Consider the following 70,799-nt stretch of genomic DNA (forward strand, 5'->3'; position numbering starts at 1 on the left):
AGAAGGCTCCTTCCAACTTTTATCCACGGATTGACACGTGGCTATACGTTTGGGCGACACGTGGCGGCGCTGAAGCAATTTTTAATTTTAAATGTTCATTTAAGTTGTCTGAAACTGACCCTTCCACTTCTTCTTCGTCCAGATTTTGCGACCCTGCCACTTCTTCTTCCTTATTATTTCTCACAAAATAAAATAAAAAGCCACTTCTTCTTCCTTATTATTTCTCACAAAATAAAATAAAAAAAATTATAAGCAAAACGCTTCTGACATCTAACAGCCACTCTCTTTATAACTTCCCACTCCTCCTTTGTTGTCTAGGTTGAGGAATTTCTTCGGGATGTTCTTCAGGATCTTCTTCGGGATCTTCTTCGGGATCTTCTTCGGGATGTTCTTCGGGATTTTGTTGTGGTTGTTGTTGAGGAGGTGATTGTGACTCTCGATGAAATCTACGAAATCGTTCTCGATATGCCTCGTAAGCGTCTTCGTAAACGGGAGATCGTGGTGGTTGTTGTGGTGATCGTGGTGGTTGTTGTGGTGATTGTGGTGGTTGTTGTGACATATGAGGATGTTGTTGTGGTGGTTGTTGTGACATATGAGGATGTTGTTGTGGTGGTTGTTGTGACATATGAGGATGTTGTTGTGGTGGTTGTTGTGAGACAAAAGGAAATATCGGTGCAAATTGGTCTAATTGGGTCATCTCTTCTTGAGTGAAATTGTAGCTCGGGGGTTGATATGAAAATCTTGGATCGGGAACGGGGGCTTGGATTAAATCGGTGTCTTCGAAATTTGGAATTTGAGAAAGGGCTAACCAATTTTGCGGATAGTTTCGAGAGGGCGGGTTTGGTTGTTGAACTTCTTGATTTTGAGCCTCTTCTTCATGTGTAGATGGTGATGGTGTGAGCGTACGACTTGAGCTTCGACGAGAACCTCGACGAGATCTTCGGTGAGATGATGACTCGCCAGACATTTTGGTACATAAATTATATTTTAGAAACTATAATATATTAAACTATATAGAAAATTTAATTTAGAAACTATATTATATAAATTACATAGAGCTTGATGAGATTGTAGAGAGAATTGTAGAGAGAATTTGTTGGATGATGTTGTGAGAAATTGGATTGAAATGAGTTATATTTATAGAGAAAAGGATGAAAGTGTAAAAAAATTAAAAAATCCGTGTATAAACAGTAAAAAAACGGCCATTTTTTTGTGACCATTGATGAAAAAACGGTAACAAAATCAATGGCCGAGATTCAACCTGGCATCAACGGTCAAATCCACCTCAGCCTCGCACGGATTCCGCGGAAGCCGACATTCCGCGTAAACGGCTCCGCGGAAGCCGCCATTCCGTCTGTGCGGAAGCCGATAAGCCGCCATTCCATCTGAAGCACGGAAGGACGGACGGTAGCCACGTCGCCGTTTCCAACAAGCCAGGATGACTTCGCACCAATTCCCTACAAAAAAAAAGCGCTTGACCTTCTTTCTTCTTCCTTTTTTTTATTATTATTTTCCTCAAAGGAATAAAAATAAATCCACAATAAATGCTTCAAACAGGTACTCTCTTTCTCTCTGAGCTCGTTTACAGAGTAAAAACTCATATGAAGCTTTTCCTTCGAAGTGCGAACGAACCGCATCGATCTTGGATCGTACAGTGTTCCATCCCCAAGGCGGAGGTCAGCCTTACCTAGGGTTCATCGTTGCCATTGTCGACGGCGGTTAGAAGCTCAAGTTCGTCGTCCAAAACATTCGAACCAGAGACGACACTGGAAGTTCAAACCTCATTCATCGATTCCCTGTCCAATCGGTGTGCTAACCTTAGTCAACAACAAATCGAAAAAATTGATCGATTATTGGATTGGAATCGGCTAAATTAATCAAACCAAGTGTTTCACTATAGGCTCATCGAGAATTCGCACGTAGATTCGAATGCTGAGAGCAAGTTTGAGAAAGGGAAGTAGGTTCTCTTGTTCGTCGACGAGGCTCGGCGCAAGCTCGCTTTCTTTTATCTTTCCTGAATTATTAATAAAGAAAAATATTTCTCTGTTATTTTCACAGGCTACATTATGCAGGGCATTTTTTGGATGTGTGTATGGGAAATGTGGGGTTAGGCCATTTAGAGCCCTGAAAAGGCCCTATCATTTCTCAGATGGTTATGTAAGAAATTATTTGTTTCTGATGTTCTGATTGATTGGGTCACTTTCGTACATGCGATTATAAATTTTGAGTTTCCAGTTTAAAGCTTGATAGAGGTCTGATAGGACCTGAGAATTTCAAAACACAAACAATAGCCAGACACAACAATCTCGCCCTCCAGGCGAGCTCGACCTCCAGGCGAGCTCGACCTCCAGACGAGCTCGACCTCCAGACGAGCTCGCCCTCCAGGCGAGCTCGACCCCCAGGCGAGCTCGACCTCCAGGCCAGGCTCGACATCCAGGCAGGCTCGACCCCCAGGCGAGCTCGACCCCCAGGCGAGCTCGACCTCCAGGCGAGCTCGACCCCCAGGCGAGCTCGATCCCCAGGCAGGCTCGACCTCCAGGCCAGGCTCGACCTCAAGGCGAGCTCGACCTCTAGGCGAGCTCGACCCCAAGCGAGCTCGACCCCCCCAGGCGAGCTCGACCTCCAAACGAGCTCGACCTCCAGGCAGGCTCGACCCCCCCCCCCCCTCGAGCGAGCTCGACCCCAGGCGAGCTCGACCTCCAGGCAGGATCGACCTCCAGGCCAGGCTCGACCTCAAGGCGAGCTCGACCTCCAGGCCCAAGATCTGAACACCAAGCTCAAGAGAAAAAAAAAAAAAAAAAAAAAAAAAAAAAAAAAAAAGTGTTACTTTTGTTGAAATCAAACTCTGTTTTTTAATTTTTTATGACTTGTCCTTGAATTCACTATTTTGATTATAGATATAGAATGTAGGCTGCTCTTGAAGTTTTTTTTTTTTTTTTTTGTATTACCCACATGTTTCGGTTGTCGATCTAGATTAGATTTTGCGATATGTCAAAAATCGATGGTTGGTCGTATTTTTAACAACATTTTGAACTTGAAAATGACAAGTATATAATTATCTTATGTTCATGATATTTAAAGTCTCCATGTCATTTACTTCATACTTTATCAATTATATATAAGTGGAATTATGTTCGATAAAAAAAATCAAAATCGGAAGGAAAAAAAAATGGCTTCCACTGTCGCTGTCTGGCGACATCAGGATTCAAGTTGAAATAAAAATATATACAAAATATATTGATGAGAGAGGGAAAAAAAAATGAAAGATCGGGAAAAAAGACAAGTGCCGAGACAACTTCCCCTTTCGACCACCGCGCGGTCATAGGGTCCGGCCCTAGACCGAACCGCGGACCAGTTTTCGTGTTGATCCATTTTCAGGCATTAACACATACTTTTACCAAAAAAATTCATCAACGATTTGAATTTCTTCGAACTTGCTTGTTTTCGTTTTACGATCATTCGCGCGTAGCGCGTACCCATTACTAGTATATATATATATATATATATATATATATATATATATATATATATATATATATTGGACTTACCGAAAAATACCTTTATGTTGTCTATCATGTGACAAACACATGCTTATTTAACTGCTGGCAGATAAGAAAAAAATAGACAAAGGACTAAACTGAAACAACACCACATATAAAGGGAAAAAGATCGAGATTTTAAAGATCAATGGTAAAATTCTCATCGTTGTCTTAATTCCAGAGGCAAATAAGTCATTAATTCTTTTAATAATTTATGATTGTTCAATGCAAAAATCTACTATATTACATCTATTTCATTTTTCTAATCTTAATTTATTTTACAAATTAATATTAAAATTCTCATCGTCGTGACAAAGCTGTCATTAATTCATAGTTGCATAATTTACATGAATACTATCCTTTCAACATTATTAAAATCAATCATAAAGCAAATATTTACAGATTTATTAGTGAATGAGCTGTAAAAAAAAACTGTAATACCTTTAATGAAATCGGTCACAAAAATTAGAGAATTTCTGACAAATCGGTCACGAAAATTAGAGAATTTCTGACAAATCGGTCACGAAATCTCTTTAATTATCATCGCCATATATTATATATACTCATTACTAGTTAAAGTCGTCGATCATGGTTAGTATTTCGTAATATAAAGGATTTTAATCGCCATACATCAGTTTACTGATAACATTAGCGCCGAGCAGCGTACATAATTACATAATAAAAATAAGAGTCGCTTTCATACAAGAAAAGAGATTCCTCTTTAATTTAACAGGATATGTATATTTTTTGCGACTCACTTTCAGCTAATCCAAATGAAGCTTAAATTCTCCCATAAAAATACTACGGGAGAAAAAAAAAATCATAATTGATCATATATATATAAAAATACAACTCAAGATAAAACATGTAAGGAGAGAAAAAAAAATGTAGAAAATTTGTGTTCCCAACAATGATGAAAAGTTAGTAAGCAGATTTATTGATCCCGGGCTTACTCGGATTCAGCAAGAAGAATGAATAACTCCTCGTCTGTTATCGCTCCCATTTCCATTGCCCTTTCAAGTGAACTTAACCCACCTCCATCTTTTATTGATGCCCTTGCGCCTCTGTGCAAGCAATGAGAACAAAGTTGGAAAACCTTACATTTATTGAGCAATTGTAGATGATATATTAATCAAAGAATGACAAAGTTATGGAGAAATATTTCCTAGGAAACAATCCGATAGAAAAGCACCGAACGTAAAGTATGGGATGTACAAAACTATGCATTGGCTCTATTGGGTTCTGTTTGGAATCTGGAGTTCACCAAGGAAAATGAAGATTTGAAGGAAATCAAATTCATAAAGCATTGAGAGGAAAGGTAGATTTCTTATTAGTTTTTCATTTTGGTTGGATGTGATAAAATAATTTGGAAAACAAAAAGGAAAACAAAGAAAAATCTAAGTGAGAGAGGAGAGAAAATGAAAGACAATTGTGAGACAGTGTAATCCTGCAAGATGTGCTGCATTCCTTGGTTTTTTTGGTTTTCCACTGATTGGAGAGGAAAATGAAATCCACATTCTAATTAATTCTACATTTTACACCGTATTTCCCCTCAATTTTTTCCCCAATCAGAACAAAACAACAATGCTAAACATTTTCACATTTTTCCACAGGTTCCAGACCAAGAGTCGATGATATAGAATTTGTTAGTTTTCTCAGTGTAAAAGGCTTATGTGAAGCTAAGCTAAGACTGTAGCAGCAGAAACTGAAGTAAAACTGAAGCCAGACTCGACTCATCAGCAGTAAATGTACCTTCTAAGTAGAAACTTGGCTATTGAGTTTTCCCTGCTGGATATACAGTGATGCAAAGGTGTTCTTCCATGAAAGTCCCGCCAATTAACGTCGGCTCCGAATTGTAGTAACAGTTCGATCATCAAAAGATTTCTTGCGTGACATGCCAAATGCAGCAGCGAACAGCCCTGAAGGCAATTCCCTGGCTCATCAGAGTTGACGATCCGCTCACAGGTTGCTGGGTCGGGCCGTCTCTTTCTTGTCGTGCTCTCACTGCTCGAGTTGGACTCTCGTGCATCGACGTGGTGATGTGAGATAACGGGAAAAGCACTGTCGAAATCGGTGTTCACGACACTGACATCTGAAACCACAATGAGTCGGTACGCTTCTCTTACATTGTTACTCTGTATTGCTTCCCAAACACTTGCGGCACGAGCAGGCATGTCAGCAAGAGATTCGTCTCTGATAACCATTAGTTTCTCAACATACTATAACAAAAAGAAAAGAAGAAAATCTATTAATCATGCAGATTTTTCAGTGAAATCCTTTTTTTTTTTCAAATGAAAAGACAGACATGGATATACAAAGATTAGGGCAAACATTTATCTTCAAGAATGTAAATAATTCATGGAAGAAGCCATTAACTAAAAATACTAAACTGCATAACAAAACGAGTATGAGGCTATCTTGGCTTGCACTATTTCCTTCATTTTGTAGTTAACAATACAATATTATTGGAGATAAATGATAAGACCATATTATCCTTGGGCTTTTTATCATTTACTGTAGGTTCTTAATTGTTAAGTCAAGGGTTACTTTCATTAAACTGTAGCTATAAAAGGAAAGAATGAGGAATTAAGAGGCATCGAGTCAATTAGTGAGGTTTGGGATTTTCCCTTGGAGAGCACTGGTCCTCTCGAAAGGCCAGGTTACCCTTTGTATCCCGTTTTATCATTACAAACAGCTATTTTCCTTTTATTTCTTCTCTGTTACTACGCTGCTCAGAACAGGGTTCTATCAATATACTTCCCGGAGTAAGTTCATTTTACTTTGAATGTCAGTGAAATACGCTTTACGGTCTGATAAGCTCAGATACTCACTAAGAGCTAAATCCTTTTTTTTTCTTAACTATAAATGCCAGGCTTCATGGTAATACATTTGAAAGCAGCGCATGTTAGGAAAGTTGGATTCTAAAGGCCATAAGGCAACTTTCAGTGGGACCTGTTTATGAAGCCAGTTATTAGGCTGGATACAGTACTGCAAGTTAGAGAACTCAGATTCTAAACCTGGATACACTGCTAAATTTTAGGCATTGCCATACTTTTCAGCACACTTCTTATAACATTTTTGTAGACAGTTACTTTACTGTCAGGTATTAAACACAGAACAATGATACCACACCAAAAACTTGAGGCTAAATAATGGAAAATTTTAGTCAGAAAAAAAAATGGCAGTTACCTTGGCTTGAATATATTTTTCCTTCACGTGAGTAGCATCTTTGGGGCATGGTTTTGAGATAGCAGTGATTAGAGGATTTGTGTCATTAGATCTGCAGCAGATTATGAATACTCAGGTAAATTCACACAGAAACAATTCAACAAAGAAGCATTTTATTTTCACAGCTTCAACCCCTGAGGAATACCAGTCTATAGTTGAGTAAATGAGGTAAATATTACATTACAAGTGAAATAGCAGAAATAATCATTGATCAGAACTTTCAAGAATGTAATCTAGAAATGAGGTAACAAACTTTATAGTTTCTTATCCTTCAAGAACTTACTGTATACTCTCGAGCAGAAGCAATCCCTCCCATACAGAGTTTGAATAAGAATTACCCAAGTTGCGAAATAACTCCAAGATCGTTGGCTCCCACACCTTGACATCAAGCCTTAGTGATCTCACCTGTAGGTCTTTTGTTAGGAAAGCACTGGTGTAAACCGTTGGTAAACTATGTGAATTGCATTTCACTCTGAATCTTTTGGAGGTATAATGTCGGAAAGCTTATGTCATTGAAATTGCAGTTACAATGATGATAAAGAAGGGTGAATTGAATTATTCTTCTATAGATAACAAGTTCGGAGTTTCTATCTATTGTTGCGAAACAGAACTTTCTGCCCCACCTTTGAAATATGAACACCAAGATTACGGTGCACACCAGAGCACTCGATGCACAATAATATACCGAGATTCAGAGAAGCCCAGTCAGGCTCAGGAGTACTACACTCTGCGCAAATATCATTTCCAGGGACTTCTCTGAGAATACTGGAAACACATTCCTCTCTGTTTAACTTCTGGTCATCTTCTAGTGTTTTATGGGCATCTAGGGTTTGAGAATTGCAAGAAGCACCACCAGCAGACTTTTTTGTTTCAAAATTAGTTGCTGCATGGTTTGGCTGCAGAAGATAATACATTTTTTATCAATTATTATTTCATACGGTATGGCGAAAATTCGCTGAGCTTTTAGGAGGTAAACCTGACTAAAAAATTGAGAATTCAAAAGAGATGTAATAGCTCCTGTTATGCTATTAATCCAGTCCATTCTATCTGCCTCATTTTCAGCCTGACCAAATAAGAAGAAAAGTCAAACATGTTGGTATTATCCAAAAACATTTTTTTCTTTTAGGAACAGAAATCTGCCATGAGATATTACCTGCAAAGTGTAAGTTTTCACAGGAGATATTATCCTAAAGCAAAGCCGTAAATCTGTATCCTCTGCATCTACTTTAATTGTTGAGGTACGTAGATCAACAGTTCGGCAGCTTAGTGTGTCGTCATTAATTGATCCTCCTCTGCTGTGTTTTGAACGAAATCTACCAAACATACCACTGTTATTTTCAGCTGGACGACTAAAATGATGTGAGTGGGAGCCCTGTGACAGTGCAGATCAAAAGAAAAACAGACAAACCGCGCATTTTAAATTTGAATAGTTAAATAAAAAAGAATTAATTATATCATATATATATATATATATGTATATATATATATATGTATGTACGTATGTATATATATGTATATGTATGTACGTATGTATATATATGTATGTATGTATGAAGTTGGAAGGTTTGATTTAGTAACAAAGGCATAAAGACAGACCATGGAGTTACTGTAAATAATATGAATTTTAAATAAAATAGGAGCAGTTGCTAGAGGAAATAAAGTCGTTACAGTTCTTGTGAGAAGATTTTGTAGAATAACTCACCGTGGGTTTGGTACCCTTATTTCTGTAATAAAATAAGTCCCCTTGACTGTTGAGGACAAAAAATCTCCTCTTCCAGTCTGCCCTCAAACTTGAAGACCGCTTCAGTAGGTATCCTTGCTTGATCGTTTGGACCTGAAGCAATGAGTGAATCTTAGAAATAAACAATATATTATGTTAAATAAAAAAAAAAATTACGCTATTACAATGAACAAAAAATCCTAACCCAAACATTACCTCTCCATTTGCACTGGACTGCATTATTGCTTCTACACCTTTGTAAGAGTTCATACCAAGCACTCGTATGCCGTCGACACCGACAGGAGGCTCTATATTGCTGGAAGCTCTTAAACTATCCATCTCTGCTTGTGTCCTAAATTCTTGAATCCGTTGGGCAAGTCTATCTTGTTCAATTTTTCCTTGTTCTTTAGATTGTTGTGCATATGTCAATACCTGTTTTCAGGAAATATCGGACAAGTATCAGTTGAAACTAGAGCCTTATCAATTTACCTAAGTCGTTATGGTGAATATAGAAGCTGACAAGCAAGGTCATTCTTTTTTGTAGTGGATTGGATTTGTAGTCACAATGGAGAAAAAATATTATATTCGATTTCAATGGTTAACACATAAGCATCATTACTTTCTAGTTTGACCTGATTGTTTTTTTTGTTCTAGGCTGAGTAATTCATACCTGGTGAATGTATGGCTCCAGTTGGCTCAGCAACTCATAACCCTACGGCAAAATGAATGGTCTGATTTTAATTGATCAAGAATAATATAAATGCACATCTAAGAGATGCGAAACAAAATTGCAACAGCGTACCAGTTTAAAATATCGTAGATGACCATCCATAATTGCACTAACAGATTCCAAAAACTCATACTTTTTCTTTGCTTCGATATTCATTAGTCCATTTACCTGCAGTCCTTAAACTGTATAAAAACGTTTATACAAGAAAAAAAAATGTGTATATGAGACAAAAAAAAAATCCATAACTCAGAAGGCATACTAGATTGAAGCGGCTTTTCTCAAATGCTGATTTCGAATTTTCCAAATCCTGTAACAGAAGGGCAGTTCCTCAATTGGCAATTCGCAGATGCATGTTTAAATTTGTCATGAGATTATATAGATTCTCTTGGTACAAATCAACTACAAAATATCCAGATTAATTGATTTTTTTATTCGGAAATACAAAAATGTTCTCAAATACACCATAATATATAATTAAAAAAATAAAAATAAAAATTAAGAAATCAAGTTGAGACTAACCTCCTCCAGCTCTGCAACAATGTCTCCCCGTGCATTTTTCTTTAGTGATGCAAACCTTTCTCTAGCCTAGAAAAGTAAAAAAATCAGTTGCATGATCTGCATATATTTTTGAAAGCTATCTAATTACACAGGATATACCGAGTAGAATTACAAAACCACTCGTACAAGATTCATAGGAGCAGTCATAAGTCTTATCATTTTTTTTTTTTGGAAACAATAAATTTGTCATATAAATATTTGGAGATAGAACTCCATGATGAGCCACAGAGCTCTACATCAATATCAAATGAGAACGGACAACAAAAATCTTAAATCGGTACATGACACCAAGAGCAGAGAGGGTGATACAATGATTATTCCATATCCTTCGAATTTTCCAAACAGAAATACCCCCTTAAAAATACAAAAGTTCTTTTATTACGGAATTCTCATATAATGCTACAAGGGCTTCCTAATTGAGGCAAAATGACCCAATACGTGGCTAAGCAGAAGCAAAAACTGGAATGAACTAGATTTTCTGTCAGGTTTTTTTTTCGGTTTGCTTTTGCTATTTATTTATTTGTGAGCGACTCCAAGGCAGTAATTTTCATAAATCCTGTCTTTAATAAAATAAAAATAGAAGAGACATTTTCAAAGTTTATGTCTTTGCGCACAGCTTTCCAACATGAGATATGTGAAAGGCAAAAATCAAAAGTTATTGACATCATATATCAAATACCTGGTCATAAGCATGTATGGCTTTGTCAAAGCGTCGTCGAGAATCCTATATAAATAATTGAGATACAATCAGGAAAATAGAGAGAACAGTTTCGTCTAAGATAAAGACCAGAGAAAAGAACAAAACATTAGGCCACAGCCACAACAATTTGAGCATAGCAAAGAATAACAACAGGCTACACGGACACTCTTAGGTTCATGCAAAAAGAGGTCACAAAGAGGATTGTAGATATAGCCCTCTCATTAAGGAAACATACAACTCCAGAAAAATTACCTTTGCATCTTGCAGATCCACTGTCATAAATTTTGTAAGCCGGTCAATTAGGACATGCTCTACCTGGGAGAGAAATTTACGGATGAGATCTGGAATTTTGAAACTAATTTTTTTTTTTATCAGCGTGATCTTCTAAACAGTTTTTTTTACATGTAATAATTACTTTGGAATTTCAAATTATTTTTGTGGAAGACAGGATAACATCAATATTGACACACAATACCAAAATTATTCTTTATGCCACAACCCGTTGAAGACTTCATGAGTTTAAACAGATGCTAAATATTTGGCTTTCACAGAGACCCTTGTTAAAACCTAATACCTTTCATACGAGGACTGGGACTTTGAATTTCATAGAGACGGGGAAAAAATTACTTTCAAGGACAAACATCCATAAAGCTATTCTGTTTTATCTACTTGCTGTACTGTGAAGTAAATGCCTTGTGATGTAATGCCGGGCATCCTATGCGAGCCTTTAATTTCTACTGAATAATTTGGAGGAAGATTTCAGCTACTGAAAAATCGAGTACTTACTTGAGAACGAAGAAGCTCTTTGTACGTAGCAAGCTCATGAAACACTGAAATAAATTTGGACATTACTGGACCTGGAACAAATGTATATGATCAATTGAAATTTCTTTCTGATTATCAATTTCAGCTATAGGGATCATAAGTGTAAATTCTATTTGTATCAAACAGGTACCAAAGAACTCAATTAGATAATTATCAACACACTACTTCTTACTGGACAGATATCGATATTTTCCATACAAAACGATCACCTTCAATCAATAATTCTATCAGTTGATGGTTAAAAATATACTTGCTAACTTTGAATTTATTTATTATTATTATTATAGAAAATTATTCCAAATACTAAAAAATATACACTATTGAAAAAAATCCAACAAGGCAAGATTATAATGCGCTCACGCGCGCGCGCGTATTTGTAAGGATAATAGATTCAAATTTAGATCTGCCTAAATATTTTTTTTCAGTAGAACTCTCATCACATGTTGGTGACAATAATTCCTTGGGAAATATCTTGTTCTGAAGGAACTTAAGTCATCACTCTTTGACCAAATGGAAAATGAGAAAGGAAATTCATGAATGGAAAATTCACGATAACATTCTTAAGAAAAATGCTAAAAGGCAGATTCTAAACAACCTCCAACTGAAACACTAACGGGATCATCAGTTCCCCCGCCAAATTCTTGCAGAGACTCGGCGAAAATCGTATCCCCATCGCATGCTTCTCCTAGCGCTGCCCTGAAAATATTAAACAGATTGCGAGTTAGGAATGTGTACATAGCCTCCCATATTTTGTCTCACTATAGTTTGGACCAGTAAGTATGTACGAAATTAGAAGCAAGAAAAAAAAACACTAGCAAACTTGACACACAAACATAAGCAAGAAAATGAAGAGGACCAGATAAGCTCAGTATAAACCGATTCGAATCCAATATAAAGTCTTCTAAAAGTTCATAAAATGATAAAACCAAAATGTAAAATCAAGTAAGAAAATTAGCTGGCCAGGAGTCGCTAGTATCTTACACAAACTTCTTGGACCCTTTGTAAAATCTTTGGCAGCGATCTTTCAGCTCATCGGCCGTCTGCTCTATAGAACAAATCTGTCAAAGAGAACAGTCTGATTATCATTTCAAGATTCTGTTTAACTGTTTGCTCATCTAAAACCACCATTCAAGAACACTAGAGAAGCCACCCAAATCTCACTCATGGAATGAGCATTCCCATCAACCCGTGTACATTCATTTGTGGGCAGAGAAAGAGTTAGTTGTAGGTTAATGCGATTCACTGCAGTGGGAATAACAGGAACAATGGCAGAGATTTTCATTACTGAGCTGAGCTCATCAAACACTTGGTGTATCGTTCATATATTTATTTTGATTTACGGTAGTTTCTGTTATCTATACAATTTCTGTGAATTGTACTTTACCCTATGAATCAATTCTGAGATTTTGGTCCATTGTTAGTGCCCTGTTGAGTTTCTAACATACATCAAAATTTTACCGATTAACCACTCCTCAATTGGAAATTGTAGGGCTTAAGAGTATATATTAGATCTTTAGTGAACAGATAAATGGAATCAGGTCTAATCTAAAATGTTATCCCATTACCACTCCTAACAAGATTATTAACAGTTAAGCAAGTGATACCAAATTCGAATTGGTTCACAGAGAACTTATTCATAAATACGTCTTAGCACAGGGAATTCACAACCTCGTGAATTGAAACTCGCCTAACAACTCAATCCTAGTTCCATTAACTGAAGCTCCGAAAACTAAAAAATTCGTGGGAGATAATATATGTTTATACACACATCTGTATGAATATATGCAAGAGAATCAGTCGATAAATGCATTACCTGACTCTGAAACATTGGGGAATCATCGAGCCTGATAAAGGCCGCCATTGTTGTTGATCTCTCCGAGCTTTCCTTTTACTCGTTTATTATTGTTATTATTATTTATTTTCTCTTTTCGAGATCCAGAGGGAGAGAAGAGAAGCAGGTGAGAGTATTGAAGCAGCGGATCGTTAAGAGAAAAATGGAGGCTGCGAGGGTATATTAGTCATTTCGTTAGCAGGTTTATTAAACCGTCAGTTGCGAAATCATGAAAGTCCAACTGTTCTGTTCGCACCTGCCAACGGCAGAGAACTCCAAATGACGAATTTACCTTTGACGTGACAACCTAACTGCTGTTGCTTTTGAAGCAATTTAATTCATAGGAATTTCATGGAATATATTAATTAATATGCTAAAAATTTAGATAGACACTTCAATATTTACATATAGTCCTCTATTTTTCTTCACCCAAATCGTTGAGAGAGAAAGAGCATTTACAACGTTACAATCACTAGTCAATTTTATTTGGAAATCAAGTTGCTGATTAATCACATTACTAGCCAATGTGCTCTAACTTTCTCTGCAGAGAACATCTCGCCGTATAGAACATCAAAGAGTCCATATACACACGCACATAAAATAATGAGTAAAGCTATTTGGCACAACTCACGATCCACAAACGATCCACTCAGAGGTTGACACGTGTCCACCAACTTTCACGTGTCAACTTCTGAGTGGATCGTTGTGGATCGTGAGTTGTGCCACAAATCATTTCCCTAAAATAATAAATTCGCAGTTTGTCACAGTAACTTAATTGTTCTCATCCTTGAACAGCAAAAAAATAACACATTTAGTTATTTAATGGGAGAAAATAAGTGTTTATATGCGGATAGAGATTCATACATTTTTTTAAAATTCATGTGGTTGAGTTACAATGTTACACTTACATCAGCATAGTTAGAATTGGTAGTCTCTAGATAACATGACAATCAGACAATGATCATGAACGTTGTATTTGATATATTTAATTTTCCGATTTCAGACTTGACACTCTTGCCATAAATTTCAAATACATATATCACTTTCCTAATCTCTCATTATCACGCGCAGAACTTGTAATATTATTGTACTATAATTTATTTTACTCTCACTACAAACAAGGTTATGTATATACCTCCTCAAAAAAGAGAAATTTCATAAAATAAACTTAAAAAGAGGTAAAATATCAAGGCTAAACTTATTAGTTATAAATTATCCAATATTGTACTTTTAACTCAAAATCGGACAAAAATGTCCCTCACATCGAATAAACATATTTTCCTTTCACTCTCTCCTCTCAATTCATCACTTCATCTTTCTCATACTTGACTCCGGCGAGATACAATGAAATTCGACCAGATACGAGGGACTCTGACGAGCTATGACAGCTTACGGTGGACGAGTTTCACGTGAATTTGACCTTAACCTCTCAAAATGCCGAAAAATTATGAATTTTATTGTATTCCATCGTAAATTATCGTATATCATCGTAAATTATCTCAATTACTCAAAATGCCCAAAAATATATTAATTCTATCGTATATTATCGTAAATCATTGTATTCCATCATATATTATCGTATACTATCATATATTATCAATTAAAAAAAAAAATAATAAATCAAGACTTTGCGCGACAAAAATTTCTGTCGCGCAAAGTAAATTTCTGTCACACAAAACCTCATTTTCTATAATGTATCGTATCGTATATCATCGTACATTATCGTATATTATCATAAATTATCTTAATTTATCATGACTTTCATCATAAAAATTGTTAAATTTCATCCTAATTTATAGTATTCCATCGTAAATTACGTGAAATTCCAATTTTTATTACGCCGGATGACTAAATCGAAATCCACCATTATTCAACAAAATCCATCAATGGAGAGAAGATTAGAGGGCTCTTTGAAAGTTAAAGAGAAAGAATAGAGAAAATGAGAGAAATTAAAAAGAGAATGAGAGAAAGATGGTGAAATGAGCTGAAATTATATTTTTGTCCAATTTTGAGTCAAAAATCTAGTTTTAGATATTCTCCAAAAACATATTAATAATTGTAAATAACCATCAAACTTCAAGAGCACAGATAGAATGATAAAACATCAAAATTATGCCACATCACCCTTAGGATTATTAACTTAAAATTTACAAAAAAAAAATCAAGTATTTAACAAACCTCCAAAACGTAGTGGTTAATTACTCAATTAATTGATTTTAATAAGGATTTCTAAACTTTTCCCTTCATCTGCAAAACCTTTACACAAGCGCACAATGCTCATAGAAATGCTAATGAAGATTTCACAACATTACTATAAGAAATTCTATACTTTTGCCTGCATCTGCCAGACTTTGGCAAGCATTTCAATATTTTTCAGTTATTTTCAATAATTTGTTTAACTTTGGACAGAACTATAAGAATTACCACAACCATAAATGATCTTATCTTGATCTTGATTACAGGAACATTAACAAACCCTGAACCACGAATAAATCACACTGGCTGGAAATTACAAATATAAAATAAGAAAACAAAATAAATAATAATAAGAAGAAGAATTAAGTGAGAAATGCCAATAAGCTACCTATACAATCACACAACCATTGTTCACTCAAGAAACCTGACATAAGGTTAGCCCAAAGTCAACCTAGCCACCAGGAGCGGAAAATAACATTTCTAAGTCAGAAGCACGTCAACATTCTTGCTCTTTCTTTAGCCCACATTTTCACCTTTTTTTAATGTCAGCCATTGTCGGTTTTTTAAACTTCGGTGTGCATCGCAAGAGCATTGGCGTGCCAGCTACAAACTTATAATCAATCAATCTAGGAAGAAACGAGAAAACAGCCATAATAAACAAACAGAAACCAAACTCAAAACAAGGCCTATCCAGATCTCCTCCGTCGTGGCTAATTTTCTTGTCATTGGGTGCTTCGTGTCAACCCACCTCTTCCCATGCTCCTGCATGAAGTTAACGATGGTAACAAACAAATTAAACTCTCTTTTTTGGCAGTTTAATACAACTTAACAGTTTTATTTAGATACAATTTCCACATTCCTTTTGCAAATTATATTGTTCCGAAATGTGACTGTCTATAGTATTTATAAATACAAGTCCAAGAAAAAACAGTCAAAATGATTTATTTTGTGTTACCTATTTGTGAGAAAATTGCCAATTAAAAAAAACAAAAGGGCCAATGAAGAAATGAAGAGTTGGTCTAGGATGAGCTAGAGTTAGGAACACGCTCTAAAATCTAAATACTTATTCAGAGAGTATTCAAGCAGTAGCATGAAAATGAGAAACGCGAAATTCATGCAAGCACACAAAAATTTTAATATTTTTTCTTCATGCAAGCACACAATTAGATGTACCGGGCATTATCAGCTAATAGGAGAGAGTTCAAGTACCTTCCAGCAAGCAGTGCACTGTTGACAGAGCCTTTAGTGCTACCAAATCTCTTTGCTCTGTTCTCATGCTCTTTCTCTACCCTCATTGCAGCTACCTCCTTTTCCATGGTTGCAACTTCCCTTCTCATCTTCTTCGCCTCAACCTCCATGGCTTTTGTCAGTGTATCTACCTTCTTGGCTAACATCTACACAGGAATCGACGAAAAAAAAAAAAAAAAAAAAAAAAACGGTTACAAACTCGCATTCAAATTTTCATAACTTTGAAATTGTAAAAAGAAAAAGAAGAAGAAAATAACAACCTCAATCGCATCATCCTTATCTTTCAGGCTTTGATCTTTCTCATGACCGGTTTTTCTCAAGGTTACGACTTCTTTCTGAAGCAAGTCATATAGCACACCAGGGACATTATCCTCGGTATAGGCTGTTGGGAGCTCGGCTGGCTTATCATCGGATATTCCTTTCCAAGTACTAGGAACTTCACTTTCTTTGGTAGCATCACACGACTGGTTAAATGAGAAATTGGGACCTCTACCATTTAACAGGACTTTCCCACGGTCCAATGATCTCGAACCACCGTCAAACGATTTTGATGTGCCTTTAGCGTGCTTAAGCACTGAACTGGTGCTAGAGGATAAGGATCTCAACTGCGATGATGGTGTTCTCTTGGGTACGAATCCATTTGAAGACAGTTTCGAGATATTATCAGCCCCACCAAGGGACTGGCGACGTGAAGGCCCATTGCTTGTACTTCTTCCCTCCGTACTACTCTTGCCACTGCTCGAAGTTCCACCCCGCAAACTCTCCTCGAGCACTTTGAGTCGCATGTGAAATTTTTCCTGAAAAAAAATAAAATTAAGGATGTTTGAGAACAAATAATCAGAAACATATATAAAACAATAAAAAAAAATGTTTAACCAAATCATTACTTTCAACTGAGCTTCGGTCTTGGCAGCTCGATCGACAATAGCAAGCTTGTCCCTAAGTTGTTGCATTTCTCCCTGAAAGAACATCATTTTTAAATGTTGCAGCAATGAGGATGCCAAAACTTTTGTCCAATGGTTATCAAAAGCGTAATCAGTAGAAGAAACAGTATTTACCTGCAAATGCCTCCGTTCTTCAAGCCATTGTTTTACAGGCATCACTTTGTCATTTGCATCCTTCCACTCATTAGCTACCACCACTGCGACTCTGTTTGCTGTTACCTTTGCACGAGCCAGTTCCCGATCAAGGGTCTTTCTCTCCTCCTGAAAAAATACATAGAGACCTTGTTCATTGAAGCACTATAAGTCGAGCTGCCATTAATGGGTACTAAAAATATGTATTACATTCATTTCTTGAACTTTCCGCTGATAGTCCCTCACAGCATTTGCTGCAGCGCCACCCGCGAGAACAGCTTCCTCCAACTCTCTAACTGTTTGAGTAAGCTTTTCAACTTCTGCAACTTTTTGTCTATGCATTTTGTCTAAAATTTTGTTTTCCTCCTGAATCAGAAAATGTAGATAAATTAATAACACCATTTATTTTATTTTTACAAACAGAAAAAACCCTACTTATACACAGTAATCACGTAAATTACACAAAAGAGTTTCAGAAGCATGCTAAGAAAACATATTGTGCTTCATTAGTTCACCTGACAAATTTCAATTTGTTTCATTAACTCCTGGTTTTTATTCTGTAGATCATCCACCATAGAGGCCTTAGCCAACGCAATTTGAACAGTCCTTTCAGCTTCAATTAAAGCTGCTTCTTTAGATTTGGTAAGACGATCCAAAGCTTTATTATCATCTTGCAGCTTTGCTATCTACAAGAAAAACAAAAATCAAATATATCTCCCCCCACTATGAAACAGCATTATTAAGATTATGTCCGGTACCTCTTGCCGGGCCAGCTTAAGCTCAGCCTCCAAAGGTGCAAGAATAGCTTCAATTGGTGGCATATCATCATCCTTTTGAGCAGCATGAACCCTTCTGAGTGTTGCTTCTGCAGCAAACTGAGCTGCCATAGAAGCCTTCTTTTCATCGTTGATTTTCTTTATCTCAAGATTCTGCAAAACATTTTATTGATTAGACTAAAAATGTATATCCGTGATTTTGAACATAAAAATAAATAAAAAATATCAAAAATTAGTCAAGATAGGGTTCCAATAATACTTTGCTTTCCAAAAGTGATTCTGTTAATTTCAACTTCCCGTCCACCTTAGACAGTTCTTCAGTAAGCTGCATCAGTAAAAAAATAAAAATAAAAATAAAAAATCAGCAACAACATTACATGAGATTTATAACAAAGGAAACAGACCTAGGATGCAGTATTTTCGAAAATTTCAGAAGGCCAGTCACTCAAATGATATTATGAAGGATGGAACAACAATCTCCCAAATGCTAACTTACTAAAATATTTTACTTATCAGAAAATGGAAAAAACATAATGCTTATCTAAAACATAAGAAACAACAAAAACTGAAGAAGAAAAAAAAAATGTATATATACAAGTCAATAAAGACAGGAAATTTGAAATCCATGAGTGCAAATCTTCCACTTAAGTACAGAAGTGAGCTTGCATACATTAAGCATCCCAACAGCTTGACAAAGCAACACAAAAAATATTATTTTTCTGTGGGCAAAATAATCAGCCCTCGCCACATTACAGTCGCTTGAACAGAAGAGTTCAATTAAACAGTGTTTACAGCCTAAAAGCTTGGTGCCTATGAAAGTATCATCTCAAAACCAATTGGCAATGAGAGAATTAACCCACGAGCTTTATAAATCTTGTTAGTTCTCATTCTCTTTTTCGTGTGGGATTCCTAATATTGCTCAATATCTTCTCATAGACATGAGACCACCAATTAGTTTTATTTTCTCAAAGGGAAGTAATTTCTTTCATCAAACCAGAAAAAGAGTAACACCTCCAGTGGACTAAAAAGCTTGAACCACGTTTAACTACACACTCTTTTACTTCAAAGACACAACTGTCATTTTCCAAATATGAAAGAGAAACTGGTAATTATAGGAAATAACATCAAAAAAGCTACTCGATCGAAAATGTCTACACACTTTCCCCATTTGAAAGAGACTTGTAGAGCAGGAAATTGAAACACCAAAAACAGATTTTATTTTCACCTCTTCAACGGCTTTTTCCCTGAGGCGTTCAGAGTATCTAAGAGCCTTGATCTCCGCCTGAGCTTCACTCAACTCTCGATCCTTATCTGAAACAAACCAAAATTCATAAATCAAAACCAAAAACCACACACCCAAATATATCTAGAGCACCGAATCTCGCCGGATCCGAACAGCATTCTCACCTCTAACTTCATTCTCGAGCCGATTGAGCTCGACCTTCACCGGATCCGAGCCGTGCAACAGGTTCATAAACTCGTCGGCATCGAGGCTCGGCCTCACCGGTCCTCTCCTCCTCGACGAACCCTTCCCTTCCTTGAACGATCCCGACACCATCAACGGTGCCGGAGTCCCGCTTGTCGGTGCCGGCGATCCCCCTTGATCCACCGCCGACCCTCTCACCTCGCCGGAAACCTCCGCCATCACCGATCTGACCGATTCACGCTCTCTCACATCCAAACGCACCTCGGGATCCGAATGCTAGAGTTCCGGAAAACAAAAACCTCCAATCTCACCGCTGCACAGAGCTAGAGAGATGAAGAGAGAACGAGAAGATAGAGAAACAGTATGAAAGCGAAATGTGCTTAGACAGACAAAAATGGTGAACTTTTGAGAAAGAGAGAGAGAGAGAGTCGCTAGTTTAGTTTGTTTGTCTGTTTGTTTCTCTCTCTAGATTGTGATTCAAATCTGGTTATACGTCTGGTTATGGAAATAGAGTCTTTTAGAATAGTTTAATCCAAAATCATAAGTTAAAGAAATTATTTTATTTTAAACACAAGAGCTTTGCTGTTAAGCAGAGACACACTGAAGAAGAGAGAGAGAGAGAGGAATGGAGATAATGTGTTTCTCTCTCATAAACTGCTTCGTAAGATTACTTACTCACTTAACTCGGCTTTATTTATAAATTTTGATATAATGAAAATAGAAATATTACACATTCACCCATTTATTACTTCTTTGGGGCTTTTTTTTTTCTTTTGGATTGTGGGTCTTGATTGCGTACGCGTGGGAGCAGAATAAGCGACGAGGTGTGCGTAGTGCGCACTGTATCCTGCGAAACGGGAAGGAAAAGTTGTGATGCGTAGTGTGTTACGCAGCGCATTATAGCGGAGGAAGCAGAATCTGAGTTGCTTCGCTTTTTATTCCCGACATCTCTCGTGCTGGTGGACACTTGGAACTTAGATCGGAGCGAACAATGGCCGAAAATTATCACAAAAATATAAATAATATTTTATTTTAGATGGAATTCATGGGTTAGTTGTACAGTTGTACTTTGATCTTTAAATTATTAAAAGAAAATTGTGTTTATTACTCTGATTCTTTTAGAATTTAAAAATCTTACACGGAGAAAATTGGATGATATATTAATTGTAAAGTTTGCTACTTATATTTTGATCAATCTTCTAAGTTTATAACACAAAAAATTAGTAAAATAGTCAATTTAAACATTTAACATTGCTAAATAGTCAACGTTTCGTAACTCTTAGATAAATAACCAAAAAATAATGTGATCCAATCAAGGTATTTTATGTATTCCTAGTTTGCCCCTCTTTTATATTCGGATTTTTTTAAAAATTTGAATTATTTTTTCATCCATATTAGGCAGATCTATATGTATTGGAGAGGCAATCCCTTCACTTACAGGCTCTCGCTCAAAGGAGAGGCAATCCTCGCCTGATTTGCCGACCATGGTTTTCTCGGTCACGACGACACTTCAACATAGAGGTAATCGATCACTCACATTCCTCAATCCTTATCCATCTAATCTCTTTTTTTCAAGTGTCATTTCTGTCCTTGGATCTGAACGCCCTCGCCGATACGATTGAGCACGTGGAATTTTCTCGAAGGCTCTTCGTCGATGGAGATCTGTTGCCTCTTAGTTGGCCTGAGTCTTCAAAGTACGATGCTCGTACCATTAAGGATTGCGGTGGTTGGGTTGAGTCTTCAGAGTACGATGCTCGTACCATTGAGGACCGCGGGATTCGACGAGGTCGAGGACGGTTACGGTCTTCCCGACATAGCTTGCCCAAGATAAGATGCTTTTGTAAATTCTTGTTGAATTATTAATAAAATAAAGTTTTATAATTTATTTGAATCAAAAGCGTTATTTATTATATATTAAGATTTATCAAACATTCATCAACTCATAGTCTCTGTATCGAACTAAGTCACATGCACGACATTTGAGCTGTGGCGGTGAACTAAAACTGGTCGATGATTGATTCAAGCCTAGGTAGCTGAATCTGAAATCATATATGTGGAACACAAGTGAAGGTTGATCACTTACTGTGAGCATTCTACGCTTGTAGTAAGTGTACAACCCAGACAGGTTTTGGTTGTAGATATGTCGTTTAAGGATCATTACGATACACTAACCAAGGTCGTTAATGATGGTCACAGTAAGACTTGATCTAAATTCTGAAGTGATCATGGACACTGGATCATGTTACCGCACTCTTTGACTCATTTGCTAAAAGGTCACTATCATGCTAATCACAACTTATATGATAGAAGTTTCAGAACATGGTTTGAATGGGAAGTGATTTACAAATATAGAATCCAGCCTTCTTGAAAGAATGTAAATGTTCTCTCACCTAAGGGTTGATTTCAGAACCCATAGATTACGCGCACTTCCGAAGTTTATACGTTCGGAAGAATCTTCCGCTGGGAAAGCAACAATGCTTAGTGCTTATAAGTGTCAAGAAAAGTATAACAGAATAATTGACTTTTCTCGACACTGGATGAACCTAAAGGATCTTGATCACGAACTGACTATATCAGTGGACACTCGTCACGATGAGTAAATATAATTCTAGTACCAAGGAGGATTCAATCTTGGCTTGCAAGGTGGAGTCTGACCAAGATTAGGCATATCGATGTGGAAAAGAGAAAGAACTTTTTTTTATCTTTACATCGGATTTGTTAAGCTTCTAATACTAGGTCCATAGTCCCCGATTCGGCTCTGATAAAGGCGAATAAGAACTTTCGAATAATAATGTTTCATTATTATAATCTCACAAGCTGTAATTGTGATTGACAGTATCAATTCTGAAATATGGGTGTTTGCATAATTAAATAATTATTTATGATAGTATTAATTATTTATTGTTTGATCAAGTAAATAATTAATCAATTATTTATTTGTTTATTGTTGGACCAAGTAAATAAATAATTAATTGGGTCTTAAGCAATTGGGCCTTACACAAAATGAGGTGGATGAATTTTTGGGATTTGGGCACAAGGATTTGCGCCAAACCCTCTTGGTCGTGTGTGTCAAAATTCGTCCATAGCATATTGGTACTTACCAATATTTTCTCTTTAGTTATTTAAATAAATGAGAGAAAAAAATATTTAAAATGAAATAAGATATTGTCATTTATTCTCTCTCGTGAATATTAAGAGATAATATTTAAAATGAAATAAGATATTTCCTTTATACTCTCAATAATAAATATTCTCTATTTAAACATAAAATAAAATCTCATAGATATTGATCTGATGGCTAAGAGAGAAAGTATGATTCATGAGAAGAGATCCAAGGGCTAAGCTTTGATTCACTAGTGTGAACACAATAAAAAAAATAATATATTTGGTAACTACGAAGAATATATAATTTTCACCACTATAAATAGGGATTCATGAGAATGCAACCAACAAGTTTTTTGCATTCAGAAAATTCGACCAAGAGAGTCTCTCCCTCTCTCTCGGCCGAACTATCTCTCCCCCTCTTGGAACTTATTGATTCCAATCTCATAAACACGATGCGATCTAAACACCGTTCTAGATCGCAGTGAGATAAAGATTGTGCCCACTCATCTTTCTTATTCGCCTCGGAGATTACGTTTCGGAAGACTACGATGTCATCATTGTCAAGTCTAGATCGTTGAGGAGCTAAAGCTTGAAGATAATCTTTATAAGACTGAAGACGGAGAAGTGAAAGCTTGAAGATTCTGTAGCTGATCCTATTCATGTGAGTTTCTCTGAATCTTTAAACTTTGCTCTTATTGGTTGCTTGACATCGCTTTCATGAATAATTAATAAGTAAATCTAGATTTTGTTGGATAACCATAATATTAATTCGATTTTGTTAGTGTAATTAATTAATTCCGTAACTAATATGGTTATCAAGGTGCTATAATCACCAACAATATGCCCACTAAGGAGAGGCACGTCTCCATCGAGCGAACATCGGTGTTCTATTACTGCCGGTATTCTCGGCATAGGCTGATTGAGTCTCTCTAGAGAGTTTTGCGTCGTCTGTAAATATTTGTAAATTTATATAAATAGTTGTAATCAATTGTATGTAGTTGTACATAATAGTGTAAATATTTGTTTATTTTGCAATGAAAAAATTAATATATCGTAAATAATCAATAGATTCAAATAATTAACACTCACTTACAGTTATTTACTTTAAAATTACAATTTTTGAAAAAACGTAATCCAAACTTTTGGAAACTTTTGTCAATCTATAACATTTAAGACTATTAATCCAAGTAATCTCATAACGAAATGCTAATCAATATTCTTCAAATTGACTGAATCATTCAATTTTAAAACTAAATTGCCTAAAGATTAAGTAATCCACGTAAAGATTAAATCCACGTAATCCCACAATTAAATGCCAATCCATTGGAATTCATTCTTTAGATTGACGTATAATTCAAAATTAAAACCAAGCAGCATAAAATATTATTCTCATTTACTGCCGAAAAAATTAAATTTAAAATCAATCAAAGTTGCCGAAATTAAAATTTAATTTAAAATAAAAAAACTGTCGATTATAGTGCTTATTACGATTACAACTATTTACAACTGATTACACTTTTATCTACAACTATTTACAGTTAAATACACTATAATTTATAATATTTACAGCTGATTACACAAGAAAAATTCTGGGAAGACATAAACTTAGCAATATTTACACTATTATTTACAACTATTTACAAATTTTACACATATTTACAACTGAGCGAAAACTCTCTAGAGAGACTCTAATCCACATCCTTATCAGCTTCCTCAATCGTGCAGCCACAAACACACATAAAACAATAATATTTTCTCAAGTGATTAACAAAAATGGAATAACAAGAATATTGGACCGATTCACAATTCCACAATAAAAAAATACCAATAACCCTAGATCCTATTTTACCGATTTACAAAACTACTACCTTTTTTAAAAAATATCATTGCAAAAAAAAAAAAAGAAGAAGAAAACAAATGCAAATGATTACCAGTGTTGAATCTTTTCGACGACTGATAAAATTAAAAAGTCGATTTCTCCTATTTTCTAGTCGGCAGCGAGTTCTTCTTCGTCTTCTACTTTTTCTCTCCCTTTTTTTAAAATGCAATTGAAGTCGAGTGAGGTAATTGCGTGTGGTTATTGATTAGTCCTTTAATTTATCTATATGTGCAATATTAACTCCCCCGATTTGTTATCAATTTTTTTCAAAATAAATTCAGAACATATTAAGGTTTGGGCAGGAATGATTTCCTGGGTATATTCGTCAACTTGCGCTTGTAAATCAAAGGTCGTGGCTACTTACCTAAGATTTACCAAACGTTGGCTATTTAGCAATGTCAAACGTTTATATTGGCTATTTTCCTAATGTACCCTTTATAATATCCGATATCGATGTTGTTAACGCTATTTTTTTAATTAATACCTAGAATCGTATGTGGTTCGGTTTGCGACCGAACCCTATGACCGCATGTAAGTTCACATGTGTAAAAGTACTTTATCATAGTTGTTTTTAGCTCGTCGGGAAGAGATTTATGATCTCTTTTCGCTTCGCCAATGGTTCACCTTCTTTTTTTCGTGTTCATAATACTCATCATATTCTTCGTATTTTTTATGTTCATCTTGTTTGTCGTGTTCTTCCGTTTTTCGTGTTCGTCGTGTTTTTTTCATGTTCTTTACGTTTTTTTATTTCGTCGTGCTATTCGCTTTCGTCGTGTTCTTCGCATTTTTCACCTGAGAAAACAAGAAACATGAACTAGAGGGACGTAAAGGAATTTCTCCAGCGCGCTCCGAAGCTCAACAATAATCGAGGTCGGGGGCTAATCTTTGTCTCTAGTATAGAGAGAGTAAAATGTCTCTAGTGAGAGAAAGCGAGGTGAGAGGGAGGCAGAGTTTTTCTATGTCTAGAAGAACTTACATTGTGTAGTGAATAGAGTGTGGTATTTATAGGAGCTAAGGAGGCTTGAGGGATTTGATTGGCCTAGGATCTCTTTGCCTAAGGTTCAATCTTGTTGTCGTGGGTCGTTATCAGAAAACCTGAAATATTAAATTACACGCGACTTGCGTCGAATTTCGATATTCTAAGGTCCAACAGGCCGGGCCACTAAAAAGCCCATCAAGGCCCATGAAGGCTAAGGGCAACGCAAAATGGTCCAAAAGTCTAAGCCCGAGCTCACACGCAAAGCAGAGCTTGCCCACGCCATGCGCGCTCCTCAAAAGAAGCAGGCTCGTGCTTGGCGCGCGTGGTACATGGTGTGTTGTGCCATACACTAGATGCGGCGCGCCAATGCGCAGCCACGCCACGCGCACAAAATTTGCGGCGCGCACTACGATGTGCTTCCAAAGGCCCTCCAACGTCTCCACATTCATTATAAATACCCCTCTCAGTGAGGGTTAGAGAGACATTCGTTCCTCCTCAAGATTACTCGCTCTCAGAGTTCTAAAACGCTAACAGAGACTTTCTGCGCACGATTTAATCTGATCGAGCACTTAATCACCCGCACACGACTACGCCCGGAATTCTCTACTGAGAATTTCCCTCATCTCTAAGAGAAAACACACATTCTCTCTCGGGTCACTCGATTTTAGAGTCTTGAGACGTCGCCGAGGACTTCTCTGCACTCTGTTTCCTCTGTCGAAGACACCCTTCAAGCTTCGCGCCTCAAATAGCCTATACTCACACATTGAACTACGTTATGACTTGATCATGTTGTGCTCAGGTACGTAGACAGCTCATAAGAAGTGCAATCACACCCTCTATTCAATCATTCTCTCTTCTAAGAACGCCTTTGACTAGAGGAACCACAACTCGAGACTTTCGAGTTCCCACACTTGGCTCGGGTGCGGCCACTTGGTCGGCCTTAGGTCTAACCGCCCGAAGCTTTAAATCATTGGTCATTTTCGTGTGACAATACTTGTCTAAGGATTTAATTGTCTAAGATTTCCTTTTGCCTAAGGATTCCTTTACTTAAGGTTCTTATTGCCTAAATTCCATTTGCCTATGATTTCTTTTGCATAAGGTTCCATATGCACCTAATGTTTCCTTTTGCCTAAGGTTCCTTTAGGGTAAGGTTCTTTTTGCCTAAGGTTCCCTTTTTTTCTAAGGTTTCCTTTGCATAGGGTTCCCTTGTGCCTAAGTTTCTCTTGTCTAAGATTCCATTTGCCTAAGATTCCCTATTTGCTAAAGGTTCCCTTTTTTTTGCTAAGGTTCCCTATTTTGCCAAAGGTTCGGACCATGGGCTTGGTCGCTTGTTGTCGTTTCCATTTTGAGAGTTAGACTTGAGATCTCGACTCGCTGTTTGACATGCGGACTTTGTTTGCGAGCTTGACTTTCGTGCATAGGCTTGCCTTGTCATTTTTTTAATCTAAGGGGGTCATTTTTAGCTTGTGATAACAATGGCATAACAATAACCCTCCAATTTTGTGTGCGACTTGTTGTGCGAAAAATTTAGCGTGCCTTCCCCAAGAGCTTTGCAGTTGACGTCCTTGAATTGTTTGATCTTGTGACTTGGGGATGCACCCAACATTAGTGTGCCTCGTAAGTTGGGTACTTGTGATTATGATCATAATGAACTTGTTAGAATAGACACACAGCTTGGAATGATGAAGACGCCAAAACGAGTGCGAAATTTTGTTTGATAAGTCAAAATTAAACGCCACAAAGAATACATTGATAAGTTGATAATAGTTTCTTCAAGAAACGGGTAGATATCTCTCACAAATTCATTGAACGGTTTTTTTTAAAATGTTTCACACTATTACAAAACATATAAAACGTTTTTCCATGCTAAATAAAGGAACACAAATTGAAATGAAGTAAAATGCAGATTAAATTATCATAATAGTTGAAACTAATGGCATTCTTAGTGTAATTCGAAATCCTCTTTGCTCACCTATGAATTGTGTTAGATATTCATTATTAAGCTTTCCTCAATCAGATTTTGCTTGGAGAAGTTGGACGAACTCAATATTGGACTTAAGAGTTTATTTAGGCTCTTTGTTCCTAGGATTGATGGACAATGTTCTCCATATCTTCCTTAAGTTTTTTAGCTCTTGCTCTTGTGACTGGTCCAACTTGTTTTTGGATTGACTCCATCTTGACTTTATCTATCTTGACTTTATCTTGAGCTGAATCTATCTAGATAAAAAAAAGAGTCGTGTCAAAAATGTTAAAAAGCTGTACTCATATTATAATCACTTGGTAAATCAAGCTAATATGCATTTGGATCATTAATTCTTTTTGAGAACATGAAAATGATTGCCTCCTCAAAGCAACAATTTGGATCGTCGTTAGGCTGGAAATATCTCACTTCGCAATTGTAACCAAACTGAATCACTTGGTTTGAAATGTCGCCGAAATTACGTCGAAATTGCCCGTTTTGGAGGAGTCCGGCACAAAAGTGATCATATGGTCGTTTCGCCATTTTGTGTTGGAGAAATTGCGTCGTTCGACTGGGAAAATTACGGTGTCGTCGCCTCGACAAATGCCGTTCCGACCAGGTATAAAAGAACAAGAAAAATCGTCATTTTGCCAAGATTTCATCGACCAAAACCCTAAAAAAATAGGTCTGAGTCGCAGAGTGAATTCACGCGAAGTCGATAAAATTTCCCTCACGCTGTCCAAAATTCGACCACCATAGTGCAAATTCACCATTATTTCGGAAGTTTGCAGTGAAATTGTCGACGTTGCTGCTATGTGTCGTCGTTGTTCTTGCACGTCAACATTGCTCAGTCTCTGTTTTTATTTTGCTTTGTTACGGCTGAGATGATATATTGGAGAAGAAGCATGTTTTAATGCCCTAATGGGCCAAAGCATAAGTGTGGTCATGGGCCCAATAAATGACTTTTAAAATAAAGGGTTATTCCTAAACTATGACATTCACAATAGTTTTGGACCAAAATCCAATATCTCTAATTTAATCCAAAAACATGACTTGCTTTTTTACACAATTACGTTTTTATCCTTTTATTTCTTTCAATTTTTTCTCATTGCTTTTTTTATCCTTTATTTCTTTTCTTCTTCTGCGTTTCTTTTCTTCTTCTTCTTCGTCCAAAATCTCTCTCTCTCTCTCTCTCTCTCTCTCTCTCTTGCGTCCAAAAGAAGAAGAACTCCGTTGAGGCTTATCACGGGGGTTTCAAACCCCTAAAATTAGTTTGGGGTTCTCGTGGTTTGTCGCCGAGTTGAGCGAGGAAGAAGAAGAACGAGAATTCGGGAGAGAGAGAGAGAGAGAGAGAGAGAGAGAGTGAGAGTGAGACGGAGTTGAGCTCGCGGAGGAAGAGGAAGCTCGGCCGACAGCTCAAGCCACCAGTTCTCCACCGTGCGCGCCTTGGCCGAGGAGACGAGAACGCCGCGCGTCTCCGTGGAGACCGACCGGGAAGCGAACGCTGGGAAAGGAAGAGAACCCACCGAGGAGAGTGCATTTCACAGGAATTGGGTAAGAAAAATCAAACCCGAAAATGGATTTTTAGATTAGGGTTTGTTCATGAGATTGAGATTTTTGATTTTCTGGTTTGATTTCGTGAAATTGATGTACTCTGGACTTGATTTTAGCTCGGTTGTGATGTTGTTACTCGGATTCATGGATTAAGATTATTGTTTGGATTTTCTCTTTATTATTTTGGCCGAAAAATCAGGGTATGTTCATTAGAAATTGGGGTTTTTGATAATCTTGAGAATTGTTGATATTGTGAGTCGATTTTGTGTTTGGAATTATGCTTGGGATTGTTGATTTGGGCTGTTTTCGAATTTTGGATGAATTTACCATGGATTTGCTGATTTTTGGACGTGTTTTGGACTTGGCCGTGAGACTTGACCGTGTATGCTGTTTTTTTTTTTTGCCGTGTGTAACTGAGTTGTTATGGATTTTGTTTGGTCTTCGTTTTAGTTTTGTTCTCGAGGGTCTAGGCTCGATTAGGGCGGACTACGCAGAGCCCACAGCGGCGGTTCGGGTCGACGAGGACACGGCCCGAGACATGACGGAGCTGCCGCACGAGCGTCGGCGAGGCGAGGCCGGGTAGAATCGAGAGAACGTCGGGTGGATAACTGCGCCCAAATGTGTGTTTATACAATATTGTTGATTCCCAATTTTGATAACATGTGTTTGGTGTTGTCGGGGTTGACAGTAGCTGGTTTATTGACATTGATGTCAATAAACCGTCTAGTTTATTGACATTGATGTCAATAAACCATCTGTTTTATTAGCATGTTCTGTTTGAAATTCTAAACATGAGCATGTTCTTTTTTTATTTATATTAATGTCAATAAACATTGGAACTTATTGGTATTGATGTCAGTAAAATGTCACAGTGAGTTATTGAAAAATAATTAATTCCTGTTCTTTTTTATTTATATTAATGTCAATAAACATTGGAACTTATTTGTATTAATGTCAATAAACAGTCACAGTGAGTTATTGAAAAATAATTAATTCATGTTCTTTTTTATTTATATTAATGTCAATAAACATTGGAACTTATTTGTATTAATGTCAATAAAAAGTCACAATGAGTTATTGAAAAATAATTAATTCCTGTTCTTTTTTTTTTATTTATATTAATGTCAATAAACATTGGAACTTATTTGTATTAATGTCAATAAAAAGTCACAGTGAGTTATTGAGGGTATTTTTGTACTTAAAGAAAATAGATAGTCATAGTTTAGGATTAAATTGAACTTATTTGATTTTGGTCCAAAATCATTGTGGAGGTCATAAAATAGGAATAATCCCTAAAACAAAAGACCTAGTCCCTAATATAAAGTCATAAAAACGAATTTTAATCATAAAAAAGGAATTCTAATTATAAAATCATTCGTTAAATGAAGTATCAATTTTAGTTGTCATATTTAAAATTATGCAACATTATTTTCGTCGACATTTCCGTGTTTTTTCGAAATTTCTGTCGGCACAATTTTTTCAAATTTTCACATTTTTTCCGTCGCAATTCTCATCGGTCACTGTAATTTCCGATTTTTGAGACCATCGGCACAAAATCGGCTGTCGGTATTTCAATCTTTTAGGAACCCTCAAATATTTTATAGCCAGAGAAGTAGCATGATCAAAAGAGGGGTTGCTATGTCCCAAAGGAAATTGGACTTTTCGGATGTAAACTTGCTCTACTTTGATTGATCCAACACATAGGGTACATAAATATGAATGTCATATTACTGTTGATAAGTCTCAGTATCAACTTCTCACAAATGGGTCATACAAACTTGCATTTAAAGACTTCCTAGTCAAGTTGGCTATGATCGACATATTTTGTATAGACTGGGAGGGAGTTCCCACAAGTAGATGTTACTGATGTATTTATTTAAGTGTAATAAGTCATTTAAAAGGCAACTTGATGTAAAGATGGATTAATTCAATAAAATGAAATATTCATTCTCTTTAAGTATGTGTCATGATTTATTGGTCTTGAACGTATGACATGATTTAAGGGAGAGTGAGTATATAACATTGATAGAGGGTTAGTTTGATTCCATGATAGAATGAGCAAGAGACCGTGTACACAGTTTTTGAGGCTATAAATAGCCCTAAAATCCAAGGTTGAAAAACATACCAAAGCAAGCCTTTTATTTTGAAATAAATCATCTCTCTTTGTATAAGCACTCGATCTTCTCCTGTATTTCTATACAAGTTGGTCGAGAATTCCAGACCAAGAAAATTGATTTGGCCACTTGATTCACTTGTGCCTACATAAAAACCCGAGAGTCTTTTCTTTTAGCATATGCGAAGACTCTTTTTGTGGTTGGTTGTGCACATCACGCAAAAACCAAGGTCAAGACGGTGTGTTCAAAATCCAAAAGCTTCTCAAAGCTCAAGCACGCTTCAAGAAGTTTGTATTGCTTTACATAATATCATGCTCGTTCCGTAGGTTTTATAAAATTAGTTTATATGCTTGTCTAAACAATATTTTTAGTGTTTATGGGATGAAATTTTGAAACATTCTATACGCATAACCTTATGTTGTTGAATGTACTTTCGTCTTATACAGGAATATGCATGAAAGGAAAACTTGTACAAAATAGTCATTTGAAACAAATTGATTAGTAAAATAGCTCAAATTTTCAGCAAAGTAGTCAAAGTTACGTTGTCAAATATTTTTTTACACAAAGATTAAATTTTTTTTATAATCATTATAAGTAATTTATCACTTTCAAAAATATTAATCCTAAGATTAATTTTGTTTTTGAAACCTAATTACTGCACATTTTGGCTATTTTTCTAATCTTAGACAAACCTCGATAAGTTTGCAAATCTTTAACTTTAAGTCCCCGTACGTCAACTTCATTAGAACTCCTACTTGGAAACATCACTAAATACGATAGGATGTCTTATTAAAAAGTAATTGATTAGGAAAATATCATATCTATCATACGAGTCTGAATTAATTGTTGTAAGTATCGCATATATCTTTTCATTTTACTGTATATAGATCTCATGAGTCTAAATGAAATGATGCAAGTATACCTTGAATTTTCGTAAATATCGTATAGATCCTTTACTTTTAGACTCCGATTCGAACTGAAAAATATGTGGGAAAATGAAAACATGATGACAAAATAAAGTTGAATGAAAAGTAAGAGGGAAAATCAAAATTCTATGTTGTATTTGGAAGTCGTGAAAAGTGAGAGGGAAAAAAAGAGAAAGTGGAAGATAAATTGATACAAATGAGGTCCCCGTATAAATTTGGATGAATTTCGTATTCAACTCACATATTCGTGGAAAATGGAATCGACTCATTAATTATACATTTTTTCTCCTACTTTCATTTCTCTATATTCCTTCCATCCAAACAACACAAGGAAAATGGAAGAAATTCCATCACCCTTTTCCTCTTATTTTCAGAGTTTCAAAGCCTTACTAATTCTGTGAGACCCGCACAACCTAACTTTCTAAACGCCGTCTCCATATGATTCTCTCTCTCGCAAATAAATAAATGAAATTATATTTCTCTCTCTCGTTTGAATTTATATAGAATTTCATTCATCTCTCGTTTCTAATAAACGAGAAGATTTTCTCTATACTCCATCGGTTCACATTTGAAGTGAGATTTCAAGATTTCAGAGGAAATAATATCAGGGAATTTTTCGAAGGAACGAGGAAATGATCGAAGATGGGAAATTTAAGAATATCAAGGTCGATAAGGTTTTGGAATATTTTCACGAATGTAAGAAGGATTGTGAAAGTGAAAATATATTTTAACGACCTAACTAATTTCAACGTGAAAGGAATCTGGAAGGAAATTAGTGAAGTAAATTCCTCGTTATATTTTTCCGTCGCTCGAGTGAATTATAATCCGTTCGGTTATGGATTTAATTAAATAATTATGAAAAAGGACGTGATTGTAACAATTTTTAAGGGACCCATTTGAAAAAAAATGGCAAAAGAAGGCCAAGTGAGAATTTTGGAAATTTCTCACACTTGTTCTTATCTTCTCCACGTCATTAGTGACTAGAAACCTCTTCTAGTGATACATATCACTCGGCATACACACACACACACTAAAACGAATCAGGAAAAAAAAAGACTGAAAGAAAGAAAGGGAAGAAGAAGAAGAAGAAGAAGAAGAGAACCGAGCGGGAGAAGGAGAGCGAGAGAGAGAAAGAGAGCGAGGGAGTGAGCGGCGAGGGTGAGCTCGCGGAGGAAGAGGTTGGCCGACAGCAAGCCACCGAGACCCGGAACCCACCTCGCGCGCGCTCCGCCGAGGAAAAGAGCCGCCGCGAGCCACCCAGGTCACCGGCCGAGAAGAGATCGCCGGGAAAGAGGGGGAGAGAGGGCCGGAGAAGACTCGAACCCCACCAATTTCACCTGAGGTAAGAGAGATTTCTATCTATAGGGTTCAAAATTTTCAGGTTGGAATTTGGGGGTTTTTAATTTAAAGCGAATTTGCTGGTTCAATGAGTTGATTGAATGATGATTCTGAGAGATTGAGATGGTTGTTCTTGATTTTAGACGAGTTTGCATTTGAATTTGGTTCTGGCCGTGTAAAATGGTTCTGGCCGTGTGTTTGAGCTTGATTGGATTTGATCTTGATTTTTTTTAACGTGATTCTGAGATTGTTTTGCTGGATTGATTCTGAATTTATGTTGAGGGTGACGATTCACGTTGGCCATTTTGTGTTTGTAAGCCTCTGTTGATTTGAATTTGGCTGAAACCCGTAACTGTACTTTTGGTTGAAATAATATGGTTGAAATGATATGAAATGTTGAGCTGGCCGTGTATTTTCAGAGATCTGAGAACCGGGTCTTGATCAATTTTGGTGTTGTCGGTATAGTTGAGTTAGGGGTATTATGGTCTTCCGGCTGTTGAATATTATTAACCCATCTGTTGTTTTACGAGCGGTTGAGTTCGGTTGGCATGGGCCTCCGTTCTCGAGTCTCAGTGGTGTCACAGGTCAACACCGACGAGTGGGCGTTAATTATAAGAGGAGCGTCGGGTTTTGTCTTAATTAGGTACAAGAGTCAACGTTTTTGCTCGCGGCACGGAAGTCGCGGAAGCTCGAAGATGTTTAATTATTATGTCGTATTTTAATTGTTTGTAATCGGAAATGTATTCTCAAAAGAAAAGTCTTTCACTTATTAGTAGTTATATAATAATTTCAGGGGAAAATTATTATATCGAGTGTTCTTAAAAAATATTTCTATGTTAAGTTCACTCAAGTATAATTTGGAATTTATCGAATAAAGTCAAGTCAAACCAGTGTTTTCGATAAATTGAGCTTTTAAACGTTCCTGAGTCGGAACTCATTTCGAAGGGTGAAATTGAGTTCTAACATTTGAAGTCAAGCTTAAACCGTCGATTTTCCTGTTTGGATCATGTCTAGTATGAAAGTCAAGTCGACTTTCTATTTGTGACGTTTTGAGTTCGTTGAGGATGTCGAGCGAATTCGAGAAAAGTAGTTCATTACTCTAAGTTGCTAGAGTCTCGGGAGAGTGACCAGATTTTCTAGCCTTGAGTCTTTGTTAAGATTGATGATTCTCTGAACGTTCTCGACTTTTGTGTCGTTAATCGTCTGTACGTAGTGGTTCGACAAATACACTTGGTTTAGACTTTAACGTTAGTTCGTCTCACAGGAGTTAGTTGAACCAGCACGTACGACAACCTCAAGGATAACGTTCGGAAGGAGGTATATCGGGAAGCACGCAACCCGAGGATAAGGACCTCAGCGCTCGAAGCTTAAAAGCGACAATAATCCAGGTAAGTGGGATTTAGGTTTGAGGCGCCAAAAGGGGAATGGTGCCTAGTAGAGTAATTGTTTATGTTTATTCGTTTAATCCTTAAAACCAAGATAAACCCTCAGTTAGACAAGACGACCGAATAAGGCTTCGGCCACTAACTTAATAAGATAATAAAATGATAGGGTTAAACGATTAGCGGGTTAAGAACCTTGAAGCCTTTAAAACTATGTTAAGCTTCTGTAATAGGTTTTACCCTTTCGTCCTGATGAAGAGGACAACAGGAGGAGGAAAGACGGTGTCCTCCGGATTCAATCCCGAGAGGAACTGTTCTAGGAGAAGGTCCAGCCTCACAGCTGTCGACAACTCCTTCTAAAATACTTAAAGAGCCATACAATGAAATTAATAATGTTAATGACGGGCTTTATCCCGATAAGATCTCCTCCTGTAGTAAGATAGACAGGTAGGCTGTAGACAGCTCCTGTAAAACGTAATGAACCTTTGTCGGCAATGAAGCGGGTGGCATTCCCAAAGGCCCTTTAATGGGAAGTCGATGGGTGGCTTCAGGTGAGTCGATGGGTGGCTTACCTGTCCTGAGGGAAATATGAATCCTGGAGTAACCAGGGATTGGTGAGGGTTTGATCCACTCCACCAAACGCGCGTTAAGGCCCTCCTACATGTGCTAGTGGATCCCAGACATTAAAACTTCGGCTTTCCGAGAGCTAGGCTCGAGTTTTCGGAATAGCTTACTCATCTCTCATGAGCGGCTGCGGACTGAAGTGTCGATTGGGCCCAGTCCACTGATGTAAGGCGCCGGGATGCGTGAGATGGATGAGATTTTGAGGGAACCGGAGAATGCCGGATTCCTGAATGAATGAATGGATTTCGATAAGAAATTGTTCGTGTTAGCCAGTTAGATATTTCCTTGATGCTGAATGATCGTTATTCTGCTGAATCTGCTACCTGCTGTTGTCATTTGCATTCGTCATCAGCATCTATTGTCTGTATTCATCATCTGCATTCGTGCATCTCATGTAGCACTAGGTTAGATATCCTGCTTACTGAGTCGGTGTGACTCACCCCACAATACCCCCTCCCTGTAGATGAAGGAAGCTCAGGCGAAGCGGAAGTGCTAGTCAACGTAGATCTCATGACGACCTGCGGCAAGGACGGATACATGTAGGGAAGACATGTAAGGTTTTATTTTCTTTAAAACCAGCTCGAACTCTGTTTCTAGTTCATTTGATATTAAGTAAGTATTTTACTAAAGTTTTGTAAAATGTAAACACGCGCTGAAGGCCTAGGCCGTGTTTACGAGTAGCGGTCATAAGTAGTTGTAAAGCATTTTAAAAAGAAAAGAAAAAATTTTACCGTATTTTTCTACAAACTACTCATGACTTCAATGCTACTCTTTTCAAAAAATGTGGTTTATAAATAATGAATGAGTTGAGAGTATATGAGTATAGGTAAAGGTCGCGGTCCGAGGGCGACGGGTGTCCTGCGGGTCGTGACAAATTCTCAATTAAATATCCCCTAAAATAATTTAATGAGTTGGTCCTTTCCCATAACATTTTGTTGAATTTTCAATTAGTAATTTTAGTTACGACTAACGAAACAAACACCAATTTATCAAAATATTCATAGTCTTTGCCACCACATCCGCAAGCTTTTTTTTTTTTTTTTCCTTTTTCTCCACTCCATTTCTGATTATGGTATTTCTTCAACCTCTCGAAAACATAATCTCCACAGTCTTCGCTACCATCTTCGAGCCCATAGCCTTTGTCCATTGGTTCAATGACCATCTCTGAGTGTTTTATTTGTCCATTTAGACTTTGAAAACATGTATTATTTGATTTTTTGTATATGGAAAAAATTATTTGAAAAGAGTGTTTTTTTATTTTAATAGAATTGTGGAAAGATAGAAGAATGGAAATGGTGGCGATGAAGAACAAGCGGGCGGGTGATCTCAAACAACACAAACACACCTTCTCTTCATGTTTGTGATTCGACAACCATATTCTAGATTCGATTATGGTAGATTTCACATAGCTTCTCCTTCCAACTCTAGGATGCTTTGATAAAGTTCAAAGAAGACGTGGAATCTACTTTTAGAAAAATTCAAGGACGTTCAAAAGAAGAGATAAATAAAGAGGAATGAATTAAATAATTGAATAAACATCCGAATGATGACCGAGAGAGGAGGCTTTGCCGGCGATATTATACTTCATGGCGTGTGGTGCAGAACTTGCAGGTTGATTTTCCCAATTTTGAAATCCATCATTGCCAAATACCCATCGCTCCATCCCCAAAAAATTCTACTAGAGGTATCTACTAAAAAATTGAGTGAATATTTTCGACTGGTTTGTGTATATTATGCATGAGCGTATGTTTTCGCTAATCTTGTTGTGTTTTAAGCAAGGTTTGAAATTCCGGGGAAACCGGACGAAAACTAGTCCGGAAACCGTTTTTTTCAAAGTCTCGGTATCGGTATGTACAAAACCGTTCACTTTCCGTTTTTTTCTTAGATTTCGAGGAAACCGTTCCGATTTCCAGTGTTTTTCAGGGAATTTGTCCACTTTTCGGTTGTCTTTAGGATAATGTTCACGCATTCCGACGGAAACTTACCGGTAAGTGGTCAAATACCGACGATTCTTAAAATCTGATGATATTTAGTGTTCTTCACAAAATTTGTCGATAGTTTTATATGAGTTAGTTCAAATTCTTAGTTTCTAACTTCATTATTGTGTTTAATTGGAGTTTGTATCCAATTTTTTTTTATTTTTTTTTTTTATTTTTTGGTTACATTAGAAAATAAGATTTAGATTTGAATGTGTTTTTGACTTTTTTTTGTTAAATTAGTTGTAAAATATGAAATTTTATGTATAATCAGTTGCAGATTTTTTCAATTTTTATCCTATGTTATGTATGAATTTTTAAAAATATTTATTCACTACATTCCTCTCGGTAAGTACGATATTTGACGTTATTACTCGACGGTAACGATATTATCAACGGTACAATTTTCACTTTCCTTTTCTGTTTTTCCACGGAGTTTCTTTCGAATACCGGTGGTTGCCAGTAAATTCTAAACCTCGAAACAGTATTTCGATCCTTGAACTTTTAAGTTTTGTTTTCTTTATTAATAAAACAATTCAAAATGAAGGGTCATTAGGTAAATGGTATTTTGGCCATTTAAAAAAATTACTAACGAAAAAGTCAGAAAAATTTACATAAAGGGACAAAATATTTTAGGGAATAAATGTTAAATTTCTGAAAGCCTAATGTATACTTGCAGCATTGTACTCGAATATTTTCTGTTATTGATACCATCGCTAGAACTTACCTTGTAGAAAGCTGAGAAAAAGAGTAGCAAGCATGAGGGGCGTTTTTTTTTCACATTCAAATGGTAAAGCCAAACAAATTAAAACACACACAAAAAAACAGCAGTTACATATGATTCAATCAGGAATCCGAGCCCCCGTGAGCGAGGTCTCTAAGGTATTACCATCAGACCAACAATAAACAACAATTAAGAAAACTGGAACTTATATTTTTTTTTTTTTCAGTTGGGACTGGTCTGTTGCCTGCCATCTGGGATTGCAAAGAGGACCACGGGTTTGGACGGCCTAATATAAGGTACATCGCATCTGAAATATCCTTTCCTCTCAAGCTGCAATATATCTCCTCTCTTGAGATTTCGAATATTCGAATCTCCGAGCGCTGAAGTCTCTTTCTTAGTACATGGGTTGAGAACATCAAGGAAATCCTCGTCGTCTTCAAGCTGCAAAATCACCAGCAATTCGTACACGTAAATACATAAACACACCGCTGAGAGCTAAGCAACGATTGCTTAGACTAATCAACCGACAGAGACATACCTTCTTCTTTGTGATCAGATAGCCAAACTCGACTAATGTTAAGTTAACAAGTTCGTCTGTTTCGGGTAGCCAGGTGAGCTTCAGCTTTGTCGTCTTCACAGATCCTTCGAGATGCAAAACCCCAGTCAAGTGTGTCACATTACCATTTTGGTCCTTTTCGATCCCTTTAACAACGGCGTTTCCCCAATCCATCAGTGTGATTTCCTCGCCGGTGGAAATTAGCTCGGCGTCAGCACGGTCCAACCACACCCTCCTTGTGAAAGTCGTGGCTTTCTCTCCGGCGTCTTCGTACTTCTTGTGCCTGGGTACGATGCGGACAAAAGGTTTCTCAGGGCCGTTCGTCAGAGTCAACAACACGCGACCGTCTTCGATGATCGCGGTATGTCGTGGACACACGGGGTCGATTATCCTCTTATTGATGTTCCAAAGTTTGTCCCACTCCATGAGATTGATGTTCTTCGAAGCTCCCTGAAACACACACAGGAACAGAGTACAATTACGGTTTGACAAACGGTTTCAATAAAAAAGCGATGAAGAATTAAAGGGCAGACCAATCGTGTTCTCACCTGCTCGAGGATGAACTGAATCAAGGCTTCGACTTTCAGACCCCGTCGGATGATACCTTGGACGGTTGGGAAACGGGCATCGTCCCACCCATCAACAAGCCCGTTCTGGACAAACCATAGAAGCTTTCTCTTGCTGAGAACCGTGTAGACCATGTTCAGCCGGCTGAATTCATAAATATGGACCTTTCTCAAACCCATGTCCTGCTGAATCCTGTAGTACTGAGCATTTCGATCGTGGTACTCGTTAGCTCTGAGAGCATGTGTTATACCCTCGATAGAATCGACATATGGACACGCGAAATCATATGTAGGATATATCTTGTACTTGGACCCGATCCTGTGATGAGGTACCGGGTTGCTGCGGTAATATACTGGATCGCGCAGAGATTTATTCGGGTCCTGCATATCCAACTTTCCACGGACACAGCACTGCTGACCCCTCTCAGAACCAGCAATCATTTCCTTCCACAGCTTCAGATTCTCGTCCACCGAATTGCTTCGAGACTTGGATTCGATGCCCTCCATCCTTTCTTTCCTCATCTCATCACGCGGGGTATCATCGACGTACGCTTTTCCCTGGCGGATCAGATTCTCAGCCATCTCCATCATCTCGGGGAAGTAATCCGAGGTGTACGTGACGGTTTTGCACTCGATGCCCAGAGTCTCGACGTCCTTCACGAGATTTTCGACGAACTCGTTGCTCTCTTTAGCAGGGTTTGTGTCGTCGAAACGCAGTATCATTTCTCCTCCGTATCGCTGAGCAAAATACTGGTTCAACAGCGCAGCTTTTGAGTGCCCAATGTGAAGATAACCACTGGGTTCCGGTGCGAATCTTAGTTTCACTTTTCCAAACTCGGCTTCTGGAAGGTCTATCTCGGACGAAGACTTGCTGCTTCCTGCTGCAGAAACATCCCGGCTTGCATCGACCTTCCCACCGCTTTGTTTCCCAACGTGGGTTTCGAGGATATCAGCTAAAGCGTCGCTATGTTCCGCGAGTACTGAATTGAACCACCGCACAAGGTTCTGGTACTTCTTTGACTTCCTCAAACTTTCCCATCTTTTCCCAGATCCTGAAGAAGAGACATAGGTACACAAATCTTAAAACTGACATTCAGGCACAGTGTAATAAACAACCAATTAACCACTTATACCTGCAAGACCAGCCCAGATAGAAATATCCGCGATCGACAAAGAGTTACCGACAAATAATGTTCGCCTTTCTAGATAATCATCCAAAGATCTGCATGCACTCTCGAACGACGATCCCAGAGACAGGGCTGGAGCGAAGTCAAGCAATGCCTCAATCTAACATATAACAAGAAACGGACAATATGATAACTCTTACATGACACAAGAGAATTGCCAAACCACTACTTTAAAACTGTAATACCTTCTCAAAGAAGCTGATTGGATATAATGAAAAAAAAAAAAAAAATTACCTGGCTTGATTCATCAGCATTTTGGCCATAGAAATTTGGAAAGCTTGCTGTTCGACCAATATAACGAAGGAGCTCAGTTGTCCCGTTCAATATCTCCCTAGATTACAACATCGTTACGATATGATTCAAAACAATCGAATTACGAATGTGGTGTTCATTTTGAGAAATGAACTTCAGACTTCTGTTATCTCTCACTATCATCGTAATAATGAGTAAAATCTACGGGATTGAAGGTCGATAAGGAAGAAATGCAGTGACGAGGGAAAACGCAATACCCATTGGAGAGACGAAATGACGGACTCTGAGGCGGGTCGGGGAAAGCGGCGGCGTCGGGATCGGGAAGAGAGACACCGACGATCTTTGCGGCGGCGACGACTGAGAGCGGCGGTCCGTCCGCCGGGAAGTACAGAGCCGTTATCTCCATTAACGCCGACGAGATTGGTGGTCGAAAGGGTTTTTAGTATTCTTAGCAGAACATCAGTTTTGATCAACTCTGGTGTGCGCACTTACTAGGTTAACTTTGTGTATGGCCCGATACAAACAGGCCCAGCTTGGAATCTCCCCAACAGAAACGCTGACTAACAAATTTTTTTTTTTTTTTTTTTGGAATTTACATCAGAAGTCACCCTTTATCCCTTAATTGCAAAACCAACATATTTGTTGCGTTTTTGCAGAATCGGCACAAATATGATAGTTGCAAAGTCTGTTTTACCCTTCTTCTAATTTCGGCCTCTCTTTCAGCCCATTTCTATTTACGCACGTACGATCGACGGGCTTTCTGCGGCGGCAGAGTTCCTTGGCAACAACATGAATTCATCGTGGAGCCAATCGCTGATTTTGGCCATCTTCGGCAATAGCACGAAAAATCAACGCACCGCCAAGGTCAAATTTATAGTCGTCGTGGGATCTCCGACCTCACCACCTCTATTCACGTCTCCGTCACGCCCTCCGACGAGTCTAGGCTCCATCTCCAATCTCAAGGATATGGCATCATCTCGGCTCGAATATCTCAAGCGTCAAATCGATCGCTCTCATGTTGCAATCGTGAAGGAACTTGACGCTTCACATACTCGAATTCACAAGTGCTTCAAGGTCTTTCTCTCTATTATTGGATTATATTGTTTGTTTGGTTGCTAATTAAGTTAAATTCAAAGTAGAATTTTCACTATGGAGCCGGTTCTTCTAATTGCTCATTTAGAGTGATCTATGATAACAATAAGATAAATCATGTTCTTTCAGTGCTTTTCTTAGGGTTTGAGGCTATGGACGGTTATGAGTTCTGTTGACAAACAAAATTAATACAACAAATGCTCACGAAGAGCACTGGATTCCGAGAAAGCAGACCCGAGAACTTCGAGTGTCTAAGCAAGATTATATATAAGTACAGACGAATCTAGTAAAAGAGAGAAAGTAAATGAGGGTGTTTAACTATAGCTGAGACTTCTGACATGTGACGTGTGTGTACGTAAAAGTGAAGTGTCTGTCTTCAGCGAGTTCCTCTTCTATTTATAAAGGTTTTGGATCGAATACGCGGGGTGATCAGTCTCACGTTCTCGACGGTTATTAAGTAACTGCTCCCAGTGCGTAATGGGCGGTTATTCGCATCTAACCGTTGAGGTGTGCATTTTACTTTAATTTTGATTTATTTACACGTGTTTGTTTTGTTTTGACTAATCTTTGACCTACCATCTTTAATTCTCTCCGAAGTTTCTGCCTGATAGAGTTCGTTCTTGACTTATGAACGAGTCGTTCCTTAACATTCATGAGCCCTCGGGCCTATTTGACTCGGGCTCTATGCTGGATTCCTTCTGTTCTCAATGCATCCAAGCACATGCTCGGACTTAAGCAATTTATATGAGTAATAGCAGCCTTCCATTTTCTTAGTATTTTAGTAAAAATGATAAGGAACTATATGGTATGATCTTCAATTCAATTATACTTCGAACACTTTTTGATGCAGCGGAGGATTCAAAGATAGGAGATTGATTTAAAAAATACCAAAATAAAAGGTAAACGTAACCGGATAGTCGAACTTGATCGTTGATTCGTGCACAAATAACCGATCGAAGAACCTTCCTTCGCCTATTGATTCGCTCGTGAATGCTAGACTCGGGGCATCCAATCACCGTTGATTCGCGCACGAATGCCGGTTTTCGGGCATCAACTCGGAGCTCGCTCACGACGCTCGGATTTGGGAGAAACACTCAAGTTTCAATTTTTCATTTCATCAAAAATCTATCTTTTACAAAACAAGTCACCAAGATTTATAGTGCATCTTGAGACCTTTTACATACCAAAAACCGATGAATGTAATTAGGAATAAATACAATTCAACACACATTAATACCTCGAAAATTAAAAATAAAAACTGAAGAGTTACAAAATCGGGCAGAAACTAAACCGTCCATTTTGAAAGCCTAAACGTCAGAATTCGGCTTAAATCCCAAGACCCCACTTTGTGGGTCTTGTTTACTAGGTCGATTCCACTCAGAAAACACTACTCTTTTGTCTGTTTCGGTGATTTCAACATTCTTGAAACTGTAGCCTAGTTTGCCCTGCATCATTCTCCCATTGTTTGACAGAATTCGTCCTCGAATTCGATGCATCTTTAGGTGGTGTGGAAGGAGGATGATGGTATTCTTGAATTCTGATGATCGAAACACCACTTCAAACAAAAAGGGCACATCAACGAAGTCATCATGGGCTCGATCGGCTTGACTATTAATCGTTGGAGCGATAGCTATCTTCACGACTTCTTGTTTTTCTTCATCATCTTCTTGTTCTTCATAAAGATTTGGACTGCTCAATTGCTCACCAATTATTTCTTCTTCATCGTCGCTTTCATCGTAGATAGGATCACCGATTGGATCAAAGAAATATTCTTTTTCTTCGACATCAATCTTGAACACGTGTGAGTCGTCGTCAATGAATCCAGCAAAAATCTGCATGATTCGCGATCGTCTTCGGCCCTGATACCAACTGATGCAGCGGAGGATTCAAAGATAGGAGATTGATTTAAAAAATACCAAAATAAAAGGTAAACGTAACCGGATAGTCGAACTTGATCGTTGATTCGTGCACAAATAACCGATCGAAGAACCTTCCTTAATGATGCAGGGCAAACTAGGCTACAGTTTCAAGAATGTTGAAATCACCGAAACAGACAAAAGAGTAGTGTTTTCTGAGTGGAATCGACCTAGTAAACAAGACCCACAAAGTGGGGTCTTGGGATTTAAGCCGAATTCTGACGTTTAGGCTTTCAAAATGGACGGTTTAGTTTCTGCCCGATTTTGTAACTCTTCAGTTTTTATTTTTAATTTTCGAGGTATTAATGTGTGTTGAATTGTATTTATTCCTAATTACATTCATCGGTTTTTGGTATGTAAAAGGTCTCAAGATGCACTATAAATCTTGGTGACTTGTTTTGTAAAAGATAGATTTTTGATGAAATGAAAAATTGAAACTTGAGTGTTTCTCCCAAATCCGAGCGTCGTGAGCGAGCTCCGAGTTGATGCCCGAAAACCGGCATTCGTGCGCGAATCAACGGTGATTGGATGCCCCGAGTCTAGCATTCACGAGCGAATCAATAGGCGAAGGAAGGTTCTTCGATCGGTTATTTGTGCACGAATCAACGATCAAGTTCGACTATCCGGTTACGTTTACCTTTTATTTTGGTATTTTTTAAATCAATCTCCTATCTTTGAATCCTCCGCTGCATCAGTTTTACTATATTTCTACTCGGTATGTTTCGAGTACGATTTGCTCAGGCCTCTTTGAGGTTGAGAAAATGACACGGCGTCGTTTTGATTATAACTATTTTTGAATCGTCGCGACCTTTCGTCTTTACCGTCAGATTAACGAAGCTTCCTGGACACGCTTTATCTTGACTGTTAATCTCGGGTATATATGACTTCTTTCCGGATTTTGAAATCATTTTCGCGTCTTCTAGAATTTTCAACGCTCATCTTGTCTTTTGGACTTCTCGGTCGCGATTTTTGACGAATCTTTGATCTTACGATCTTGTTCATCCCATATTTGGTTTGGGTAAGTTTTTATTCTTTGTGGTTGACTGTTGTGTCCAATATATGTTAATTTTCGCTTGATTTGCCTTAGGAAATTCATGTGAATCAAAATGTTTATGTGGTTTCGATGCTCAGAACCTATATATTTTCAAGTTCTTAGGCGACGTAAATTCGATTGACATTTTGTTTTGGTAATGAAGGGTTTTTCCACATATTTTCCACTAATTTTGTTTTAGAAATGGGGGATTTTTTCGCATCTAAACCTAAAATTTGATCCTCGAGTGGTTCGGAGGACGGATCCTGATCCCGAGGATGTTATCTTCCCCACATGGGTGGTGTTCCATTTTTTTTTCGAGATTTTGAATGGTATCACATTCTTGAAGTTGGTCGGGACTGACCTGTTTTCGCAGTTGCCCTATCCGAAGTATCTCATCGGTCACATTTTCATTCCCGAGCTCTAACAAAAGATCCATTGAATGAAGAAAGAAGTTGAATAAAGAGCTACATGATAGGATTTTTTTTTTATCTTTCCTCATTGTATTGTAGCGAAAAAATGTCTACTGAATCTAGCGCATCTGTCATCGTGGCGAGGATTGAGACTCATCCGAGCACTGAGCTGGGAACTCTGTCTACTCCGGCTACCGGGGGGAGCATGTTCAGGAAATGCATCTGGAATCTGAACAAGTCGGGACCAACGACCTCACCTTTAGCGTAGACACTTCTGCGGCAAGTTATGAGGAAGAATATTTTGAGAGAAAAGAGGGCTAATGGTTGGTCAAGACTTGGATTTCAAGGGTCAACGAAAACTACCTTAAGGATGTCCGTCGACAATTTTAAAATTATCGATGAAATTATTTTACTAATCTATCGCGTAAGGTTCATCAGCCCTTCATCGCGTAAGGTTCGCTTTGCCTAAGGTTCTCTTGTGCCTAAAGTTCCATTTGTCTAAGGTTCTCTTTTGAGACGATGGTTTTCTGCGCCGATAGTTATGTGCGCCGATGATTCTGAGCTATTTTCGTCGATGGTCTTTATAACTTTGCCAATGATCTTGACTATTTTCGCCAATGGTTTCTGGTCATTTTTGCCGAAAGTCTTGGGTAGAGTATGTGATTTTGATAATAGTTTACAAAGATTCTTTAGGGGACTTGACCCAAAGTTTATCTTGAGAACTTGGCTCGAAGGCTCGTCCCGAAACCTTCACACGTGGGCTTTGTGCTTTGTCATTTTTGCTCTCGAGTGAAAACAATCGAAGACATAACATCAATAATTTATGTTAATTATTTATCAGGAGACCAATTGCAAAGAAGATCTAATCAATTATAGGTGTTTTGATGTGATAAAACAAAACAAAGCTGGGATCACCGCGTTTTCAGCCTCAACTGAACCTCAATCAGTAAGTCAAAGGACAAATAAAATAGAAAACAGAATAAAGTATAAAGTAATTATGTGTGTGTTTATCATAATATCTCTTTCTCTCTCTTAGAATAACAATAAGTACACAACTGTCTGGGTCGGTCTCTCATCTACCATTCTATTCCACCGTACTTTCCCTCTAAAAAAAAATAAAATAACAGTAACAGTCTCTCCACGAAAGACCCTCTCAGATTTCTGTTTCCGATTCTAGGATGTCTGGCGACGACGGCGAGGCGCCCCTGCTCCGGCCCCGGCATGGCGAGGGTCCGACGACTCTGGCGGCGGTGCTGGGTCGGGCGACGGGGCGGCGCGGCGCGTCGATGCTGGTGAGGGAGACGGCGGCGCGGCAGCTGGAGGAGCGGCGCGCCGACTGGGGGTACTCGAAGCCGGTGGTGGCTCTGGACATGCTCTGGAACACGGCCTTCGTTGTGGTGGCGGCGGCCATGCTGGCGATCACCGCCGGCGAGCGTCCCAACACGCCCATCCGCCTCTGGATTTGCGGCTACGCTCTCCAGTGCCTCGTCCACGTCGTCCTCGTCTGTCTCGAGTATCGCCGGAGGAGGAACCAGACCGACGACGATGATGAGTCCCGAGAGACCAATCGCTCAGCTCGCTCCAGGTGTGTCTTCTCTCAAATTGTGGTTGGAGGAGATTAATGGTTTTTATATAGAGTTTGATTCACACACTCCCGAAAGAGTTTAGGACTAGCCAGTGAAAGTAATAATGCCTAGGATGAAAACTATGGTTCTATTTATCGATGGGTTTTTTCGACTGATTTTTTCGTGTGGGGTTTTTTCTAGTCTTACAAAACGATGCGAGTCGGTGAACACAATAGCGTCGTTTATCTGGTGGATGGTTGGCTTTTACTGGGTGGTCTCTGGCGATGAAGCCCTTCCGCAAAATGCTCCGAGATTATACTGGTACAACTGATTGAAACAAACTGTCTATTGCCATTTATGTTTCTTCATAAGTAAGCCGAACAAATGTCGGACCAAACATTCCACATTTTAATTTGATTGAAGTGAACCTAATCTGTATGAATTGCCAGAGACAATAATCTGAGTAATGTAGTCTAGACCGAGCAAAGATCTCAGTCTCGACACTTTGACATGTCGGCTGATATCTCAAGTTGTGCAGGTTGGCTGTGATTTTTCTGGCGTTTGACGTCTTCTTTGCCATCTTCTGTGTTGTTTTGGCGTGTCTGATCGGAGTCGCTCTGTGCTGTTGTTTGCCGTGCATCATTGCAATTCTTTACGCTGTTGCGGGGCAGGTATGAGAATCGTAAACTTTATTTCCTAAAGGAAAATTCTTGCCTTCGCAACTCTTTCATATCCCGTGTGTGCTTCAATAAAATCAGGAAGGTGCGTCAGAATCAGACCTTGGCATTCTTCCACGGTACACATTTCAAGCAAGTGATGAAGCAAACCCTAGTGTTGGAGCGGGAATGATGATCCCCGTTGAAACAGACAGCGCATACTTGGCAACTGATCGTATTCTTTTACCGGAGGACGCGGTACATCCATTTCTTCATTATTTTTTTACTATACCAGTGTTCCGTTCATCTAGGAATAATTTAGTATGTATTACAACCTGCGATTCGATCTCGAAATGGGAGCTTTACCAATCTTTCACCGAACTTAGTCTCCCCTCTTTTGAGAGAGACTAAACTTTTGGTGATTGATTATTGGCTTCGTTTTTTCATTAACTTAAGGTCTCTTAAATAGAGACCTAACATAACCCTAGTTACACAAGTAAACCTAATTAATTACTCTAAATTCGGAATAGTAAATAGGCAGAATATAAAACCCTAATTCCATAATTGAAAACCCCTAATTTCCCTAACTAATAACTCTAGATTCTAAATACATAACAGTTTGGTATGCATTGGCTTGAGACGAACTGGGTATTATATTTCTTTCGTTGGAATACTCATCCTCGTTCTATACTACGGCCATCTGCAGGAAGCTTCGAGTTTAGTAGGAATGCTTTTGCAACAAGTCCAATACTTAACGGTCTACTTTGTGTATTCACTTCTTTTTTTTTTTGGATTTTTCTTTTAGATCTTATTATGGACAGCCCATTTTGCATCCGATTCATTGCTTTGTGGTTCTATTTTTAATATTATTTTTAGCAGTTAAAACTTGAGTGCCAATAGGCGCTCTCTTACCGGCGAAATGTTTCCCAAGCATTTCATTTCCATACGGAAAGTGAATTTATATGGATGTTGTTAAATTGTCCCCAGGAGTGCTGTATATGCCTAAGCTCATACGAGGATGGTGCGGATCTTCATGCTCTCCCGTGCAATCATCATTTCCACTCCAATTGTATCGTGAAATGGCTGAAGTTGAACGCAACATGTCCACTCTGCAAGTACAATATTCTCAAAGGAAGTGACCAAGTATGAATACACAATCAGGGTATGAATCCAATTTTTTTTTTCTTCATGTATAAACGGTGTAAAGTTAGAAAGAAAACCGATCCACTTGTAACGAGTCGGAAAACCAAAAGAAGTCAACCGAGCCTTGTATTATATAAGGCAGTTCAGTTGACCCTCTCTTGCTGTTCGACGCTCGGGGGTAAGTGCAGCAGCGAATAAGGTTGAATGTTTGTTTTTTTATTTTATTTTGTTATACAGCAAATGTTAGTTTTGATTTGGTAAATTATTTTTATGTAACATAAGGCTGCTTGAGTACCTCTGATATTCCGAGTATGATGGAACAGATTCTTCTTCTCTTCTTCAGTTCGAGTCTTGATTTTAGTTATTATAATTATTGTAAAAGAACAAGCATTGGAGTCTTGAACAAGCATTGGAGTCTTTACTGATAGATCCGAATCCGAATGTCAATTATATTTTCAATAGTGTTCTTTAATGTAAGTATGTTACTATACATATACATATACATATACTAGTTTCAAGAACGCTTATTAAAATTATTATCATTTTTAAATAAAAAAAAGTGTAAAATAAAAATAGGGAAAAGAGAGTATATTGAAGAGTTTTCAATTTCATTAAACTAAGATTAGTAATATTATTGTCAATAGTTTTTAACAAGTAACAAAATTTAGGTAGAAAAATAACTCTTTGTCTTGATGTTTCAGTGATTTATATATGGTGCATGTTTTCTTATCATGTAAGATTTTTTTAAAGTATTATGGACCAAACTATTTATCAACTAAATAAAAATTAAAGTTAAATTTTGATAAATAAAAAAATATTAAAAAAATTAGAGTGAAATAGAATATTAAAAATAAAAATATATTATATATTAATGATATAAGCAAAGTATAATGTTATAATATACTTAAATTTCGTAAATGTATTATATTAAACAATAGCATATACTATCTTGGAATATATATATATATATATATATATATATATATATATATATATAACATATACTAATATTGATTAAAATAATGTGTTATTTGAATATGTACAGATATGTGATATAATAAAGATATGTGATATAATAAAGAAAAAATGGTATGAAGTAACCAATTCAAACTATGACTTTTGCAAAATAACCATAGTTTCGGTGTAGCAAAATAGTCAATTGAAAGTATAAATACCATTATACCCCTTATTGTTTAGTATATAAGCTTCAGTTTCAAATTTTCCTCCCATTTTTCCTTCAAATTTTCGCTCGAACTCAGTCTTCTCTTCCGATTTCCTTCAAAATCTTCATTTCCCGATCGATCGTCAGTTTCCCTTTCTGCTTCGGAAAAGTTCAGAATCTTGTTCTTGCTCGTCGTTGGAGAATTGCTCGGATTTATTCTCGCGTTCCTTCAGTTTCGAATTCCTCTGTTTTTTCTTCGATCGTCAATTTCAATTTCGGCGTTCCTTCTCGTTGTCGGCGAATTGCTCCAATTCTCGTGTTCCTTCTCCGAGTTTGCGTTGATTCTCAGTCGTCGGCGAATTCATCAACGAATTCCGATAGCGATCTTCATTAATCCAGCTGAATTCAAGGTTTGTTCTTTTTTTCTCTGTTTTTCTTATCTCCTATATTGCTGAGGATTTTTATTTTATTTTGTTGTATCGAATCTGTTATTCAGGCGATTTTCAATGGCATTGGTGCCGAGTTCTATTTCTCTACCAGATTTTGCAAAAACATGTCAGTTTCGTTCTTAGATTGAATTTTTTCAAGTTGTTTCTGTTTTTGTTTTGTATTCAGCGTTTATAAATTGGATTTCCAAGTTTTGATTAAATTTAATCATGCCTCGAATAATTTTAATTCAGCATTCATAAAGCTTACATTCTGTCTTTATAGTTCGTTGGGATTAAATTTAATCATGTCTTCACTAATTTTAATCATTTGTTCATAATGCTTACATTATGACTTTGTGGTTCGTTAATTTTGTTAATTTTGTTCATGATCCTGAATTCCTGGATTTCATTAACACTAATCAAGGTTCTCTTAATGTTAATCTACCTTTTCATTGTGTAGTCGATTTGTTCGAAGCTCTCGCATTTGTTGACGACGTTGGCCTTTCCGATGATGATTTGCAAGCTGTTTCGGATTCCGATGATGATGAGTTTAAGGTAGGACTAATTTTAATCCGGCCTGGATTAAACTTCCAATGAAATTAACTGACTAATCCAACCTTCAATGCAATGATAGAAACGGAGATAGAGAACTGATATTAAGACATACCAAAACACATACTTAAACATACCAAATTTTTTTTCATTGTCTAAATATTTCCAGAAACATACTAAAGGTTCCATAATACTATCAAAACATATCAAAGGTTCCATAATGATAACAAAATAACCCAAATATTACTCTAACCATTCATATTACATGTTTCTTCATTTTTTAATCATAGCTTGAGTAAGGTTAAGGCTGAAGCTTGACATGTCCTCGGGGGTAGACGTCTCCAGGGGCTGCTCTGTTGTCGTCTCCACGGCCGGCTTCTCAGGCTTTTCTGCATTCTTCTTCAAAGCAACCTTCTTTTGCCTTTTTTGTTTTTGCGCATCGGGGTCCTCGGATCCAAACTCCGTTGTGTAAGGCAGACACATAACCGCAGCCTTTTGTTGCTCGCGTTTCCGCGGTGACCTGCGGACGATTGGAGCTTCTCGCCTTGCAGTTCCCTGCAACAATTACAACAAAAAATCATGTTTTAAGTAAGCGAATATTTTTTTAATCCCGCCTTCCTAAAAATTAATCCAGGATTAATGAACAATTACCCTCATCTTCAAATTTATTTTTTGGATTGGAACCATTTGACCTTCGCCATCCTCGCCTCGGGTTGAAATTTGTTCCGCCACCGCAGTGTCAGCCCTTTCGTGCTCCTTCACCGTTGCAAATCATCATCGGAAAGGCCAACGTCGGAATCCGAAACAACTTGCAAATCATCATCGGAAAGGCCAACGTCGTCAACAAATTAATGCGAGAGCTTCGAACAAATCGACTACACAATGAAAATGTAGATTAACATTAAGAGAACCTTGATTAGTGTTAATGAAATCCAGGAATTCAGGATCATGAACAAAATTAACGAACCACAAAGTCATAATGTAAGCATTATGAACAAATGATTAAAATTAGTGAAGGCATGATTAAATTTAATCCCAACGAACTATAAAGACAGAATGTAAGCTTTATGAAGGCTGAATTAAAATTATTCGAGGCATGATTAAATTTAATCAAAACTTGGAAATCCAATTTATAAACGCTGAATACAAAACAAAAACAAAAACAACTTGAAAAAATTCAATCTAAGAACGAAACTGACATGTTTTTGCAAAATCTGGTAGAGAAATAGAACTCGGCACCAATGCCATTGAAAATCGCCTGAATAACAGTTTCGATACAACAAAATAAAATAAAAATCCTCAGCAATATAGGAGATAAGAAAAACAGAGAAAAAAAGAACAAACCTTGAATTCAGCTGGATTAATGAAGATCGCTGTGGGAATTCATTGATGAATTCGCCGACGACTGAGAATCAACGCAAACTCGGAGAAGGAACACGAGAATCGTAGCAATTCGCCGACGACGAGAAGGAACGCCGAAACTGAAATTGACGATCGAGGAAAAAACAGAGGAATTCGAAACTGAAGGAACGCGAGAATAAATCCGAGCAATTCACCAACGACGAGCAAGAACGTTAGGGGTGTACAAAAATTGACCGAAAATTGGTTAAACCGATAACCGAACCGATCCGGAACCGAAATTCGGTGCCACGTCATCAAACCGAAAATTCGGTTCGGTTAACCGAAACCGAATTTAAGAATCGGTTCGGTTATCGGTTTTGAAAATCCAAAAATTCGGTTATCGGTTATTTAACCGATTTTTTTTTATCCAATTTTGAAACCGGATAACCAGTTTTAAACCGGATAACCGATTTTAATCGGTTAACCGATTTGAACCGGATAACCGATTTGGATAATTATAACATCTTTAAAACTGGTTAACCAGTTTTGAAATCGGTTAACCGATTTTTTCGGTTAACCGGTTTCGAAACTGGTTAACCAGTTTTAAAACGGTTATAAAATCGGTTATCGGTTTTACAAAACCGGTTAACCGAATTTTCGGTTAACCGATTTTTCGGTTTTTGACCAATTCGGTTCGGTCATTGGTCCAAAATTTTCAAAACCGAAAATTCGGTTTCGGTTTTCAAATTGGTCCAAAACCGAACCGAACCGAACCGATTTCACCCCTAAAGAACGTGATTCTGAACTTTTCCGAAGCAGAAAGGGAAACTGACGATCGATCGGGAAATGAAGATTTTGAAGGAAATCGGAAGAGAAGAGTGAGTTTGAGCGAAAATTTGAAGGAAAAAAAGGGACGAAATTTGAAACTGAAGCTTATATACCAAACAATAAGGGGTATAATGGTATTTGTACTCTCAATTTGCTATTTTGCTATACCTAATGAAACTATGACTATTTTGCAAAAGTCATAGTTTGAATTGGCTATTTCATACCATTTTTTCAAAATAATAGATGATGTTGTAATGTGTACATATATATACATATATATGATATAGTAAAATATATTGATAGTTATCGTTATTTAAGGAAAAATATCAACATTATCTCATGTGTTTAATCGAAATATGCGATTTGTTTCTTCAATTTCCAGAAATATCATATATCTCCCCTCAGTTTAATATACATGACACGTACCTCCCCTAAAAATATTATATATCGTAAATACCACCATTTTCGTTTACTTTTTTCAAAAAAAAAAAAAAAAAACTTGAACACCCCAAAATGTCTTTTTAATGAAATAACTCTTTATTTTTTTTATCTATGGTTTTTTTTTATATAGTTTTTTTTATGTTTACTTGTCTTCAACCGTATCGAGCCCACACCAACGATCACACGTTATTTGGTACGTTTACAGTTTTTTTTTTATTTCTTTTCGCACTCTTCTCTCTTTTTTTTTTTTTTTTTTTTCTTTTCGCATTCATCTCTCTTTTTTTTCTTTTTTCTTTTTCTCATGTTCCCTACATGACCTCATTTATTTTCAATCTGATAAGGAGTTTGGATTTTTTTTTTTTTTTTTTCAGTTTACCAGGGAACTTGATTTTAATTTTCATCTCAAAATTTTGTGTGTTGCTTTTCAAGTGACGCTATAACCTGTTTTTGTAGTAGTGATAGTCGATCGTAGTGTTTTGATCATATATTATTCCTAGTTATTTCACTCTAGTTCGATAGATGTCAGTTAGCCAGCACAGCACTTGGTTTAAAATTACTATACAAGTAACTACAGAAATAGACTAGTACGATACATGATTATTATCATTAATGATTTGGATATGATTCATGAATGTTTTTTTTTTTTCAATAGGCATGTACGTTATTAATGATTTAGATATGATTCATGAATGTTTTTTTCAATAGGCATGTACAATATATGATTATATGCCCACACAGCTCCCGAAATGAAATCAAACCTTTGGTTTTTGGCATACTTTTAAGCTTGAACAATTTTAATTATTTATGATAACAGATTTTACCCATCTTAAAGTGTAAAGTGGCAACCAGAGCAATTAATAAGATCGATAATGATTTTTCTTTCATTGAAAAGCTTTTATGTTGGTGCAAAAGTTTTCAACTCTTGCTTTATCTTTTTACTTTATTCCTATAAGAATTTGCAAGTAACTGAAATATTCCTAAGCAAAAATAAAAACAAAGCACTCAGTAATTTCAACGTCATACATTCTTAACTAAAATTGGTTACCTTAGAACCATGTGGCTCTTTCCCAAAACTGAAATATTAGCCTATAGATCTCTCTAAAAGAAATCTACAAACTTAGCAATTGCCGTAAAAGGTTTTGAAAAATGTCTGATGATCAAATGACAAATGAAATATTTACTACATTTGGAAACTTGTCTTTTTTTTTTTCTTTTTTTTTTTTTTTTTTGCTTGAATACATTTAGAAACTTGTCGATAGCTCACGTGTCAAAAGCTCACGCACCAAATCAGTATGTAGTTTGTGTCCACCCTGAAATACATCATTTTTTAATGAGCATAATTCAAGTTCGACAATATATAAAATTTAAGTAGTCACCGTCCTTACCTTGTTTCACCTTTATATGCTTGAACCAAATTTCAATGGAAAGCATTTGATTATAACTTTGCATTTTTTTTATTTAAAAAAAATGCAAGAAAAAATATAACTAGATCCCACGCTGAGAATCTAAGTTGTGGCATTATATAAGGTAGAAGGTTGTAAAAATACTCAAATGAGCAAGGAGACCCAAAAAAAAAAAAAAAAAAAGATGGTTTGAGAAATACCTTGTAAACCACTATGTGTGCAATTGGAAGCCCTTGGGAACCGGCTCTTGCGAAAAGAGAGAGATCGCCGATAAGATCTAAAACCTTGTGGCGACAAGGTTCATCGTCGAAACGGAGCGGGGGGTTCAACCAGCCCTTCGAAGCACTGAAGAAAGAAAGTAGAAAGTAATATGAATCTGAGATACTATTTGTGGCCTTCATGTACTATTTCAAATATGCATATAAAACCTTGGAAACTTAGATCATTAGAGAATATGTATCATTGTTGTCAAAGCTTATTTACTTTTGAGTTGAGAAAACTCCAGCTCAAGTAAATATGACTCCAACAGATATCTATTCTCCGAACTCTTTGGTACTGAACTTAGTTAAACATTACAAAGCCCCTTTAACTATATACTGGATAAATTTTAAACCATCTGACCTACAAACAATTGCATTTTCTAGTCCACCACCCTTAATAAGTCCTGCGTCTCGCATTTTCTCCACCTGAAAGAAACTCACAATAGTTTGCATCAAAATAATTCCCTATATGGAATTCGTTAAAAAAAAAAAAAAAAAAAAAAAAAAAAAAAAGCTCGAGGGTGTTGTCCTAAAACTGCGTCAAATTGTGAAAAGAAACAGAAACAGCATTTCAAAACCAACCTCTTCATAAATGCAAAAAGTTCTCGAGGATGCTATCTGGTTGGCGTAGAATGAGTTATCAAAGGCAGTTGAAGAAAACCATTGGCACCCAATTGCAGGTACCTGCAAACATTACATATGACTTTATACTGCTCACTTTGTACTTTTTAAACAATTTCAGAACTCCGATCCCACACTTGATATGCAAGCAATCGAGATTCGGAAATAAATAAGCGCTCGAGTCTAGCGTTACGGTTTGGGTACAAATGTTTCATTACTCATGTCATGCATTACAGATTTTATGTGTTGTTAAGAATATCTATATATAATTCTCTTATAGAAAAAGCCCAATTCAAATAACGGAAATTAAACAGGAAAATAAATAATAACCATACCTATCTATTTGCCCTCTTCAATAGTTTTTCTTTTCCTGTCTAGTGATATAATGGGGGATCCTAACAAGACTGACGGTACAACGACAAAACCATCAATGTCGACAAAACCGGATTGGGCCGTGGGTTTTAGAACCAATCTCCAAGTATCGAATTCGTGGTTGAACAAGGTTGGGCTAATACAATTTTTTCTTTTTTTTTTACTATTAGGATGAATTAAGAAAAGGAAGGATATTCAAAGCAAAAATAAGCAAGGGGAAAAAAATACGAGTGAAAGCAAGAAAGCAACAATATACCACGCTTTTATGGCGAGGGCATTATTACCAGTGGAAAATCAATTCCATAAGTGATGCGGAGTTTTTGTGATGGAAACGCAGCCGCAAAAGAATCGTTCTTCCAGACATGAACCGGTTCATTCACACAAGCTACCATCGTTTCGCAGCCATTTCCATGCCGATCCGTCGCAGCTTTCAACCCAGCTTGAGCTATTGCCTCAACCCACTTACTCGCTGATCCATCAAAAATCGGAACCTGCGTATGAGTTCTGATGCATCAGAAGGTGTACAGACAATCGCGTTCATACATCATCAGTTTCTGTTATTTTGTCACCCTTGCACAAACACTATCACGTTGGATAGTGTTTTTTTTCACAGCCAAGTTTCAAACTTTTGTCTTGATTTTACTAGGGGAAAATGTTGGACCGAAAAATTAAAAGAAAATAAGACTAATTTTTTGTTTGTAGTTTAGATAAATCAAAATTACGTGCATAGTTATTAAGGTAATCAATGTAATAGAATTTTCCTTTCAGAAAGACAAAAAAGCAAGCAACTGATAATGTGGACAAGAGGATAAAAAAGAAATAGTGGACCGAAAATCAATACCGGCAAATCTGTGTTTAAACTTTAAACTTTAAAGTATGGACATTAAAGTTTCTTTGAACAACAGAGAAAATTAAAAAAGCGGAAAAATTCTTGGCCAATAAATGTCCACAACGTTAGAACTTAAAGGTGTTTATGAACCCTAATGAATTTGTCGTAAAATTTGATATTCAAGTGTTTTGTGTTACGAGTGAAGATGAAAAAAAACGAACTTCGACGTCGTGATCGTCGGGGTCGGAGCTCTCGATCTCAATCCTGCAGTTGTCGACTCCGGAGGCTTCGAGCGCGGAGAGCAAGTGCTCGACGGTTCGGACTCTGAGGCCGTCGCGGCAGAGCGTCGTGCACAGAGGCGAGTCCTCGGCGAACTCGGCCGAAGCCGGGATCGCCTTCGACCGGAACTCGAAGTATCTTCCTCCTCCGGCGGTCTCCGGCCACAGCCTTACCGTCGACGCCTTGCCGGAGTGAAGGCCATTCCCGCTCCACTCAACGCACCTCGCCACCGTCTGCTGAGCTCTCCCGCTCTGCGCTCCCACAAAGCCAAACAATCAAACAAAAGCCTTGTTTCTAAGAGAGAGAGAGAGTAAGTACTGGTTTCCATGAGATGAATTTGGAGGAGTTGAAGAAGGACTTGAAAGCGCCGTGGAGAGTCATCGATCGGAAGCTGAAATGGAGAAACGCCGTCGTTTTGGCACTCAGAAACCCTAGAACACTCTCTTTTAAAAGCCAATTAAAACTTATCGGAAGCTTCCATCTTCGCTTTGGTACTTTTTGTTTGCACTCTGAATGCACCGAGGACGAAAACTGAATTAAAACATCATTTAATTTAATATAATCAAATTAGAGGGAGACTTTCACGTCGGTCGAAAGGTTCACGCCGCGGTGAATGAAGGCCGTTGGATTCGGCGACGTGTTCGTCAGAACCTCGTTGCTCAGCTTGTATGGCAAGGTGGGCTTTGTATTTTATCCACACAAAATGTTCGACGAAATGCTTGAGAGGAATATTGTTTGCTGGGCGACCTTGATTTCTGGGCACGGTGAGGAAAAATATGGCCGATGAGGTTGTGGGGCTTTTCGGACTGTTGAGGCCAGATGTGTTCACTAGTGTTCTTAGTGCATTAGCGGTCCCCAAAGTTTGTTTTTTTTTTTTTTTTTTTTAGTCTCGATTCACGGACGCCATCGTGACCAATGTTCAAAATATCAATATCTATACCCATATCGAAGTTTTGATTTTACGGATATATCGACGGATATTTTATAACAATTTTAATACCGATTACCGATTATATTGGTGATATATCGACAATAATCTTATAACAAAATATAATAAAATTATGTACCACTATTTATATTTTTAAATTTCTAATAAAACAATCAAATTTAAAATATACCTATAACTTTTTTTCTTATAGATATACATTATTAATATTTACATTACTTTCTCAATATTAAAAAATATAATAAAATAATTTTTTTTCAAAGAAATTGTAATATTTTTTCTACTATATTACAAATATTCTTTAAAATAATAAAAAAGAATAGTATTATATATTTAATTATTTAGTCTATTAGTAATTTAGTATAGATATTATATATATAATACGTTATTTGTCGTACGTATATTTATATGTATTATAAAATATAAATTAGGAAATATTGATAATATCATTATACTAAGTAAAATTAACAATTAAAAGATATAAATGGTAAGAAATAATAAATAAAATAAAAAATAAAAAACAAACAAATAAAATGATATTTTCAAATTTAGACGATATTTGTCAATATTTTGGAATTTTTAACTACTTAAAAAACGATATTTTGTCGATATATCATCGATATTTTAACGATATTTATAAAACAATAACGATTACAACGGATATTTTATCGAGACTCTTCAAAAAACGATATATCGGCGATATATCACCGATATATCCCGATATTTTGAACATTGATCGTGACAATGTACGGATTATGTGGGGACTTTCCCGAGCGAGTTTGCTCTGGCAGGGGTGATCAACGCGTGTAGCGACAACAATGGCTCGGACAAAGAAGAAGAAGAGAGGAAACAACTCCACGGCTATCTGATCAAGCTCGGCTTCGAGTCCCACGTATACATTGCACCGGCTTTGGTCGACATGTATGCGAAATCCGGAAGCATCAACGGGCCTCGGGACGCATCCTATTGTTCCCGTTTGCACGATTGCTTTCTTTGGACCTCGATGTTCCGAGGGTAAGTGGCGAATGGTGATGAACGAAGCCGCTCTGAACCTCTTATTGTAAAAAAAATTCGTACGCAAGTGCACGTAGTTGCTCAAATAATATAATCGTGAGAACGAGTCATCAATCCCACGAAAACTAAGTTTAATCGATAACTAAACTAACTAGTGACGAATTGAACCAGAGTATCATAAAAGTGATTATGAACTAAATTAAACAAATAAAACAAATAAACGTGGGTTTACGGTAATGAGAAGGTAAATGCAACGGCTTCATAAGTCTCTCCTATGGACGAGATTTTTATAACTAATGCTCGATTCGTATACTTCTACTTTGTTAATCACGTTCATTTTAATTGTATTAAATCTCTCTCGAGTATCTAACAACCTAAACCTATTTTGGAATATTATCTCTCGATCTCAACTCCTAGAAATATGATTAGCATTAATCTTAAGAATGCACGCACGATTCAGTAACGTCTGGTAATTTAATTCAATTGCACAATCAACTCGATCTTTCTCAAGTAACGAATAGATCCAAACATGAAGAATGAGGTAACTAAGCACATTTAAGCATTAAGAACATAATTGAATTAAACAAAAGCAATATGGAATGAACAAATACTACAAGTACAAATCCACAATCATATTCAAGACAAGCAACGCCATAGCCTTTAAGAGAATTTAGTTCATGGTGAGGCGAAGAACGAACGAAAAATATGATAAACTAGAACTCATAATAATAAAACTCAAAAAATAAATTATAAAACCAACAAGAGTTCAAGAGATAAAAGAAAAGAAGAAAAACTATGATCGATAATGTCTAAATGGTGATGTAGCGGTTCTTCTCGGAAATCTCCTTCTCTCCTAAGCCTTTTTTTTCAAACAAAACTAAAAAATAAAATAAGGCAAATACGAGTTGGGCAAAATAGCTATGCAACACCAATTTTCCTCATTTTGATGTAGCGGTTCCACAAAGAAAGTTTCATTGTCATCGCACGGTCGGGGCACATGCATGACACAGAGAACGTTCCATGGTCGAACCAAGGTCGGGGCACGGGCATGGCAAGGAGGAAGTTCCACATTCGAACCACGGCTAGGGCACGAAAATGACACAGAGAAAGTTCCACGGTCAAACCACGTCCGAGGCACGAGCATGACATGGATAAAGTTCCATGATCGAACCACGACCGATGCCTGGGCAAGACATGGAGAAGTTTTCACGGTCATTACACGGCCGGGGCACGAGCATGACATGGAAAAAGTTCCACAGTCGAACCACAGCGGGGGCATGGGCACAACATGGAGAAAGTTTCACAGTCATCGCATTCCCGGAGCACGGGCATGACATAGAAAGTTCAATGGTCGAATCACGGCAACAACATGGAGAAAGTTCAATGTTCATCCCACGATCAAGGCACGGGCTAATCTCCTCTGAAAACCTTCCCTTCGGCCCAACTCCTCGGAAAACATCCTCTCCGAGCCCATCTCCAAAAAAAATCTTATCAACTGGTCCATCTCCTAGGAAAACCTCCTCTTCGGGTCCATCTCATCGAAAAACCTTCTCTCCGGGCTCATCTCATCGAAAAACATCATCGTATGTCCCATCTCCTCGGAAAACCTTATCTATGGGCCCATCTCCTTGGAAAACATCCCATCCAGGCTGATCCCCTTGGAAAACTCATTCCCATGCCCATTTCCTCGGAAAACCTTCTCCCCGGGCCTATCTCCTCGGAAAAACTTTCTATACGGGCCCATATCCTAAAAAAACCTTATCTCTAGGCCCATCTCCTCGGAAAACTTTCTATCCAGGCCCATCTCATCGGAAAACCTTATCTTCGGGCCTATCTCATCGGAAAACCTCTTATCACGGCCCATCTCCTTGGAAAACCTCCTCTCCAGGGCCATCTCCTAGAAAAACCTCTCTCCGGGCCCATCATCACGGAAAACCTTCTCTTCGGGCCTATCTCATTGGCCCCAACAGCCAAAATGGGTCCACAACCCATCTAAAGCACCCCAACACTCCAAAAACTTTTTAAAACCCCTCATTTTACCAGACAAAGCAGAGGGCACAAATTGATAGTCAAACTCTACACAAATTTCCTCTCATTCATATTATCTTAACACACACAAAACTTCCAAGGGAAATCAAGAACGTGATATCACATCTCTATTTCCCATCACCTAAAGAACACCATATGTCTTCTCTCATCACTTCAAGAACTCCATTTCTTTCTCCCATCAACTCAAGACACCATATCTCTCTCACATCACCTAAAAACACCATATTTCATTCCCACCACCTCAAAAACTCCATCTTTTAACATATTTTGCCTAAAATACCAACGACAACAAAGAAGAGAAGCATTTTTCCTTCATTTATCTCTATAACTAGGGAAAATCACTTTCACCATCTTTTCTCACACACAATCATAGGATTTTAAGATGCCATATTATTTTCCCTCTTAACAAGCTTAGGAGCTTGTCGAAACGCTATATTCAAGCTCATCACCTCACATAGAAGAACATCTCATTACTTTGCTATATCTCCTTTCTTAACTTAGGTAAATGAGACTACAATGATTCAAGCCATCTACAACCGCAAGGAGAGGCTACTCGAGCTTTGTCGATGTATAGATCGATCTTTCTATGGCTCTGTGGAGAGTGTGGTCTCAACCGGGTTCGTCCCCATTATCCACGATCTTCTCGTGGCTGAGGAAAACGACCTTGACCACCACCATCATCCAGATTAACCCTTCTTAAAGAACATTGGATATTGTTGCCTCTTGGGTTTTGATCCCATAGCATCATTTTCTTTGGAACTAAGGGAAGACAATTGCCCCTCCCCCCCCCCCCCCCCCCCCCCCCCCCCTTTCCCAACTACATGACGTGCGTAGTCGGACTCCTCTATGATACGTACGTCACAAAATGTTGTGCAATTAATAGTATTTTAACTCATTTTTACAGAGACGACTTGAAGAATATGGACCTAATAACTCAAAAACTAGATAAACACGAGCGAGAGTGTAGACACTGTTACCTCTCTTACGTGCGTTTAATCAAATTTGGTGATATTCCACTAAAATCCCGAGACTGAACTTCTCGAAGTTATCAGAATTATATTTACTTGATCATTAAAGATAAGTGTCAATTCATATAGTTAGTACACAAGTATATAAACATATATGTAGTTGTAAACATACACACTTTATAACGTCTCAAGATTTTAGGTTGATGCCTATTGTGACTATCATTTGTGATTGCAATACTTCTCATCGTAATGGTCGCTTAAACGATGTACTTAATTGCAACATGTCTAGATCATGTATTTTACTCCATACAGAATGCTCCCACTTGTCGAAATAAGTCTACAACGAGTTGCACGTGTGATTTCATGTCTACCTACCGAGACATAGACTAATCAACGACCAGTTTAAGTACTCCATCTGAGACTTACATTTCTCACGTTAGATGTAGAGATATAATCTCAGCTAATGCATAAAGCGATGTATAAGTCAAATGTTGTTGCTTATAAAGGTTTGCAACTAATCTTATCTAGCATTGGTTATGTCTTTATATTCATTTTATATTAATTTTTTAGATTATTACAATAATACTCTTAAAAATAATTACAATAATACCTTTTTTGTGGGCAACATTCTTAACATGAGCCACCTAGGAGAGGTGACATGACTTAGGTAGGACCAACTTGGTGAGGTGGCTAGATTGTCCGAGCCACCTAGGAGAGATGGTAAGGTTGGGCCTGTAGTCCTGTTTGAGTGGCTAGGTCAAGCCTTGTGGCGTGATTCATAACTCGAGCGGGTGGCTTGATAGTGTGCCTTGGCCTTATCCGTGACGTGTCTTGATGGCATGTCATGGCCTTTACTTGTGACAAGACACGGGGTCGAGCCATGGGCCTTGCCCATGACGAGGCATGGGGGCAAACATGGCCTTGCTCATTTTCAGGTACTTGCCTTGTGCCATTTTTATCGTTGGAAGTATCATTTTTCTCGTTCGAAAAATAAAAATGATAACATAATAATGACCTTAAGAAGAGAGATACTATGGAAATTAAATTATATATCTTCGATTCAAGGGTTTGAAGTTGAACCCACCACCCCCAACCTCTCATTTTTTTATTTATTTTTTATAATATATTTCAAAAGAGAGGTTTTCTTTCATTAAAAAAGAATTAATGATATTTTTGTCTCATGAACTACAACCCGTGTAACACGTGTCCCTTATAATATAAAATCGACAACTTTGCCCCTCAATATAATGTTTTGTGTCATTATAGACCTTCCGTGTATTTTCAGTCAAATCTATATTAAATTCACATGTTTTTATCACGTGCCTCATTAAATGAGTGAAATTGTAGAATAGCATGGAATACTAGTTATTAGCATAATTTGTATTTGTTAAACTAAAAAAAACTTATAAACGGTTTCTCTCTACGCATACACACGCATATATATATATATATATATATATATATATATATATATATATATATATATATATAGCCCCATTAATAATGAGAACTTTTAATTTGTAGACCTCAAAAGTGGTGAAATATCAAGACTAGACCTCGTAGTTGCAAAATGTCTAAAACTGGATTTTTTACCCAAATTCGGACAAAAATACCATTTCAACTTATTTTTCCATCTTAATCATCTTATTTAATCGGAAATCATCGGAATTCATCGGAAACCATCTTAAAAAAATCTTAAACTTCTGAAATCATAAAAAATCATCGGAAATCATAAGATATATTTGATTTTCATCGTAAATCATCCTATTTCATCTTAAATATCTATGAATTTCATCGAGGAAAAAATCTCAAATTCAAATCTTAACTTTTCCAAAACCGATCAAAATCAATCTAAATCATCTAATTATCACTCTAACCATTATTAAAACTATCATACAACAATTCAAACACGAAATAAAGACAAAAATCTTACTTTTTTTTGTCTCTTTTGAGCGTCGCAATCCTAAATTCGAAAGAAAAAAAAATTATTTTGAGTAGAAATTAGAGAGAGTGAAAAAAAAAGGAAAAATGGGCTGAAAGGGCATTTTTGTTAGATTTTTTTTGTCAAAAGCCCAGTTTAAGATATTTTGCAACTATGTGGTCTAGTCTTAATATTTATCCACTTTTAAGGCCCAAAAAATGTAATCTCTCTAAGTAATATACAACACAAACACACACATGGGCATATACACACATATATTATGAGTCAAAATATTTAACTCTAATATAACTCTCTCTCTCTCTCTCTCTCTCACTCGCTTGTCGTTTGTGGTCTCTATGTCTTCATACATGCCCTCGCCTTCGCCTCCAATAATGCCTCGGTGAATTTCACAAGAATCAGGACTACATCTTCACAAACTAGAATTATAGGATTAGGAAAAATCGCTCCCCACAATATAAATTGATATAAAATAAAATATAAAAATATAAGGATCCGGAGTGGGCCGCGGCGTCCTTCTCTGGAATGTGGGCTTTCATGAACGTAGCGTAGTGAACCACGTTCGGCACCAAACCAAGATTAGGCATTTCGTCGAGTATCTTGCGTGCAACTGTTGGTGATTATAGCATCTTAATAACCATATTAGTTGCGGAATTAATTAAATACAATAACAAGAGCTAATTAATATTATGGTTATCTAACAAGATCTAGATTTATTTATTAATTATTCATGAAAGCGGTGTCAAGTAACCAAGAAGAGCAAGGTTTAAAGATTCAGAGAGACTCACATGATTTGGATCAGCTACATAATCTTCAAGCTTTCACTCCTCCGTCTTCAGTCTTATAAAGACTAACTTCAAGCTTTAGCTCCTCGACGATCTAGACTCGACAATGATGACACCGTAGTTTTCCGAGACGTAATCTCCGAGGCGAATAAGAAATACTTTTACTATTTTAATTTTCCTGGCATTAACAATAATCTAGGTGATTCACTTGAGTTAACTAAATCGTATTAAAAACTCGAGTGTTACTAAGCTACCCTTAAAAACATAAGTTTCGATATAGCTTAGTTATTAGGAATTTCGTGATATTCTAGTCTTGATAATCCTAATAGTATTCCTTCACGGAAAAGCTTCCAGTTGGGAGGGAAGACTTCGTCTATTATTAACCCCCCGACTTAGCCTCTTATCAGCTTGGTGACAAAGCTTTCCGATTCGTTCAACTCATTCATTAATTAACTATCCTAATCCAATTAGATAATTTCAAATTAATAAATGAAAGCCCATGATAACTCACGTCACAAGTTCCAAGTTATATCATGCATGACAAGGCAATTAAATAAACAAGCAAAGTAAGGATGGTTTGATTCGTTTGATCGTATCTGATTTGACTCTTTATAAATAAAACGAGATGAACCCAATATCAAATTGGATGGATAATTTATGGGCCTATATCTATGTCTCATTGGAAAAAAAATTAATATCAAATTATTTATTTTTTCTTTTTTTTATTAAGTGGGCCCACGCATCCGGACCAAAGCCCGGACTATCCTTGAGTCCACCCGCCACGTTGGGACTCGACCCGAGAGGTCGGGCCGTGTGCCATGAGTGCAACACGGCCCTAGAGTCGCGGCAGCAGAGGGTGAGAGGCGAACAACAAGTCCGCCTCTTATGGTGGCTTGGTCCAACCACCACGGCGTGACGGTTCTTCGCCCGTGGTGGTCCTCCTTCGGTCCTTCACTTCTACTCGTTGTGGCTCCGTCTTTCGCCGATCGTTTTGATCAAGAACGTCGTTCGTCGGATTACAACAATAATTATAATAATATTTACAAAAAACCTATACCTTTGAATTTCGGATTTACAAAAAAAATCTAGAAAAGCGAGAATCAAATATTCTACGATCAATCCCGAATTACAATTCACATAATCATATATTGAATTGCATGAAAAACATAATCTAAATGTTTTTTCATTCAAACTATTTAATTAATCACATGAAGAATCAATTAATAATGTAAATCAACTAGCTCTGATACCACTTGTTGGTGATTATAGCATCTTAATAACCATTTAGTTGCAGAATTAATTAATTACACTAACAAGAGCTAATTAATATTATGGTTTTTTTTTTAAAGAAACAGCTGACTTTATTAAAACCGCGGCAAAGCCGGAAAATCCAGGACAAGAAATACAAAAAACCACTAGGGAGAACCCCAGTCAAAACAGAATCCCTAGAAAAAAATTACAGCGAACTAGACCAATCCCTAGCCAAATCCGCTAAAGAAAAGGACTTGAACTCGTTACAACAGGAAAAAATCCAAAGAGCGATACAATGATTAACACTATCAGTCAACGCGTTCAAGTTCCACGCCTCGTCGTTGAAGATGGATTTATTCCGGGTGTTCCAGATACACCACAAACCTGCCAGAACCCCGGTCTTAGCAGCTGCGGCCCTTTTAGAGCTAAACCCTGGAGAGCCATATAAAAGAAACAGTTCCTCAACGGAGTTAGGACGTGAGACGAGATCCAACTTTGTGCAAAGCCATCCCCATAAAGCAGTAGCCACTCTACACCGGATGAAGAGATGGTCGGCATCTTCGCTTGCGCTGAGACACATCGGGCAAATATTTGGCGACAGATAAAGGTGAGGGTTTAGCTTTTGAAGGCGATCTGCGGTGTTCGTTCTCTTAGTAGCCACCAGCCACGCAAAAATTTGGACTTTGTTCGGAACCGGAGCTATCCATATCCCATCAAAAAACGGAAACGGGGGCTTAGAGGAAGCGGGGGAAATATCGACAACCATAGACTTCACCGAAAACGCCTCTTCATCACCCAACCACATGCGTCGATCCTCTAAACCTTCCCACAACTTAAAAGAATCTAGCACCCCCATCAAAACAGTGGCTTCTTCCAGCTCCCTAATCGACAGGTTCCTTGGGAATCCAAAGTTCCAATCCACATGACCGAGAAGAGACGGGGTAGAAGACACGAACCTATTAATAGTAGCGTTCTGAAAAGGGCAGAGTCTGGCCAAACCCGGGAAACGATCTTTCAAGCTTATATTACCACACCAAACGTCCTCCCAAAAACGCACAATGGACCCATCGAAAACCTTCCAAGAGCAACGAGTCAAGAATATGTCACGGACGACCGAAACTGAACGCCATGGACTTCGAAACGTACGATCCTGAGAATCCCCCGGATCCCACCCGTTGGGTAGTGTACCGTATATGGCCCTTATGACCTTGTGCCACAAAGCATCTTCTTCGATCGGGAATCGCCATAACCATTTTGCCAGAAGAGCATCGTTTTTATCCTCAAGCCTACCAAAGCCTAGTCCCCCTTTGTTCTTCGGCCAACAACACTTATTCCAAGCCACCACCGCACGAGACTTATTGCTCCCGAAACCCTCCCAAAAGAACCGATGCATAATCTTCTCAATGTCGGCAGCGACACCCATCGGCATTTTAAAAACCGACATGAAGTAGGTTGGGAGTGCCGAAAGGACAGCGTTAATAAGCGTCATCTTCCCACCCTTAGAGAGGAAACCTTTCTTCCATCTGTCAAGCCTCTTCACCACTTTAGCCAAAACCGGGTCCCAAAACGCTTTCCTTCTCGGGCTGTCTCCCAGGGGCATCCCCAAGTAACTAATCGGCCAATTAGCTTCTTGGCAGCCTAAACACCCAGCAAGAGCAGCGACCTCTTCCTCAGAACAGTTAATGCCCACTAAGTTACTCTTCTCGAAGTTGATCGTGAGACCAGAGGCTGCACAGAATTCCTTGACAATAGAGATCAAATTCTCCCAGCTCGACAAATCATCCTCGCCGAAAACCAGCGTGCCGTCAGCAAACTGGAGGTGAGAGATTTCGATACCTGGCGAACCGACCACCATCGGTTTGAGAAGTCCTCTACTCACTCCGCGGGAAATACGACGTGAAAGAGCGTCCGCAACGAGAATAAACAGAAAAGGGGAGAGAGGGTCTCCTTGGCGAATACCTCTCGAATCTTTCACGCGATTTACCGTTGATCAAGACTGAAAAGGAAACGGACACGAGACAGCCCCTGATCCACTTCCTCCAACGAGTATCGAAGCCTTTTTTGCTCAGAACGAAGTCAAGGAAATTCCAATCCACTTTATCGTAAGCCTTCTCAAAATCCAACTTAAGAACCCCGCCTTTCCTCCCCGCGCGTCTGTACTCCTCCACGGTTTCGTTTGCTATAAGAATCAAGTCCGTAATTTGACGCCCTTTCACGAAAGCGCCTTGGCACTCGCTGATTGTATCTTCCATAACCAGCTTAATTCTTTCTGTCAAAACCTTCGCGATAATCTTGTAGAGACTGGTGACGAGACTAATAGGCCGAAAGTCCCTCACTTTGCTAGAGTTCAACTTCTTTGGAATCAAACACAGGTGTGTTTCGTTTGTAGAACTGTTAATCACACCGCTGTTCCAAAACTCGGTGAAAACCCTCAGGAGGTCGTCTTTAATGATCTCCCAAAAATCTTGATAAAAAGCCACAGTGAATCCGTCGGGCCCCGGCGATTTATCCCTAGCGCACCCAAAGACTCCCGCTTTAATTTCCGGATGTCGATTTATCCGGATGTCGTTGTGTTTCAAGAAGTGCGAAGGTCTTCGGTGGATGGTTATCTAACAAGATCTAGATTTACTTATTAATTATTCATGAAAGCGATGTCAAGCAACCAATAAGAGCAAGGTTTAAAGATTCAGAGAGACTCACATGATTTGGATCAGGTGCAGAATCTTCAAGCTTTCACTCATCCGTCTTCAGTCTTATAAAGACTATCTTCAAGCTTTAGCTCCTCGATGATCTAGACTCGACAATGATGACACCGTAGTCTTCCGAGGTGTAATCTCCGAGGCGAATAAGAAATATGAGTGGGCACAATCTTTATCTCACTACGATCTAGAACGAGGTGTTTAGATCACATCGTGTTTATGGGTTTAAAATCACGGAGTTCCAAGAGGGGAAGAGAGAGGTCGGCCAAGAGAGAGGGAGAGAGCTCTTGGTCGAATTTTTCTAATGCAAATCACTTGTTTTTTGCCTTCTCATGAACCCCTATTTATAGTAGTGAAAATGATATATTCTTTGTAGTTTCCAAAATATATTATTTCCTTTTATTATATTTACACTAGTGAATCAAAGTTTAGCCATTGGATCTCATCTCATAAAGTCATACTTTCTCTCTTAGTCATTAGATCAATATCTATGACATTTTATTTTCTGTTTAAATAGAGAATATTTAATTATGAGAGAATAAAGGAAATATCTTATTTCCTTTTAAATATTATTCTCTCTAAATATTCACGAGAGAGAATAAATGACAATATCTTATTTCCTTTTAAATATTATTTTATCCTAATATTTATGAGAGAGAATAAATGACATCTTATTTCCTTTTAAATATTATTTTTTCCTAATATTCACGAGAAATAATAAAAGACAATATTTTATTTCATTTTAAATATTTTTCTCTCTCCTTTATTTAAACAACTAAAGAGAAAATGTTGGTAAGTACCAATATATGAGGAACGAATTTTTGACCTCATGGCCAAGAGGGATTGACGCAAATCTTGTGCTCAATACCCTAAAATTTCGACTTCCTCATTTTGTGCAAGGCTCAATTGTTTAAAACTCAATTAATTATTTATTTACTTGGTTCAACAATAAACAAATATAAGTAATTGATTAATTATTTACTTGATCAAACAATAAATAATTAATACTACCATAAATAATTATTTAATTATGTAAATACCCATATTTCAGAATTGATGTTGTCAATCACAATTACATCTTGTGAGATTATAATAATGAAACATTATTATTCGAAGTTCTTATCCGCCTTTATCAGAGCCGAATCGGGGACTATGGACCTAGTATTAGAAGTTTAACAAATCCGATGAAAATACGAAAAAGTCATTTCTCTTTTCCACATCGATTTGTCTAATCTTAGTCAAACTCTACCTTGCAAGCCAAGACTGAATCCTCATTGGTACTAGAATCATATTTACTCATCGTGACAAGTGTCCACTGATATAGTCTGTTCGTGATCATGATCCTCCAAGTTCATTCCATGTCGAGAAAAGTCAATTATTCCGTTATACTTTTCTTGACACCTATAAGCCTTAAGCATTGTTGCTTCCCCAGCGAAAGATTCTTCCGAACGCACAAACTTCGGAAGTGCGCCCAATCTATCGGTTCTGGAATCAACCCTTAGATGAAAAATATTTACCTTCTTTCAGGAAGGCTGGATTCCATATCTGTAAATCACTTCCTACTCGAACCACGTTTCGAAACTCCCAAGACATAAGCTGTGATTAGCGTGATAGTGACCTTTTAGCGAATGAGTCAAATAGTGCGGTAACATGATCCAGTGTCCATGATCACTTCAGGATTTAGATTAAGTCTCACTGTGACCATCATTAGCGATCTCGGTTAGTGTGTCGTAACGGTCTTTAAACGACACATCTACAACCAAGACTTGTCTGGGTCGTACACTTGCCATAAGCGTAGACACTATGTGATCAACCTTCACTTGTGTTCCACATATATGATTT

The 70,799-nt window shown here is 37.6% G+C and overlaps 5 protein-coding genes and 1 long non-coding RNA gene across 7 annotated transcripts; 2 read left to right on the plus strand and 4 right to left on the minus strand.

Annotated features, from left to right (window-relative positions):
• Positions 1-4,130: 4,130 nt before the first annotated feature.
• On the minus strand, positions 4,131-13,294 carry LOC149402115 (ADP-ribosylation factor GTPase-activating protein AGD4-like). Its single transcript, XM_089609163.1, has 19 exons — positions 13,114-13,294; positions 12,282-12,358; positions 11,896-11,996; positions 11,262-11,332; positions 10,728-10,790; positions 10,455-10,499; positions 9,737-9,802; positions 9,477-9,524; positions 9,290-9,385; positions 9,158-9,199; positions 8,704-8,919; positions 8,470-8,601; positions 7,921-8,139; positions 7,744-7,830; positions 7,391-7,663; positions 7,051-7,172; positions 6,729-6,819; positions 5,292-5,758; positions 4,131-4,603 (listed from the first exon to the last, which is right to left on the minus strand). Exons 1-19 carry the CDS (start codon positions 13,159-13,161, stop codon positions 4,489-4,491), a joined length of 2,379 nt encoding a protein of 792 aa, XP_089465289.1. The 5' UTR covers positions 13,162-13,294; the 3' UTR covers positions 4,131-4,488.
• A 2,257-nt stretch (positions 13,295-15,551) lies between these two features.
• On the minus strand, positions 15,552-20,528 carry LOC149402116 (microtubule-associated protein 70-1-like). The gene is made up of 11 exons (XM_089608935.1): positions 19,835-20,528; positions 19,653-19,738; positions 18,687-18,752; positions 18,410-18,580; positions 18,167-18,337; positions 17,862-18,017; positions 17,634-17,780; positions 17,463-17,534; positions 16,836-17,372; positions 16,537-16,721; positions 15,552-16,089 (listed from the first exon to the last, which is right to left on the minus strand). The coding sequence occupies exons 1-11, from the start codon at positions 20,070-20,072 to the stop codon at positions 16,050-16,052; spliced, it is 1,869 nt and encodes a 622-aa protein (XP_089465061.1). The 5' UTR covers positions 20,073-20,528; the 3' UTR covers positions 15,552-16,049.
• A 12,970-nt stretch (positions 20,529-33,498) lies between these two features.
• LOC149402117 (uncharacterized) lies at positions 33,499-36,402 on the plus strand. Of its 2 annotated transcripts, XR_016296145.1 has the most exons (3): positions 33,499-33,712; positions 34,973-35,096; positions 36,178-36,402. It is a non-coding gene; the product is annotated as an uncharacterized LOC149402117 (long non-coding RNA). The 2 variants fall into 2 exon arrangements; XR_016296144.1 differs by lacking the exons at positions 34,973-35,096; positions 36,178-36,402 and adding an exon at positions 34,239-34,516.
• Positions 36,403-38,320: 1,918 nt separating this feature from the next.
• On the minus strand, positions 38,321-41,491 carry LOC149402118 (Glutamyl/glutaminyl-tRNA synthetase, class Ic). Its single transcript, XM_089609180.1, has 6 exons — positions 41,233-41,491; positions 40,958-41,054; positions 40,670-40,823; positions 39,519-40,588; positions 38,953-39,420; positions 38,321-38,855 (listed from the first exon to the last, which is right to left on the minus strand). Exons 1-6 carry the CDS (start codon positions 41,379-41,381, stop codon positions 38,637-38,639), a joined length of 2,157 nt encoding a protein of 718 aa, XP_089465306.1. The 5' UTR covers positions 41,382-41,491; the 3' UTR covers positions 38,321-38,636.
• Positions 41,492-46,444: 4,953 nt separating this feature from the next.
• Positions 46,445-49,132, plus strand: RIE1 (RING-finger protein for embryogenesi). Its single transcript, XM_089609994.1, has 5 exons — positions 46,445-47,011; positions 47,193-47,312; positions 47,530-47,662; positions 47,750-47,905; positions 48,635-49,132. Exons 1-5 carry the CDS (start codon positions 46,605-46,607, stop codon positions 48,794-48,796), a joined length of 978 nt encoding a protein of 325 aa, XP_089466120.1. The 5' UTR covers positions 46,445-46,604; the 3' UTR covers positions 48,797-49,132.
• A 5,614-nt stretch (positions 49,133-54,746) lies between these two features.
• LOC149402120 (putative UDP-3-O-acyl-N-acetylglucosamine deacetylase 1, mitochondrial) lies at positions 54,747-58,168 on the minus strand. The gene is made up of 7 exons (XM_089610178.1): positions 57,625-58,168; positions 57,249-57,557; positions 56,483-56,689; positions 55,788-55,889; positions 55,567-55,631; positions 55,146-55,290; positions 54,747-54,852 (listed from the first exon to the last, which is right to left on the minus strand). The coding sequence occupies exons 1-7, from the start codon at positions 57,685-57,687 to the stop codon at positions 54,784-54,786; spliced, it is 960 nt and encodes a 319-aa protein (XP_089466304.1). The 5' UTR covers positions 57,688-58,168; the 3' UTR covers positions 54,747-54,783.
• Between the last annotated feature and the right edge of the window lie 12,631 nt (positions 58,169-70,799).

Source organism: Urtica dioica, chromosome 3, assembly GCF_054948205.1.
Source record: "Urtica dioica subsp. dioica isolate 48M chromosome 3, U.dioica_male_clone48M_v1_H2, whole genome shotgun sequence".
Taxonomy (NCBI): domain Eukaryota; kingdom Viridiplantae; phylum Streptophyta; class Magnoliopsida; order Rosales; family Urticaceae; genus Urtica; species Urtica dioica.

Bases quoted from the DNA above. Each gene is read 5' to 3' on its own strand.
- LOC149402120 (XM_089610178.1), bottom strand. From the start codon at position 57,687: ATGACTCTCCACGGCGCTTTCAAGTCCTTCTTCAACTCCTCCAAATTC. The intron at 55,890-56,482 runs GTAATAATGCCC...TAATGTTTGCAG, and splicing joins ATGGAATTGATTTTCCACTG to GTACCTGCAATTGGGTGCCA. The intron at 55,291-55,566 runs GTCAGATGGTTT...TTCTTTCTTCAG, and splicing joins GAAAATGCAATTGTTTGTAG to TGCTTCGAAGGGCTGGTTGA.
- LOC149402118 (XM_089609180.1), bottom strand. From the start codon at position 41,381: ATGGAGATAACGGCTCTGTACTTCCCGGCGGACGGACCGCCGCTCTCA. The intron at 40,589-40,669 runs GTATAAGTGGTT...TCTCTTCTTCAG, and splicing joins TATCTGGGCTGGTCTTGCAG to GATCTGGGAAAAGATGGGAA. The intron at 38,856-38,952 runs GTATGTCTCTGT...GTGATTTTGCAG, and splicing joins ATCTGATCACAAAGAAGAAG to CTTGAAGACGACGAGGATTT.
- RIE1 (XM_089609994.1), top strand. From the start codon at position 46,605: ATGTCTGGCGACGACGGCGAGGCGCCCCTGCTCCGGCCCCGGCATGGC. The intron at 47,313-47,529 runs GTACAACTGATT...CAAGTTGTGCAG, and splicing joins AATGCTCCGAGATTATACTG to GTTGGCTGTGATTTTTCTGG. The intron at 47,906-48,634 runs GTACATCCATTT...AATTGTCCCCAG, and splicing joins TTCTTTTACCGGAGGACGCG to GAGTGCTGTATATGCCTAAG.
- LOC149402116 (XM_089608935.1), bottom strand. From the start codon at position 20,072: ATGGCGGAGGTTTCCGGCGAGGTGAGAGGGTCGGCGGTGGATCAAGGG. The intron at 19,739-19,834 runs GTGAGAATGCTG...GGTTTGTTTCAG, and splicing joins GCTCGAGAATGAAGTTAGAG to ATAAGGATCGAGAGTTGAGT. The intron at 18,753-19,652 runs GTGAAAATAAAA...TTACTGATGCAG, and splicing joins GGGAAAAAGCCGTTGAAGAG to CTTACTGAAGAACTGTCTAA.
- LOC149402115 (XM_089609163.1), bottom strand. From the start codon at position 13,161: ATGGCGGCCTTTATCAGGCTCGATGATTCCCCAATGTTTCAGAGTCAG. The intron at 7,831-7,920 runs GTAATATCTCAT...TTATTTGGTCAG, and splicing joins TGAAAACTTACACTTTGCAG to GCTGAAAATGAGGCAGATAG. The intron at 6,820-7,050 runs GTAAGTTCTTGA...AATCTGCTGCAG, and splicing joins CTTCTGCTCGAGAGTATACA to ATCTAATGACACAAATCCTC.